General features: G+C 45.7%; 2 protein-coding genes across 4 annotated transcripts; one reads left to right on the forward strand and one right to left on the reverse strand.

Moving 5' to 3' along the window:
- The first annotated feature begins 17082 nt into the window (after nt 1-17082).
- On the forward strand, nt 17083-35168 carry WDR61 (WD repeat domain 61). Of its 3 annotated transcripts, none has more exons than XM_045542102.1 (11): nt 17083-17188; nt 20601-20651; nt 21828-21855; nt 23435-23540; nt 23845-24017; nt 28316-28464; nt 28703-28796; nt 29666-29759; nt 31882-31974; nt 32698-32776; nt 34877-35168. In XM_045542102.1, exons 2-11 carry the CDS (start codon nt 20640-20642, stop codon nt 34964-34966), a joined length of 918 nt encoding a protein of 305 aa, XP_045398058.1. In that variant the 5' UTR covers nt 17083-17188; nt 20601-20639; the 3' UTR covers nt 34967-35168. The 3 variants fall into 3 exon arrangements, with proteins under 3 accessions (XP_045398058.1, XP_045398061.1, XP_045398068.1); XM_045542105.1 differs by having other exon boundaries at nt 17142-17294; XM_045542112.1 differs by lacking the exon at nt 17083-17188 and adding an exon at nt 17323-17408.
- Nucleotides 35169-36151: 983 nt separating this feature from the next.
- On the reverse strand, nt 36152-53312 carry DNAJA4 (DnaJ heat shock protein family (Hsp40) member A4). The gene is made up of 8 exons (XM_045542122.1): nt 53014-53312; nt 52511-52649; nt 46786-46966; nt 44956-45060; nt 43497-43724; nt 42207-42437; nt 38230-38330; nt 36152-38126 (listed from the first exon to the last, which is right to left on the reverse strand). The coding sequence occupies exons 1-8, from the start codon at nt 53091-53093 to the stop codon at nt 37908-37910; spliced, it is 1284 nt and encodes a 427-aa protein (XP_045398078.1). The 5' UTR covers nt 53094-53312; the 3' UTR covers nt 36152-37907.
- Between the last annotated feature and the right edge of the window lie 17779 nt (nt 53313-71091).

The following is a 71091-nucleotide window of genomic DNA, read 5'->3' on the forward strand; positions in this document are numbered from 1 at the left end:
AGGTGACTCACACCAGGTTGTGGCAGCCTTTGCCTGCCTCCTGCCCTTTCCCACCTTAATTGAGACTGCCCTGGGCATGTTCCTTAGGAGGCTCTGATGCCTCTGCTCCTACCTGGCATGGATGCCTCAGAGATGGGGAGTGGGTCTTCTAAGGAGGGTGGAGGCTTCCCTGCCACAGACATTCTGGGGGGCACGAATGAAGGATAGCAGTGGTTGGGCTGCCTGTCTTCAGGGATGCCTGGCCCAGTGGTCATTAGAGCCATCCGCCCCCAGCCAGGGAGGGGATCAGTCTCCCTAACTCATTAACGACGGCCCATCCATCTTGTCTCCCTGAACTGACACATCCATCGTCCCCACAGCTGACACAGTTCTCCTGGAGGCGTTGCCCTCAGTGTGGGGGCAGGTGGGAGAAGGAAGAGTCTGTTGGGAAAATTTCTTTATTGTTTCAACCACTTCAGAGCCACCATGCTGTGGGGTGGGGGATGGAGTCTGTTGGTGGAATTGTGCAGACAGACCTGGATTTGGCGTGAGCTGCGTCCCTCCCAGGCTATGTGGCCTTGGGCAAGTCCCTTCACCTCTCATGGGTGCTCAGCATCAGTCATCCTCCTCTACACGGTTGGGAGACCCACCCCTAGTTGGGTAAGACAGTGGATGGGAACTGCTAGCACTGCCCACCTTCAAGACACCAGGACCGTTGACCTGAAAATTGCCATTTCCCTGCTGTTCACACACTGGGCTCACTTTCAAAAACAGGCCAGGATGGTCTGACCTGACCGGTTCATGTCCTAGGCTACAAGGCTTTGTGTATGATTTGTGAAGGGCTCTTGGAAACCAAATGTAGGTATTGCCAACTTTCTGGAGGGGATGGAAGAGATCAGTAATTGATGGGCTGTTTCCGATTGTCCAGTTATCTGTGGTTCAGTCACCTGGATGGGGCTTTGGGTTGGTGAGCTGTTTTCTAAGTTTATGTGCCTGGACCTCTTCTCCCCAGCCTCATGCCAGCCTGCCACAGTGCTCACCAGAGACCCTATAATGGACAAGTCCACTCCCAGGTAGTAAGTTGCATGGACGTAGAGGGTTTCTCAGCTCAGTGTCTGGAGACTGAGAGTCACAGATTCTCAGGCTGGGCTGGATCTGGGCACCTAGGGGAGACCCTTCCATCATGTGTGTACTCTGCCCACCCCCCCGCCCAGGGATGCCCCAGGCGGCCCGAGCCACTGAGGACCAGGGCACAGCCTGTGAGGAAGCCCTTCTTCATCTTCTCCTGATCAGCCCTGCCTTTGGGGGCCTCTGGCCTGGGCCCACGGCTCAGAGAGAAGCCGAGTGGCCTATGCCACCCACTCCCCAACGTTCCTGCCTCCAGGCCCCTCAAACCTTCCTGATGTGACACATTTGCATTCCTTCCTCATGCTGGTCTCTCTTTGGTGGATAACTTCAAGTTTGTTAATATCCCTCTTCTTAAAGACATATGCATATATTTTAAAATTTAGAATATTTTGTAGAAAATGGAGCAAAGAAAAAAAAAATCCATGGTTTGCATTTGTATATTTCCTGCCATTTCCTCCTCCACATCTGTTGTGGGGTGACACATGGTAACACACAATTATGAACCATATTATTTTTTCCTAGTTTTCCAGCATAAGCAGTTTTCATGCTGCTGGATGACAACCACTTTACTTTTTTTAATTTTCAAAAATAATACAATGGGATAATTCAATATCATAAAGCTTTCCATTCTACCCCAAAATACTCTGTACATTCAATTCAAACCCAATCAAAATACTAACGAGATTCTTTGTATTTGGCAGATTGGCTCTAAAATTTATATGGATGAATAAACATACAAGGATAACCAAGATACTCATGAAAAGGAAGAATAAAGAGAAGGAAATTATCCCACCAGCTATAAAAAAATTATCTTAAAAGCTTTAGTATTTTAAAACCACGGTAATTGGCATAGGAGTAAACAGACAAATTGAGAGAACAGAATTGAGCATCTAGGGACGTATCATCCATGCATAAAAAGGTGGCGCTTCAAACATAATGCACTTATGTAATATACCAACGTCCCAGATCAATACGTGGGTCTCCTCCTCCCCTTTCCTACCAGCTTCAGAGTTTTCGGTGCGGACAATGCCATCATATGGATGTATACCAATTTACTTAACACAGTCTTCTTCTATTGGACATTTAGGATTTGCCCATTAAAAAAATTTTTTTTTAGAGACAGGGTCTCCCTCTGTCTCCCAGGCTGGAGTACAGTGGAGCAATCATAGCTCACTGTAGCCTCAAAGTCCTAGGCTCAAGCGATCCTCCCATCTCAGCATCCCTGGTAGCTAGGACTACAGGTATACACCACCACACCTGGCCCATTTTTTAAAATTGTTTTTGTAGAGATGGGGCCTTGTTATGTTGCCTAGGCTAGTCTCAGACTCCTGGCCTCAAGTGATCCTCCTACCTCCGCCTCCCAAAGTGCTGGGATTACAGGTGTGAGCCACCATGTCTGAGCACGATTTGCCCATTTTTAAACAATGTGAGGTCAACACAATGAACACCTGTGTTTCTGAAGGTTTTTTTCCCTTCTTTTTTGGGATTATTTCCTTAATGAGCTATCCTAGGAGTGGGATTGCTGGGGCAGAGGGTAGGGTATGCCCCAAATGCTTTCTCCAAGCATGGGGCCTCTAGTCATTTCATTCATTTCTTCATTCATTCACTGAGCTCCTATGCTGGGCTGGGTGTCAGGACTGGGGACCCAGATCAGGCGTGGAACACAGAATTCATTGAAGGAGAGACATGGGAATGGTGATCTTCAAAATCAGGCAGAGCAGAGTCACCCAGCATGGTAGCACTAGGAGCAGTCTGCCACGCGAGTCCATGGCTCCCCACAGTTGGTGCCACTTAGACTGGGCTGCCTTCTAGGGATGGGTGTGGGAAGTGGGCAGAAGCCAACCACAAAAGGGCCTCAGAGTTAGGACTGTGCCCTGTGGCCATGGGGAGCCGCAGAAGGTTGCTGAATTGCTGAGTGATGTGTTCACCCATGTAGTAGGAGGCTTCCTGGGGCAGCCTTGGAGCAACTCTCCAAGTGTAGGTCCTCCATTTCATACCCTGCTGTGCTGCTGGCCCTGCCTACCCTCCCACCCCCACCCCCGGAACAAGACAGACTTCCACATCTGGAGGCCAGCCCAGCCTCAGGCTCAATGCCTAAAAGTCCGGAAATGGGCAAGAGCTCCATTTGGCCCTTTCTTGCACTCAAGAACTGCACCTTATCTCGGAGTCATTGAGGGTAGATTTAGTTGGGTCTGTGCCAAATAGGGTGGGGTGTCTGTGGAAGTTCATCACATCAGTTCTGGTCCTAGCCCTGCTGCTGATTCTGGAAGTGACCTTGGGCAAGTTCCCGGCTTTCTCAGGCCTGGGCTTCCCCACTGTAGAGGGAGGCGTTTGAACCAGCCAGTCTGAGAACTCTGCCAGCCTGCATTTATGCAGTGCAAATGGAACCCCAGCCCCATAAGACCAAGCATCAGCTTTAATGGGGGAAATGCTGGAACCACACCTGACTTACACGGCTTTCTGGGACTCCTCTGCCCTGCCGCCTCCTTTCAGCTGTTTCTGGTTAAGCCTGTTTGATCTGGTTCTGTCTAAAGAGGTGGGCACAGGCCGCCTTCCACCCAACACCCAGCCCAAGGTCTGCTCTGAGCCCCTGATGTCCCCAGGCAGTGGAGGCCCAGGACAGGCCTCATTCATCTTCCCCACGGAACCCAGAGACAAAGGGCCTAATGTGTATGCAGATGGGCCTGCCCCTCCATCATCCCTCTCCACCAGTGGCCAATAATGTGCCCCCAATGAGTCCCCCGGGACCACCGCTGACCAGGGGGTGGCTGGGCAATGACACATGCAAACACAGGGACCGGATGACAAAACAAGCCTCAAGAGGGGGGTGGTATGGAGGAGGAGGCATGATCACAGCCCCATGGAGAATCCCATAACTCATTTCTGACAAGGATACATTATGCCTCTCAAAGACCACTTGCCCCTGAACACGGAGCTGCCAAATTAATTGACAAGGAACCCTTGGAGGCAGCTCCTACAGAGCAGGGACCCCCATGCCGGGAGGCCTGGCCCAAGAAGCTGTCATTTTCTGGGAGGACAGATTGTGTCCTGCCAGGCCAGAGCTCAGTGCCTTTCTGGGCTGACTGAGACCCTGGCCACTGCAAAAGCTCCCATGTATGTGTGATAAAGGAACTTGGGTCGCAGAGAGAGCTGTGATGTGCTCCAAGCACATGGCACATAAGTGGTGGAGCTGAGGCTGGAACCCAGGTCTCCTGACTACCCCACAAAGCCCTTTCTCTCCCTTTTGTGGCCAAGGCCCTGGGTGCTGCAGAGGGCTGTGACTGCCCAGCCAGGCCCCTGTGCTCCCACAGAGCCAGCCCTGGGCCTGGACTCTTCCCATGGTGAAAACCCTACAGGCCCTTTTAAAATGCAGATGTAGGGCAGACAGTCAGGGTGGGAGAAAGTATGGAGGGGGCACCAGCAGCCGGGAAGCCCTACCTGGCTACTCAGTCCTGGCTGAAAGCCCAAGCAGGGTACTAGCGGGGCAGAGGGCTGTGCATGGGAGTGGGCACCAGGAACCTCAGGTCACATCCCTACTCTGCTGCCAGCCCTCTGGGGGATCTCAGGTGAGCCCTGTCCTCTCTTTAGCTCTTGCCTTCCAGCAAAATAAAAGATTGAAAACAGGAACCAATGAGCCTACCACTAATAGCTTCTGTTTATGAAACACTTCCCATGAGCAAAGCACTGCACTAAGTGCTGCAGAGTTCTTATCCTATAAATCTCCGTAACAACCCCAAGAAGAAATTATCTTCATTTTACAGATGAGAAAATCGAGGTTCCAATAGCCAAATAGGTTAGAACCGGCCTCTCGGCACTCTTCTGACTTAGGGACAAGGAGAGAGGGGACCAGAGAACAGGGAGAGAGAGACTTCCAGAGGCCGAGGTCCAGCCAGGGAGGGCAGGTCAGGGTGGGTCCAGAGTGGAGAGAGGCACAGTGGGGACGGGAACAGCGTGGCTTCACTGTTCTGAGCTCCCTGGCCACCTCCAGCAGGCCTTGCTGAACACCCGCCACTCCCCTTCAGAACCTCTACCTCCAGCCCCTCCGGCAACTGAGACCCCTTGGCCCCTCCTATAGGGTTAGTCCCTCACAAGTGTCCTTAACCTGGTTGTCGTGGAAATTTCAACTGCCCTAGGCCCAGAGCCCAGCCTGCTCTGCCCTCCTCCCCACAGTCCCCTTCTAGTTGTGTGTCCTGGAGTTATGCCATGGGGCCGGATCCCCTCCCTGAGGTGCAGCCCCTTTGGCACGCAGAGGTCCTGCTGGTCTTTTCCTCTACTCCTGGCACTCCCTCCCTCCCTCCTTCCATCGGAGTGGCTTTGTCAGTCTCCACTCCAAGGCCCACGGAGGAGCACGAAAGCAGCCCGTGAAATGCTTCAGGCTGAGATGGCTGAGGGCTGGGCCTCAGAGAAGGATCCCTGGCATGGCCTGGGCAGGGCCTTGGATGCCCACCTGGATTTGGACACTCACAAGGGAGGGGCAGTGCAAGCGGCGGGGGGGGGGCGGGGGGCAGACTGTAAGGAGCGTGAGCAACTGAGGCCGGAGGGGAGGGCCTCGCTCCACATCTCAGCCCCCAAAAGCCCAGGGGCACTTTGGCTGGGTCTTACAGCTGTGTGCAACAGAAGCCCCCAAGATCTGGTTGCTGAGAGGGGAGGGGTACGGGGGAGATCCTAACGTGGGTTGGGTGGATATTGGAGGGCAAAGTAGTCCAGTCCTGGAACCCATCTGGTTCTAAGGCTCCTTCAGTCTTTTGCAGTCCTCCCAACAACAGGAGCAAATTTTTTTTAGCGGGAGTGGCGGGGGAGGGAATAGAGTCTCAATCTGTTGCCCTGGCTGGAGCGCAGTGGCATCATCATAGCTCACTGCAACCTCAAACTCCTTGCTCAAATGATCTTCCTGCCTCAGCCTCCTGAGTAGCTGGGACTATGGGAACATACCACCACACCTGGCTAATTCTTCTATTTTTAGTAGGGATGGGGTCTAGCTATGTTGCTCAGGTTGGTCTCGAAATCCTGGCCTCAAGTGATCCTCCCACCTCGGCCTCCCAAAGTGCTAGGATCATAGGCGTGAGCCACCGAGCCTGGCCAACAGGAATAATTTTAAAGTCACTGCAGGGTGGTGGTGAGGGGGTGGCTGGGACACTACCCTGTGGTACTGGGGGCCACACTCTGCCGGCCCTGCATGTGGCTGTTCAGTTGTGGTTTGTACATTCAGGATGGAAGGCTCATACCTTCAAGGCAGTCCCTATACCTGTGAAATGGTTTTGCCTATGAGAAAGACCCTTCTCCCTGTGGGCTCAGATACCTCTCAGGGGCCTGTCCCTAGGCCCTGGCCTGGCTTCAGGTCACAGCCCATATGTGCCCCCTCCAACCAGCATTGCCCCACAGAGGTCTGCCAAGGAGGCTCAGCACCCCCCACCCAGACCCATGTCCCAGGTCTCTGCAGGCCAAAGATGCTATTATTTTTTAGTCATTTCATGGAGCACAATCTCCTCATCCCACCCCAAATACTGCCTCTCCTCTAGGACCTCAGTGGGGCAGGATCCCTGCCTTCCTGACCAAGTGCTCAGAGCAGGTGTCTGCAGGCTGAGGGCCCCCGTTCCCCACTGATGTGGCAGAAGCCTGGAACGGAGGTCCATAGGGGACCTGGGTCAGTTTCTCTATATCTAGAACTTTGTTCAGAGAACAACTCAGTTCTGCAGGCCCAGGACACCATCAATAGCGGTTACCTACCCCCCTCCCAATGTGATGAGTTTCCACAGACACCCCAACCCAGGTAGCACAAGCTTCTCACTGATCTCCCAGCCTCCAACAGGTACCCTGGTTCCAGGCCTTCTCACGCCCCCTCCCCGGGGCTGGGCAAGGCTCTTCAGACTGTCCCCATTCCACATGTCTTCTTACCTCTCAAGAAATCATCTCTGAATGCAAGGGGGTGAGAACTTCATTCGCAAGCAAAAAATTGGCCCACTTGATCAAAAGAGTAGATTGTTTGCAGTCATGGACCCTTGGAAACTGTCTTAGCCTGGATTCCCCCCAAAGCAGAGCCTAAGACAAAGACCCCCCAAGCAGGGAGCTTATTTAGGGATGTGATCCCAGGAAACAGGAGGGAGGGGCAGGGGTGAAACAAAGGAAGAAGAAAAGGCCGAATCAAGGATGTATTTTTGAGTTGGCCACCAGTGTTAAGGAGCCTGTGCCAGGTATTGCAGAACTGTCCCTCGGGGACAGAGGGGGAAACACTTGGCCAGTAGCTCCACATCTCCTGTTGGTCAAGCTGCCTCACAGGCAATGATCCTTCTGAGTGGACGTGGGGTGGTTCCCAGGGCAGGAAGGCACAGGCAGAGATTTGGAGGAGGGGAGGTGCTGTCAGCTTACACTTGGGCTGATCCCAGGGTAGTGGCCGGACCAAGAGGAGAGGCTAAGAGGATGTGAAGAGATGCACAAGAAGTATTCTCTACAGTAAAGAACACAGGGTAATTGCATGGGCCACAGGCAGCTCACAGCCAACATGACAAACCAATGGGAAGATCAGCCAAGCTGGATCAGAAGGTCCAACCTGGACAAAGCCCCAGAGCCGATGGCCTCACTGGACAGACAGCTGTGGAAACTGAGGCCCAGAGAGGGTTCCGACAGAGGCAAGCTGGAGATTTTCCCTTTCAGACCCAGGAATGGTTAAATGAGGCCACTTGAGTGACTTGCCCCGCCTCCACGCAGTCAGTGCTCAGAAGTGGGAATTATAAGCTGCAGATGTGAGGTTCCTCTGGCCGCTATGCCTCTCGGCCTCCTGGGGTGCTTTTGGTGTCACTTCGCAGCAAGGTCTCTGCACGCTTTCCTTCTTCTGCTATTAATTTGAGCACAGTGGCAGGCAAGGAGTAAAGGAGGTGCTTTTAGCAGGAGACGTTAGCTCCGTCACCAGGACGCACTTTAGACTGGCATCCAGTGTGTGGCCTGGCCCTCGGCTCCCTCCCTCTGAGTTAAGGGCCCTGGGGAAGGAGCTTTGCAGGAGGCTGTTCTAAAGCTGCCTTTGGCTTCTTGAATTCCCTTTGTCCTTCAGAAGTGCATTCGATACAGCATCCCAGTGCTTTCCCAAGCTTTCTGGGCTGGCGCTAGCACCTGTTCATCCTGGCAAGAGACTCTGTGCTTAAGCTGTGCCAGAAAGGGACTTCCAATTTCCACGGGAAGCCTCAAAGCAGTGAGTTCTCTTGCCAGAGCTCCTTTTGCCCCCTGGCTTCCCAAGCCCAGGCCCTTCTGATCAGCACTTCCCTGTAGTCCTGCCCTCCCTGCCAGCTCTCAATCCTTTGACTCCCCCTAGCTTTGTAAATAAAAACCCCTATATTTTTAGCTTTTTCACAGTCCCTTACTCCAACCCTGCTGTCACTGCACCTAGCTCTTCCCAGAGGACACCACTTCCTGGCAGACTCCGGAGTGGACCCTGCAGGGTATGCACACCCCACGCACTCTGGGCCAAGAGAGACACCCCCAACAATATGTCAGAACCACCCAGGAGTGTGCCGGAGCCGGTGCACACCAGCTTACCAGAGCAGGTTGCATGCATCGGCCAGCAACTTCATATCAGTGGCTTGAAATGACCCCTGGGAGCTGTATTTACACTGTGGAAATGAGCAGATGTTATAACCCAGATTTAGATTTTTTTCCCTGGTGAGCCTGTTGTCAAACATTTTCCAGCACAGCACCAGAGCCCTAGTTCTTTTTCCTCTGCTCCTGTGAGACTTTCACCACACAGGTAGCCCCCCTGCTACAGTTTGATTGCATCCCCCAAAGTTCATGTGTTGGAAACTTAATCCCCAATGCAACAGGGTTAAGAGGTGGGACGTTAAGAGGTGATTAGGCCGTGAGCGCTGCACCCTCATGAATGGATTAGTGCCATCAGAGTGGGAGTGGGTTCCTTACAGAAGGATAAGTTTGGCCTCTCTTACTCTCCTCTTGCCCTCTGCCATGGGATGACACAGCAAGAAGACCCTCAGCAGAGGCTGGCACCTTGATCTTGCACTTCCCAGCCTGCAGAACTATGAGGAAATAAATTTCTGTTCTTTATAGATTGCCTGGTCTCAGGCATTCTGTTCTAGCAGCACAAAACAGGCTAAGACACACCTCCTTCCGCCTTCCGCACGCTCAGCTACCAGTCCCTCTCACCTCATTCACTGCAGACCACGGCGCTGGCTCCCAGCCTCCACACCCAACTCCTGCATGCGCCAGGGGCTTGCGGCCTCCTCCCGGCAGGCCCATCACTCTGGCTCCTTGGCTCACCTCCTACACTCTCAACTTCTTTGGCAGCCTGTTTTTGCATCCTGATTTGGCTGCTTCCTGTGTCAGTAGGTAAATGGTAACAATGTACAGAAGGTCACGGTGTGGGCCCCAGCTACAGCAGAATTTCATGCACTGTTGGGCTTGTCCAGTCCCTGTCCCCTGTCCCCTGTCCCCGAATAGGGCCTGATTCCCTCCAGCTGCACTTTGGCTCCCCTAGGGGTGTGACTCAGTGCCCCGGTGTGGGGTGAGTCCACTCCTGGCTCCTGCCCATTTTCAAAGGATGTGGGCATGGCAGACAGTGGAGGAGGGGCTCAGTCCCTGGATTGCCCACCCTGTCTCTGGGCCATGCCCCACACTCTATGCAGAGGCAGCCTGTACAGGGACTCAAGGGGCCCGGGTTCTAGTCCCCACTCTGCCACAGCTTCACTAGGTGCTCTAGAGTAACCATGCGCTCTCTCTGTGCCAACTATTCTATACAATAGGAATACTCAATTCCTAGACATCTTATGTAGGGAGAATAAGATGGGCTAGGGCTTTTCTGACTGGAAGGTCGATCTCTGTTGAAGATGGCCTAGAGTGCCGGTGAGGAAGAGTCACTGTGAGCTCCTTGCAGGCAGGGATTCTGATTGCTTTGATTATCCCCAGCCTGGCCCGGTATACGCCCTGTTGGTGGACACTGGCAGAGCAGCCAAGGGCAAGAGGGGACTGCAACCCCTGCTCAGCAGCTGGAGAATAGAAAACAACTGAAACCTCAGCCTGAACAGTTGCTGGACGCAAGGAAAGTCAGTCCCCCAGGCCACGCCCATGCTGCAGCCCCTGAGCCAGGTGTGTGCGGAGGGTGGGAGGCCTCAGTTGCCCCTCCCAGGGCTCTCTCCCCTGCTCCTACCTTCTACTGAAACTCCCTTGGGGATCTCACTGCCGGGACCTGCGGGGATAACAGGTGGGAATCCCACAGCTCCATCTCCAGGGCCCCCCAGAGATGTGCAGTTTGCATCCTTCTCACTGCAGACTTGGGGGGAACCACTGCACCATCTCGGGAGCTGAGCAGCAATCCTTGGTAGTACCTGGCTTCCCTCCTCCTCCTCATGTAGGGGAGAGCTGTGGTTCTCACACAAGAGCCTGCAACATAATCTCCTTGCAGGGCTTGTTAAAACACAGATTGCTGGGCCTACCCCCAGGATTTCTTGTTCCATAGGTGGAGGACAGAGCCTGAGAATTTTGCATGTTGAACAAGTTTCTAGGTGATGCTGATGCTGCTGGTTTGGGAACCACACTTTGAAAACCACTAGGGATTAGGGCCATGGTATGAGGATCTTCATTTTCAAGGTGAGGAAACTGAGGCCTGAGAGCCCATTACTCTGGGTCTCATAGTGATTTAGCAGCAGAAACTCAGTGCCTCTGGGGTCTGAGGAGCCAGGAAGGCCATATCTGTTACTTCATGATCAGCAGGTATCAGCCAAGCAGCCACGCGCAGGCAGTGACCGCCACCCTCTGGCCAGTCATGGTAAGGCCCCTGGCTGCTAGCTCACGGCAGGGGCCTGCATTCCGCAAACTTGGACTGCCAAGAGACCCTGGCTGCAAGGTAGGAAGCCAGTTCCAGAGGGTTCTCTGGTTCAGCCTCCCTGGACCAGCTGGAGAAAGGAGCAATGCATCCCTGTGGGTTTAGATTTGAACCCAGATTTCGGCCTCTGGCCCCATAACACTCCTGCCCTCACCTTCTCAGCACCCCTTTCCTTCCTGTGACCTCCTGCTCTCCACTTTTCCCTCCTCTAATACTGTGGACTTAGGAATGAAAAAAGAAATAGCCATCCCTCAATCCAGCTTGGGTTTCCATTCTTACTACGTCTTGCTGGCTGAGTGACCCTGAAGTCACTTTGCCTCCCCTACGGGCAATTTCCTTCTCTGTAAACCAGGGTTAATCCCCACTCTGCAGCATTAGCACCAGAATTCCAGGCATGCGGGTTCACTGCTTTAGAGAAAGAGGAGCATAGCTTTCTAGAAGATTCTTTGTGAGGAAATGCCCGGGTTGCTGGGTGAAATCTGGAAGTTGTGGCTATAAGCTTCAGAGATGCAAATACCCTTAGCTGTCCAGCAAACTAGTGAAGGAAAGAGACCTGGGGGCTTTCAGGGCCTTCCCTAAAGGTGGGTTGTACCTTTGAAGCTTCCTAGAATAACAATTGTAAGAGTAATAACAGCTGACATTTGTTGAGTGTTTTCTTTGTGCCAGGCACTATTCTAAACATTTTACACATATTAACTCTTTTAATCCTCATATCAACACTAAGAGGAAAGTTCTATTATTATCCCCACTTTAGAGATGGCCCAGTGAGGTTGCATCATTTACCAGAGCTAGCGGGGAGCAGCCAAGACTGAACCCAGGCAATCTGGCTCCAGAGCCCAAGTTGTTTAACCCGTATGTGTCCAATGTGAAAACAAAGAGGCCTGGGGGCCTGTGTGTAGGGATATGGAGGAGATAAGGGGGTGCTACTCGATCAAATGAAGGGGGGAACTTGGGGGCAGAGTGAGAGGTGGCATCCATAGAAGGAGAGGGGACCACACGAGACACTGCAGCCTGTAGGAAGGGAGGCCGGAGGAAGAACTGGAAGAAAGAGAGTGGGGTGTCAGCTGTGGGGCCGGGGGGGGCACTGGGGATGAGCATCAGGAAGGTGGACTGGGGTCCCTGACATCAGGCTTTGCCAGATGGGATTCTGAGGAGGATCACAGAGAGTCCATGTTGGAGGACCTTGAGAGCCCTACACAGGGCAGATGTGGCCAGTGGAGTTCCTTCGCCCTCCGCCTGTGCTGAGCAGAAAGCAGGACATTCGCCTGCAGCCCACGCCACACCTGCTGACTCATGTCTTTCCGAGGAAGTCAACTAAGGCTTCCTGGAACCGGGGCAGAGGCAGCCCTTCCTCCCAAGGAGATGATGAGCTCCTGTCCCTGGAGGGGGTTGTATAGAGGGAGAGAGGCATGGGATAGACCCATGAGGCTCCTTCACCTTCAGAAGTGCTTGGGCCTGTGACTCTGAGTGACCAGGAGAAGTGTAGGGGTAAGTCCTGGGACAATGTGGCCTGTATCACTTTGCCTGCTTCCGCTGCTCCCTGGGTCTGCTCTATCCAGGGCTAGTTGGAAAGGCAGCGAACCACTCTAAGAACAACTATATCCCTGTGGGGCTGCAGTCTTAGGGTGGGCCTCCCAACCTTGGCCTCCTTATGGCTTGTAGAACTTTTCAGGGCAGGCTAAACATCTGAGTCACTCCACCATTAGCTTGGAATTTGATTTTTAGTCAATCTTTTCATTCTCTCCTGACCTGCAAGACCACAACTCTTATTATAGATATATAAATGTCATGCAGTTACAATGGCAATTTTAGATTTGCTCTGCAATAGGCATTCAAGGAATCTGTGAACTTTGATTGGAAAGTAATTATACCTTTATTTGCCTTAACTTCTAGCTGGAATTTAATATTTTCTTTAATTATGAATGTATATAATAAATCCAGAATTATAAGCACTACCTGTAACTTTGTCACCAATACGAATCACAGATATTTTTCTATCACATTGCAGCTGTTGCAAATAATTCAACATATTGTTTTATGCTTATTGCAATTTTGAAATCATAGAAGGTATTCAACCTGCTACATTAAGAAGTGCATATATTACTATTTCACATATATTTTGATATAATTGGTTTCCTTTGTAATCCTATGTAGTTTGTTTTTATTCATTTAAAAACATTATTCTGCTCCACCCAGCTGTTCTTAGACCTCATGGCCTTTGGTTGGGAGCTCAGACTCAGGAAGGACGCTACCAATAGCAGCCCAGATGCCCTTGGTAGCTTTGCAACACTTGAAAGCACGCTGGAGAGAAGCTGGGAGGATCCTGAGGCAGGAGTTCTGGGATTTGCTGGGTGATGCATCAATGATTACAACTTTTTTTGTGTGTGCCAGTTTTGCCAAGAAGCAGCAACAACAGCAGAGCTGATTAAGAAAAATGAAGAAAAAATTCAAAAAGAATACGCATAAAAGGTGGTGGCTGCTTTCTAGATATTGATACTGAGGGCCAAGCTTTCCATAACCACTACCTTGTAGTTGCAGAAAGCCCTGGATGTAATAATAGTATAACTATTTTGTATTGTATGCATTATTATATCAAGGAGTTAGATATCTTAGCTCACAGCAACCTCAACCCCCTGGGCTCAAGCGATTCTCCTGCCTCAGCCTCCCGAGTAGCAGGGACTACAGGCATGTACAACCATGCCCGGCTAATTTTTTCTATATATTTTTAGTTGTCCGGTTAATTTCTTTCTATTTTTTAGTAGAGACGGGGGTCTCATTCTTGCTCAGGCTGGTCTCGAACTCCTGACCTCCAGCGATCCTCCCACCTCAGCCTCCCAGAGTGCTAGGATTACAGGCTTGAGCCACCATGCCCAGCCTGTGTTTAGGTCTTCTATGCCACTCTTAATGTGACATTGAAGTGCCTGTAGAAAAAACCTTTTACTATATGAAACTTTACAGCTCTTGTGAAAACAGTTCAATTTGGTTTAGGCATAGTGTAATATCTCTCCAGGTATTGTTTGAAATTCCCCACAGACAAGGCTTCTATCCTCATTAGGTATTGGCCTCAACCTAAACACCTGGGACTGTTCTATTAAACTGCTGCCAGAATTTTACATCCAGTTACCTCCACTTTCTAGAACATATTCTCTACTAATGTTATTGCAACCAATTTCTATTTCATATCAGTTTTTTTTGCAATAGCAATTAAAGTTTTTCTTCGAAAAAAAAAATCCCTTTAGAGACAGGATTCATAGGCTTTAATCAGGAGCCAAAGACATCAATGGCACAAAAAAAGGCCAATTTGCCCAGCTTCATAGTCTCAACACGAATGACTTCGTATGCCTGGTGCTCTGGGGGCAGAGGGTTGAAAGCAAGTGCTTAATACATCCTTTTTGCATAAATGATTTGGAGTTCTTATCATAATTATAGAATTATAGACCCTGAAAGTCTTTAGAAAGCCTTCATTGCAATGATTTTCAAACTTTTTGGCCATGACTCACAGCAAGAAATGGATTTTCCTTTGTGAACTAGTACCTGCACAGGTGAAACACAGTTTTTATGAAACAGGATGTAACTTTGCTATGCATGATGTATTCTTACATATTCTAGTCTGTTTTTTCTTAATCTATTTTTTTTGTTTGAAATGATTAATTGAATTTTTATCCAAAACAACTTGCTTCAATTGAAAATTAATAGTAGCAGATTTGGAACCAAGTAAACAGACATGGGAAAGCCTTAGTATTCAGATAACAGATATTAAAAGGCATAAAAGCGATCAGTGTGCTTTTAGAATAATCTGGAGGTGGAATATTTACCATTAATGTGCAGAAAAGAAAAAAAACCCACAGAAGCCTAAATCACACAATTAAAATTCACTTAATCATATAGTTTTAAGCACTTTTTTATTTTTGAGACAGAGTGTTGCTCTGTTGCCTGGGCTAGAGTGCAGTAGCGTCACCATAGCTCACTGCAACCTCCGACTCCTGGGCTCAAGCCATCCTCCTGCCTCAGCCTCCTGAGTAGCTACAGGTGCGCGCCACCACACCCGGCTAATCTTTTTCTATTTTGTAGTAGAGATGGGGCTCACTCTTGTTCAGGCTGGTCTCCAACTCCTGAGCTCAAGCGATCGTCCCACCTTGGCCTCCCAGGGTGCTAGGATTACAAGCATGTGCCATTTGAGCACTTTTGATAGCCAAAATTTCATCATTTTTAAAGTGGGAGTCTTTCAAAAATACTTCTCTATATTTAAATGCTATATTCTCTATATTTAAATGCTAAAAGTTAAAGTAAACATAACCCAATTATCTTGGTTTGGGAACGGTTACATACTAGTCAGTCTACTTTCTGTTAGGTTGGTTCCAGGTAGGAACTAGAAAAGTATGTATGGGAAGGAATGTGGTTAATAGAAAACTGAGGTTTGTGAAACAATAGCGTAGGAGTCTGGAGAGTCCCTGGAGATTGTAAATCTAACAAATAGCTGCGGCATTCCTACCCGCCCTGATAAAGAGGGAACTACCCCCCTCCCTTATCTCTACAGGATGAGACTGATGCAGGGGTCCCAGAAATTGGTTGTTTTAAAAAAATTTTATTGCAGTGGCTGTTCTGGCCCAGGTACTCACTCCCCCGAGAAACCCTCTATAAAACCCAAGGCTTTCCCCTCCCTCAGGGTGGATGCTTTTTTGCCTCCACCCATCTGCACCCAGATGCTCAAAATAAACAACATTTTGCTACACATGAGGCTTCGTGTGTGTTTCTCTCTCGGCTCCGGACCTAACACTTCCAAAACCCACAGAAAACCACAAACTTCACCAGCAAAAACAAAGGGGAAGATTGGCCAAAACCAAGGTAACTAGGTTGTATAAGAAGGCAGCAGATTACTCATTATTTCACTGCTAAAAGCCATTGCTTTGAAGGACTAGTGTTAAGTCCTTTCTGCACTTCAGGAACTCAGGTCCCAGACAATGCAGGGCCAGTTTTGGTGTATTTAGCTCTGTGGAATGTGCCTGAAGACCAGGGTCCACTCAGCACTTAGGTCAATATAAGGATAATTGCCTCCACTTTGAAGAGGAGCTCGCTGTCCTCCTGATATAATTTGTACATTCTTCCGTAGCTCCAGGGGCACACGCCCTCTGGTCAGATAGATCCAGAATGGTTACAAGGATATTTTGACTCTTAGGAGGTGCCGCTTAAGAATTTTGACAACTCAGTCTCGAAGTCTGCTCACTTGGACCTAAACTTAGTAAGTCACAGACATGCATGTGATCCACTGGGGCTGGGTGAAGTTTCCTTGGACAGAGGTGTCACTGAGGTAATTACTAAGGACCAGAGAATGGGCCCTGGAAGATTTGTGGGTGTATCTGACCAATTTCTGGGCCACACAGCCTTCTCAAAAAGCCCCTGAAGATAAACTTTATCTAGTTGTAAGTACTCTAACAGTCTTCTGGAATCATCATAGACCTCAAGATTGTCTTAATAAACTGGATCCTGTGAACATTAACTACCAGAAAACAGGGGCCGTAGATACTTCAGGGGTTTGCATTCACTGAGACCATACTTTACTACTATCACCTTCTATTATAATCTTTTTGAACTTCTAAACCTGCTTTAATCAGGAGAAACTGTACTCACGCCCATGACTAGCTGAAACAGGGTTTAACACTTCAGGGACCGCCGGATACATTCCGTTCCCCAAAACACCTCTTCTCTCCTTCACAGAGAAACCTGGGCTATGATCAGCAAGCAGGAGCGGTGGGGCAGCCTCCCCAGCATGTGGCATGGGCCTCCTCCTTTCCATCTTATTGTGTAAAAATGCTGGTCATGACCTACTAAATTGATATCTGTCACATTAATGGGTCGTGACTTGCAGATTGAAAGACAAAGCTCGATTCCACTTCTTTTTTAGCAACAGAACCCTAGAAAACGTCAGGTTCACTCCAATCCCAAAATACAAAGAAACTATAACTCTAGTGCCTAAAGCCCCAGTCGCCGGAAGCTAAGACTCTGCGCTTCCGGGAGCAAGTTTCCAGTGGCCGCGTAGGTACGGGAACGCGCAGGGCGTGGCTTCTTTCCGGTTTTCCCCGCCCACCCGTCTCCGCTGCCGCCCGCGCGCGGCGTAGCGACGGCAGGGGGCGCTGCCGCATGCGCCAGGGGCCTGGGGGCGGGGGCGAGGGCGGGCAAGATGCCCCGCCCCTTCGTTAGCTCATCTCGGCGCGCCGCCGTCCGCCCGGCCCGGCGTTCAACGTGCCTCCTGGCAGTTCGCCGGTGAGCTGCGGCGCGCAGCCGTTGGGGACGGTGTTCGTTGGGGCCGCTGACGGGCGGGGCCAGAGGGCGGGCGAGTTAGGGTGGGCCCGAGGCTGCCTGTAAGCAGGTTTGTTTTGGGATGCCCCAGGCCGCGAGGCCGCGAGGCCGGAGGGTGGCTTCCGTGACTCCATTTCCCTTGGTTGCCCTCCGTGTACGGGGCCTGGGGGGACGGGGAAGGCCGGTAGGTGGGCTTTTGCATCCCGAGAATGTTCTGTGCAGCCTCGAGATTAAGGCTGCGTTCTCTGGGGGGAGGTCATCCTTCCGTAGATGGGAAGACCGTCTTAACCGAAGTTTGCCGATCGTGGGCCACGCTGTCTCCTTAGGTAGCGAGCTCCCGGTCACTGGACAGGTGCACGCAGAGGCTGGGTTTGCTTTACTAAAAGTACCACGTAGTACTGTGGGTTATTGACTTGCCTGAGTGTTTTAATAGAGGCATCTGTAGTGTTCGTTGGAAACACTGAGGAACGAACAATGAATTCTGCCTGGGAAAATTAGGGGAAAGTTTTCTAGAGAGAGGAGGTGGCAAAAGAGGGCTCTGAGGTCTCTTACCTATGAAATTAACTTCATGAGATAAGACACTGGAGTGAGAGGTAATGTATCTTGGTGGCGTTTAGTATAGCTTGTATCTGCCATCTAGTGTCAGACTAACCTTGGGAAAGCTTCCTTAACCTCTGTAAGCCTCAGTTTTCTTATTAGGATGGTGGAGCTGATAATGAGAATGCAGTAGTTCCCCTTATCCACAAGGTATGCATTCCAAGACCCCCCGTGGATGCATAAAACCTCGGATAGAACTGAACCCTATATTTATAAAGAAGGTCCCTGACTTAAGATGGTTTGACTTAAAATTTTTCAACTTTACATGAGTTTATTGGGAAATAGCCCTATTGTAAGTCCAGGAGCATCTGTAATGTGTTTTTTCCTATACAGTACATAGATATCTATGCTAAAGTTTAATTTATAAGTTAGGCACAGTAAGATATTAATAACTGATAAAATGGAACAATTATAACAATGTACTGTAACAAAAGTTATGTGAATGTGATCTTTCACTCAGAATATCTGATTGTACTAAGGCACAGTAAGAGATTAAAAACAACATGTAATAATAAAATGGAACAGTTATGACAGTATTCTAAACAAAGTTATGTGAATGTGGTCTCTCTGAAAGTATCTTATTTGTATTGTACTCATCTATTTTTGGACTATGGTTGACCTCTGATAACTGAAACCGTGGAAAGTGAAACCTCGGATAAGGGGGTACTACTGTACCTACTAAATAGGGTTATGAGGGTTCAGTGATCTAATCTATGTGTAGTACTGAAAACAGGACCTGATTCATTCAAATGTACGTTCATTGACAGAATCACACGCTTGTCCTGGGAAGAGTGGCTTTTTGAAAGTTGACTTCTTGCAAGACTTCCTGCTTTTTTTGTTTGTCTCTGTTGCTAAATGTAAGGCCCAGATTGGCAGGGAAAAAGGCAAGCTGGTGCTTCACCAGGCAGAGGACTGTGCTTAAGCAGAGGTTGAATGCCCGTCATGTTAGCAAAATGGACTTGAGCTCCTTTCTGTCTTTCCTACCCTGGGCAGAACCCTGTTCTTGGGTCACAAATGAATAAAAAACTACAACCTGAGTGACATCTTTATAGGCAAGGATTATTTAGAAATAATTTGTTTGTTTTTCTGATTTCTTGGAAAACCTTCAGCAGTTTTTTAGGTTTGCAAATTTAAAGCACATATCTGGAACCTGGATGCTTTAACTGTTAAATTGCCCATGGGTGGAACTGGGGGGCCATGAACTCGGATGAGAAGAAAAATTACATCCTTGTGTTCCCTAACCTCTAACTGAAATTTAGCATTTTCTCCTATTATGAATATAGGCAACAAACCACAGTATGAACAATGTGACTTTGTAATGAATAGAAATTACAGTTATTTTAATATCTCAGGACATCATTTAAGCTCATTACAACTTTGAAATTAAGGTAGTTATTAGACTGGATGCTAGATCTTATATAATAGTGTTAATAAGTACACAAATTTAGATTTTGTATTTTGATAAAATTTCAGCACACAATCTGTCCTCATTATTTGTGGATTCAGTATTTGTGAATTCACCTACTCACTAAAATTTTTTGTAGCCCCCAAATCGGTACTTGCAGCACTTTTGTGGTCTTTGCAGGCCATGTGCAAGGTGGTGAAAAATTTAAGTCTCCTGATGTGCATGTTCTCAGCTGAGGTCAAACAAGACAACACTCTGCCTTCTTTTTTCAGCTTTCATACTGTGTCCTTTTTGCAGTCTTTAGTGCCACACTTTTTGCATTTTTGTGGTTTTTGTTGGTGATTCCACTGTTTAAGAAAGCCCTTAAGCACGCAGTGCTGAAGTGTTGACTGGTGTTTGTTCCTAAGTGCAAGAAGGCTGTGATGTGTCTTACAGAGAAAATATGTGCTAGATAAGCTTTGTTTAGGCATGAGTTTAATATTAATGATTACTAATGTATATTCAGTAAGGTGCCTTTAAACAGAAACAAACATAAAACATGGTTATGTATTGATCAGTTAACAAAAATAAATGTGCCTAGAAGCTTTCAGGAACCTAACTCTGTTTCCTTGAGAAGTGATGGTTCACTATTTGGTAAGTTGGTGTTTGTGGCAACTTTATAGGACATAATTGCTGTGGATAATGGGAATCCACTATACTTGGTTTCCTTTCTAATCGTATGTATTTTCTGTGTTTAAAGATATTCTGAAAAGGGGTTTATAAGTTTTAAATGGCTGCTAAACGGGTCTGTGGCACACACAAAAAATAAGAACCTTTAATGTAGTTTGAGAAATTAAATCTATTCTTAAAGTAAGTTAGGTCTATGTTTAGCTGAGCTAAATCCTTGAAGACTTTGATACCTTTTGGGAGACAGTGTCTCCTTCCAGTCCCTGCTCTTATTTACATGCCTGTTGTCTCTTAAAGGCATTTTTGGTTGAGACCTCTGTGTATAAAGTAAGAACTTGGATATCTTTGGACTCCCCCATGTTGGTTGTTAAGTTTTTAGTAGATAATATTTAAAAGTAAAAGGGGCTGTGGTTTTGTTTCTCTAAAGAGCAGCAAGGGACAGAGACTGGTCACTGTCTGCAGTCAGACTTGGGGAAAAGAAATTATGGGATAGGGGTAGGTGTTAGTTGAGTCCTTAGGTTCAAAGAGGGAAAGAAGACCACACTACCTGGTAGGGCTTGTCAAGTGGGCTCCAGGGACTGATCTATAGAAAGGTGTCAGAACAACTCCATAACAAAGGGTTGCCTTATTTTCTTGGTCAAGGGGAATCACCTGTAGCCCCCCTTGTCCTGATGACACCACCTTACTAAAACTCTGCTGTTTCCACAGAGCTGTCTGGTCTTTTGCTCTTCATCCTTGGTTAAGGAAATGACCAACCAGGTAAGTCTATGTTAGGGGGGAAAACATCATTTGATCTCTGGCAAGTTCAAGTCCAGTAGGTTGTCTGGGTGTGTAGTCAAGAAACTAGCATCTAATTCTTGCCCTGCTCCTAAAGAGTTAGGTGACCCTGGGCACCTAGTCACCACAGAGTTAGGTGGCACTAATAAAATGTTTGACACTAAGAGGAGGATTAGTTTAAGTCTTTACCACAGTTTAGAGAGGGATTGAGAAGACTTAAAAGACTTTGTACTCCAAAACAAAGAAAAGATGAGAACAGAAGATAGAACAGGGGAAACATATCTTTATGATAAGATGAGGGCCAGGCATGGTGGCTCACACCTGTAATCTCAGCACTTTGGGAGGCTGAGGCGGGAGGATTGCTTGAGGCCAGGAGTTCAAGACCAGCCTGAATAACATAGCAAGACCGTGTCTCTGCAATAACAAATAAAATGTAATACGATTAGGACAAAGTTAACAGGTTATTATGCAGGCTGCATCGTCTTATACAACTGCAAAAATTAAGCTACAGGCCGTGTGCAGTGGCTCACGCCTGTAATCCTAGCACTCTGGGAGGCCGAGGTGGGAGGATCCCTTGAGCTCAGGAGTTCTAGACCAGCCTGAGCAAGAGCAAGACCCCGTCTCTACTAAAAATAGAAAGAAATTAGCTGGACAACTAAAAATATATATAGAAAAAAATTAGCCGGGCATGGGGGCGCATGCCTATAGTCCCAGCTACTCGGGAGGCTGAGGCAGAAGGATTGCTTGAGCCCAGGAGTTTGAGGTTGCTGTGAGCTAGGCTGATGCCACGGCACTCTAGCCTGGGCAATAGAGTGAGACTGTCTCAAAAAAAAAAAAAAAAATTAAGCTACAAACTGGACTCTGAGCTTCCTGGTGATCAGAGCAGAAAAAGAAAACATAATTTATTAGTCTCCTGTTAGGAGTGGGTAACAGTAGAGAAGGAGAAAGTATCGGTTTCTTTAAGAATTTTTTTCTGGTATAACTGCACAAATCTTGCGTAAGTGGGAATCAAGGAGCTTGCAGGATGGTCCAGGTGACAGCAGAGGAATAGCTAACACTCTATGACCATATCTTCTTTGGGGGGCAGTGTGCTAGGGAGGAGATGTGGGATATCTGAAATCTGACCATTGGTTTAATATGGCTTCTGTTCCCTTTTAGTACAGCATTCTCTTCAAACAAGAGCAAGGTAAGTAGTCTGCCTGTTCAAACAAATTCCATCTGTGAAGAACTGTGTTGTCCTGGTTTCTTTAAAATTTTTGTAATGCCGACCAGACATGCAGTTCCCAACTAATGTTGCAGAAGATTGGCAGAGGCAGCCGAAGACAAATATACTTAAAAGCAAACAAAAAACCTGAACAACTAACTTACTGCAAAGAAACAACAGGAGCCGTATGATAGACTGGAGAACTCCAGGCTCAGGAAAGCTTTCCCGCCTGAGGAAGACATAACTGAACTTCCCAGCTGCCAAGATGGAAGAAAGAAACGCTTTGAGCCTCAGAACCCTGTTAATACCAGCTCATCTGGGAAGGTGAACTTGAGCCTGGCCCTGAACTGGCAACTTGCCTTGGGGTCTTTACATAGGGTCCTTCACTTACAACCAGTAGTGTTTATGCATGAACTACTCACACATCTTATTTCTTCACCATAGACTAGATGAGTTAGGGGAGGCCTGAGGAATTTGTGGAATGCCTAATAAAAGCTCTTGTACTCTAAGTAGGTGCCATTTGGGTCATCTGAAGTTTAAGCCAAAAGCATTCTTCCAAGTTAGCTAGTAAGCTAAATGGGCATGCCAGTCAACTACCTCGTATGTAGCTAATGCCATCCAAGTGGCAAGTTAGCAGGTTGGGGTCAGGTGGGGATTGTAATTAAAGACATGACTCGCTGTATGTAACTCACAGCTGTTTAAGCTTAATGTCATTATATTCATATTTTGGAAAGGTGGCCCTGGATAATTGCTGCTAGACATGGATAAACCCTCCATGTGCACTTGTCCTATTTTTATAAGCACACCAGGTCTGCAGACCCAATAGCATGGCCCACCAAACATGCGGCTTGCAAACTTAGATTTAAGGTTAATTGAGAGATTGGATTTGAATCCTAGCTGCGCCCCTTCTTAGCTTTGTGACTTTGGGTGAGCTATCATACTAGGCTTCTCTAAAGCTCTGATTCCTTGTCTGTAAAATGAGGATGATATTAATAGTACCTTCTTCATAGGGTTGTTGTAATGTAATAACTGGCCCATTAAGCATGACAAAGGTACTTTTGGTAAAAGGCAGCTTATGTATGGAGACTGTATTAGGTATTTGTTTTTAGACCTGTGCTGTTCACGGTTGAACTGTCTACTGTAAACAGCATAGGTTTCCAAAGATCTCTAAGGTGTATTTCTCACCAAGTTTAGGTCTTTTATGGGAGGGAGGGGATGTGCCCCGCTAGTTTTACTTGTTTAATCCAAGTGATAGCCATTCCAGACTGCTTTATGTGGACAGCATGCTAAAGGAAAGGATGTTGGATTTGGAGTCTGAAGACCTGGCTTATTTTGGTACTGCCTTCCCACCTGGTAAACATGTGCTTCTTCAGAACATCCAGCTTTCATACGTGCCCCCACAATTCCAATAAAAGCTCTATGGGAAAGTGCTTGTAAAATAGTAAAGATACAAGTGGATGTTACCTCACAATTGTTGAACAATATTTCAGCTTCATTTTATCACATTAAATTTGGAAGTTGCATGCATGAAAACTTTATAAATGAAGCATTTCCATTCTAGCCCATGATGATGCCATTTGGTCAGTTGCCTGGGGGACAAACAAGAAGGAAAACTCTGAGACGGTGGTCACAGGATCCCTGGATGACCTGGTGAAGGTCTGGAAATGGTGAGCATGTCTTCCTTAACACGTAGACTTGGGAAATTGGGCACAGGGGTTTTGCTGGTGGGCTCTCAAGTCGCCGTCAGGGAAGTGTTAGCTTTTTCTAGGCAAGAAAGCAATAGCAATATGGTGATATAAAAAAGTCCCGAAGTAAAAACCTGGTAGCATTTGCTGTTCTATAGCTTATCAGTTCTCTGACTCTGTATTTCATAGACCACTGGTAATGCATAGTCACAAGGACCCAGAATTTCAGATGCCAGGTACAGTGTGTTGTGTGTGAAGAAATCCATTTCTTTGTCCCCTGTTGAAGGCGTGATGAGAGGCTGGACCTACAATGGAGTCTGGAGGGACATCAGCTGGGGGTGGTGTCTGTGGACATCAGCCACACCCTGCCCATTGCTGCATCCAGTTCTCTTGATGCTCATATTCGGCTGTGGGACTTGGAAAACGGCAAACAGATAAAGTCTATAGATGCAGGACCTGGTAAGAGTTTTACTTTTAGGGGAGAAAATAGAGTTTCATGATTGCTTTTCCAAAACCCTTAGGGATAGATATATTTTACAGTTCAGAATTTTTTGGATTTGAAAGGGGTGATATAGATACATGAACTGTATATTACATAATACCTTCAGTGGGGCTGGAACAGCACTGTAATCAAACACTAATGTCTCTACAACTAAACATAAGAATTTATATTAAGTGTGATAAGTAAAGGCTATAAATAGCCTTATGTCAGTTCAGGTCAGGTTTTGCTGCCAAATGAATTTTGGTAGTAAACCTATGGAAAAACTCATAGTTTTCAGAGCATTTTGGATTTCAGAATTGCTGGTTTGGAATTGTGGACCTACATTTGGATGGTCCAGAGCTTCTCTATTTGCCATGTTCTGAATTGATACATTCACTGCCTTATAGAAGCTTAGAGCATAAAGCACTGTGTCCTCATGTATTTGTACCATGGTAATCTCTACAAATTATGCTTAAAGGGTCTGATTTCTAGTATGTGATAGATAGGAAACTTTTTAAGAAACAAATTCATTGATTTTTTTTTTTAAGTACTGTAGGACAGCATAATCTTGTCCATTAGCCTTGATAAGTGTCATCTGAGGTGATGGAATTTGATGTCATTGGGCTGGATTTATGTGGAACAAGCAGCACGACATTTCAGGATTCTTTTAGGCCTCATATTTACTTATAAATGACTACATAGTGTTCACCAGCAGAGCCTGTTCTGCCAGAAAGGGTGTGACCGCTAGAGGGTCAGATAGCCTGGTGTTTCTCTGGCACAGCCCTTTGTGGGTTGATTGCAGAAGAGCTGCTTAGGTGCTTCATTAACATAATTCCCTTGATTGACGCCCCAGCTGGATTTGCCTCCCACCACTTACGCTTAGTAGCCATCCTAGGCTATTTCTATATTGGATTGTCTGAAAACTGAGTGCATTTCCCCTCAGAAGCAGTATTCCTTGTCTATGATTCTTACTACTAGCACTTTCTAAAAAATATGCATGTCCAGCCTGTATTTTGGATCCACTGAATCACAGTTTTCAGAGTGTGTAGGCTGGAATATGTATTAGGAAAAAGCTACTCACACACTCTGACTCATTGGATGTTTGTCTTTGCATGTGCCCTTACCCTGTTTACATTACTTATAGAGGACTTGCAAACCATTCTGCAAAGTTTATTAAGACTTTGATATATAAAGAGCATCTTTAAAAGAGAGGAGGAAGAGGCAGATCTTTTGCTGCTTTTTTTTTTTTTTTTTTTATCTCAGACACCTACGCCCTCCCAGGACCCATAATACTTTGGTCACTGCATGGTGGTTGTGGCCCTGGGCACACAACAACTGAAGAAACGAGTGCTGGATTGGTTCCAAGTAAAACGATAGTGTGTCTGCCAGTTCTCCTTCCCTGACAAACATACCTTATGCTGGATTTTCTCCAAGTGTGCAAAGTTGTAAAGTTTACTGTTATGAAAGAAAAAGATACTGAGAGGAATAACTGGGTTGGATTTATTTTCTTTTTGGATAGGACTCTGCACGAAACTAGACCAGGCCATTAAACAATAGGTGTTTGGTCGAGTAACAAAGGCAAGCATTGCTATTGGCTGCTAAAGAGCAGCTGAATTCCTTTGAAGGTAAAATTCCTTTGATGAGTCTAGGTCTAATGAATGTAGGGGAAATGGATACTTAAGTTATATGGGTCTTGAAAATATGCGTGGAGAATGTAAACCACCGCAAAAGGAAGAGAAAAAGAGACGAGAGAAAATCCCAGGTCCTGGAGGAGAAAGTGAGGAAGTAGAAGAAAGCGAAGATGAGGGGGATGATTCTGCATTTGGCAGCCCAGCCCGGCCGTAGCTTTCCAGCAGCTGACCGTGATGAAGAATAAAGGTGGGAACATGAGTCTTCTTGATGTCAGGTGGTTCAGGATGCCCAAAGGTAAAGAAAAACAACTTTTTAAATGATGAGGTCGAACTGATTAAAGTAAATATGTTATGCAAATATTAAAATATTAGATTGCAAGGTTTAATTAAGGAATAAAAATTGTTCCTTCTTGAGCATAAGGATATTTGGTACTAAAAGTTCCATGTTGTAAAACAATTCATAGGGAAATCTAAAAATAATTTAGAAGTATTTAATTAAACTTTGAGGAATAAAGATCAGGTTTTCTGGCCAGGTTTGGTGGCTCATGCCTGTAATCCTAGCACTCCAGGACTCCGAGGCTGGGGGATCGCTTGAGGCCAGGAGTTCAAGACCAGCTTGAGAAGAGAAAGACCCTGTCTCTACAAAAAATAGAAAAATTAGTCAGGCATAGTGGCACACGCCTGTAGTCCCAGCTACTTGGGAGGCTGAAGCAGGAGGATCCGTTGAGCCCAGGAGTGTGAGGTTGCAGTGAGCTGTGATGACACCAGTGCATTGCCAGTACATTCTAGCCCAGGTGACAGAGTGAGACTCTGCCTCAAAAAAAAAAAAAAAAAAAGAGATTTTTCTGCCAACTATTATTCATGTAAATGGCTAATTTTAGTAGGGATAAGAAAACATAATCGTGTTAGAATAAATGCTACTGTCATTTAGGAATAACGATAGATATTGAAAAGCAGCTATTTGGGAGGTCAGTTAAAAGCTTTTTTAGGTCTTACTGGTTAACTGAGCACTTTTGAAGTAAATTTCATTTTTAAAACATTTCCTAAGTAAAGTGATAAAGTTAAATGATTTATTATTACTTAGAATATGTGTGTGAAAATTTTCAAGTGAATTTTATTTTAAAAATAGCCTGGATGTGGTAGTGCCCATGTGTGTCGAGCCTTTGTCTACCATGCAAAAGCTCACAGAGGCCTCTCCTCTTTCACTGTCCCATGAGCTAAGAAGGGCGGGGGAGGCCAGCAGTCTTGACCTCTGAGCCCTGTCCCAGGAATGAGGAAGGTGACTTAGGAAGGATCCTTATTCTTCTTTCCCTTGGATCTGACAAGCACTGTTCCCAGGCAGGTGTGAGAGGAGACAGGACTTTGGGAGTGTTCCCATATAACAGTTGGCTTGGGAAGAACAACCCAGGCAGGTAGTGGAAACTAGAAGATTGTTCCTTGGCCTCTAGACTCTGACGCAACTCTTAAAGCTCTGAAGGGTTGCCCCTGAAGGGTCTCACGTAACTGAGAAAAGAAACGCTAAAATAGCATCAGTGGTCTAGATGGCCGTATACAGTACTGGTGCTTACCCAGGCCGCACTTGAGTCTGGAGACCCTTATGTTCTGGCCAGAGAAGCAGTGTGGTGCATAAACAACATCTGGATAGAACTCTTGAAAATAACTATGATGTGTGGTGTAACTTAAAAACTAATTGATTTTTTTAAATAGTTCCATATTCTCAGTTAAATTGTGGCAAATACTTTGTCATATTGTAGTTTTATGTAAGAGTATTTCTGATATATCATTTATTTATAGTTCAGATGAGGTAAAATTTCACTTCTATACTTGTATTATGAAACTCATTCATTTGAAAATACAGTTAACTGAGTAGATTTCTACAGTTGTGTAGCCATCTCCCAAATTCAGTTTTAGAACACCTCTGTGCCCCAGAAGTTGCCCTCCTGCCCACTTGCAGTCAGTCGCTGCTCCTCCTCTCAGCCTCAGGCAACCACTGATCTGCTTTCTGTCTCTATAGTTTTGCCTTTTTGAAAAATTTCATGTAAGTGGAATTATATTTATCTTTTTCTTTAGTATAATATTTTTGAGGTTCATTCATATTGTTAGCATGGATTTGTTTGTTTTTATTGCTGAATAGTATTCCATTGTAAGGACGTACCTCATTTGGTGTATCCATTCACCAGTTAATGGACATTTGGATTGTTTCTAGTTTTGGGCTATTACGAATAAAGCTGCTGTGAACGTGAGAATACCAGTGTTTGTGTGGGCATATGTTTTCATTTCTTTTGGGTAACTACCCAGGAGTGGAATTGCTGGGTATTATGGTAAGTATGTGTTTTCTCTTAAGAAACTGTTAAAGTGGTTTTCAAAATGACTATACCATTTTACATTCCCACCAGTGTATGAGGGTTCTGATTTCTCCATATCCTTGTTAACACTTGGTGTTATCCTATTTTCATTAAAAATTTAAGAAGCCTTTAAACTAAATTTAAACCTGGTAAAGAACTAGCATCTTTACAACATGGTTTTCTGAGTCAGGACACCATTTATTCAATTGAAAAATATATATCTTTTGATAAAACTTTAGTTATTAAAATTAAGGTCAAATCTGTTCTCACTGTATTTTTTTCCTTCATTTTTCTGTTTAGTGGATGCTTGGACTTTGGCCTTTTCTCCTGATTCCCAGTATCTGGCCACAGGAACTCATGTGGGGAAAGTGAACATTTTTGGTGTGGAAAGTGGGAAAAAGGAATATTCTTTGGATACAAGAGGAAAATTCATTCTTAGTATTGCATATGTAAGGAAACATTGCTCTCTTTTCTCTTTCTGATTCTCTCAGTTTACCTTTCCAGCCTGTTCCAGTCCTCAGCACAGATTCTGCATTGGGCTGCGTGAGCAGCCACTGCCTTGCTGGTGTGCTTTGCCAGCCAGCCTGTGAGACCTATAGCCAGCAAGAGACTTGCTTGCGTTTGGTAGGGATAGCTTAGCAACGTGGAGTCCCAGAGTGCCCATTTTTCCATATGTTCTCTGAACAGAGTCCTGATGGGAAATACCTGGCCAGTGGAGCCATAGACGGAATCATCAATATTTTTGATATTGCAACTGGAAAACTTCTGCATACGCTGGAAGGTAGAGCTCATCATCATATTTGTGCGAATTGATTATCAGATCACAAAGGAAGAATTATTCTTTAATTAAAATGCCATTAAATGGCAAATCAGCATTAGATTTGTAAAATATCAGTCTCAGTTGGAAAACTGAAACATATCCAGGTTTTAGTCTTGCCACTGTAGTTTTAACCTAGACAATATTAGTTCTTGTAACGGTGTTAAATGCTTGTTTTGGTGAACAAACAAACTTTTTATTTATGTGTTAATGTATCCTATATGAATGTCTCATTTCTGTCATTTTTTGTTCTAAAGAACTTTGTGGTTGGAAAACAACTTCTTTTTGTTGATAATTTGAAGGTAGATGAAAGTATTATGCCTGCCCTGCACACCAGTGGCCCCTGGGGAGGAGGACTGGGTAGCTAAAGAACAGGGGTAGGGTAGGAGGAGACGTTATGACATGTGCTTCTCTACTGTTTTGAATTCTAACCAAGTGAATATATCACATCCTCACTTTATCCTTTACCCTACAGTAAAAGGTTTGGTAGAGAAATAACATTTGTTAAACCTTACATTCAGAAGCAATGCCTATTTCCATGTTTGGCCATATTTGTAGAAGATGAGTTTTTTAAAGCAATGTATGCTGAAGTCAGGGAAGGGTAATAAGGAGAAATGGCTTCAGGAGGAGAAGCTGCGGTTATGTGGATGTTTCTAGAACAGTAAGAGGAAGGGCCCAGTTAGTACCCTCCCTTTCCTGAATGGAGCACCTGGGCAGTCCAGCTCAGTGACTCGTGGTCACTAAAAGGGGCATAGTCAGTGGGAAGCCATATGATAGGGGGACAGGGAGGAAACAGTGGTTTGCTAGATTAACAAGGGCCTTTTGAATTTCAGGCCATGCCATGCCCATTCGCTCTTTGACCTTTTCCCCGGACTCTCAGCTCCTCGTCACTGCTTCAGATGATGGCTACATCAAGATCTATGATGTGTAAGTTACCTTGTCGAGATTATAGGTGTCTCACCACCAATGCATGTTCTTGTCCCTGTATTGTTAGGAGGAGCCCTTGGGGGTGTGCTGCTCCCTGTACTGGATCTAGTGAAGGTTTGTGCTCAGGTCACGTCAGACCCCCTTGTCTCCTCAGTCCATCTCCCATCGTTCAGTGCCCCTGTCTTTGAGCTTAGTGTGTGTCCTCAAAGGTTGCGTGGAGGAGACCTGTATGGGTTCCCTGGCAGGATCAGATACTTGCTGTTTTTTGTCAGGCAGCCTGTTTTTTTTTTTTTTTTTTTTTGTGAGTGCACTGATTTTAAATTCTTTGGGGGTAGGTAAGTAGTATACGGATGAAGAAATGGAGCTATGGGCTGTGGTTGGTCCCAGGTGACAGTAAAAAATTAGAGCATCCATTTTTTAGGAGTGGGGGTATTCCAGCAGACACTCCCCTGCCCTAGTTAGGGAGCTGTCCGTTTGTAAACCACCCCACTGCAGGTCTAGATGGGGCCGCATTTCGGTTGTTGGTACTGCTGATATAGAAGTGAGTTAACCCATTCTCTTCAGTTCACAGCTCTCTATGGCTGCGAGCCTGTGCGGGCCCCTTTCTCTTATTTTCCCCATCATTCTCAGCTTCTACTCCTGCTCCCCCTGAAATATCCCCCGTAATGTGTTTGATATGTGTCCTTGGTACTGTGACTCGGTGCTGTGACCAGCTCTCCCTGCCAGGTGTGCGTCTGGTTCATTACTCCTGAACATGGCGTTCTTTTCCACTGTGTACATACGTCACACCCTCCATCCCCAGCCGTGGGTGCCAAGACTGCCTCCCCCTTCACCTACCACAGCCTGATCATTTGTGTGTGTGTCCTTTCAGGAGCCTATGAGAGTTTTTTGGGAGTAGAAACCCTGCTCCTTCTAGACTACTTCTGGCAGCTTTTGGATGGCAGAAGATCAAATAGACATGGAATTAGAACTGCAGCTTTTGAAATTAGAGCCAAATGAGGGTGCTAGGGTCTAGAGGGTAAGACTTCTCTCTAGAGTTGTACTTGCTTGCTGGTAGCAGAGCCAGTATAAATGTAGAAATTCTTTACGTATCTGACTTTATTTTATGATTTTTGTTGCTACTATTTTATTGATCCTGCCAACAACCAGTGAGGTAGCAGCATGGATTAGTATCCCCATTGTGCACATGGGAACCCAGGCTGAGGTGATGATTTGCCCAAGGTGGTGGTACTGAATGAAGATCTAGGGCTTTTTACCCTCTCGTGGTCCCACTGCATCCCCCTGAGCCTGCCTTTCCTGACAGCTACCTGAGGTCTGCTCTATTCTGCTGAGGTCTGTTTTCAGGGGTAAAACTGCTGACCTCACTTAGACTTTAGGGTTATTCGCTTGCCAGTTCTCTTGAAGGTTTAGCAGAAATTCGGAAGTAGGTAGCTGTGTCCAGGACCTGGTCAGACCACCTAATATGAGGGCCAGGCAGGTCAGAGTGTCAGGGACATGGCTGCCTTGTGAGGAGGGAAAGCCACCCAGCGATGCCGATACCCTGGCCGTCTCCTGCACTGAGCAGGGAGATCTCTGACGTTAGGGGATTTGGTTTCACTTCTATTAAAAATGTAAAAATGGCTGTGGTAAGTAGACCTGTCTTTTTATTGATTAGGATAAAATGGTCTATCCCAGCTGCATCTGTCATAGGGTATGTCTTGATGCTTTCCTTGGACACAAGGCACTGGCCCCATGTGGAAAGGTTGCTGCTGCAGGCAGGGTCTGAACCTGCCACTCTCCTAAAATGGCTTACTCAGCCCTGCTGGTTCTCAGTTTCCTCATCTTGGGGTTGGCTTGCTGAGCCTCTTAAAGTGTGGTTATTTATTTTGAGCTTTCAAGCTTTCTGTTAGGGATCTTATTCTTGGCTCTTGGTGGCATCAACACAGTTTGGGTTAATGCCACTATAAAAATAATTTTCTGCCACTTCATTGAAAAGGGAGTTTTTGATATAGTAATGTGGGCATTAATAAGGATAGCAAATTTGGTCCAATTACATGAGCAGAGTTAACGATATACTTTCCACTTCAGTGATTATATTCTAAAAACTAACATCTCCATTTTGTTTGAACCTTTCCCATTTCAGACAACATGCCAACTTGGCTGGTACACTGAGTGGCCATGCCTCCTGGGTGCTGAATGTTGCGTTTTGTCCTGATGACACTCATTTTGTTTCCAGGTACATATAATTCTTAACAGTTTCTAGAATGCTAGGAAGATGAAGATGGTCTTTCTGTATGAATTGCCTTAAAATTTGAAGATTGTATGAGCCTTTTTTATTTAGGTAGCCTCTGTTTTCTGCAGTTTGTAAAATTTTTATTTAGTGAAGTTAGTTGACCTTAGCTGGAACAAAGGTGAATTCTTTTGAATAGTTATTCTCTTAGTTTTTCCTTACAAATCTAGGCTTCTACCTAAAATTACTCTGAAGGTATACCCGTTTTTCAACAGTAACTTAAAATGTATAAATCTCTTTGTAAAATGTTGTGCTTATAGACCCCGGTGTTGTTCAGGCCCCAGGATGGCCAGGATGGTTGAGAAACATGAGGTGGCAGCTTAAAGGCGCTGCACCGTGGTTTACAGAGGCCTCCTGAGAGCCCTTATTTTGAAGATTTTGTGGGCCTCCCTCCTATTTGGAAATAGGTAGCTGTGTCCAAGACCCTGGTCAGACCACCTACTATGAGGGCCAGGCAGGTCAGAGTGTCAGGGACATGGCTGCCTTGTGAGGAGGGAAAGCCACCCAGCGATGCCGATACCCTGGCCGTCTCCTGCACTGAGCAGGGAGACCTCTGACGTTAGAAGAATATAAGTCAGCGAAGGAATGAGATTTTTGGTCAGATTTTTTTGAACTTCAAACCTGTCTGAAAACTCTTTTTCTGATATTAATGTTCACTTTTTAAACTAGTTCATCTGACAAAAGTGTAAAAGTTTGGGATGTTGGAACGAGGACTTGTGTTCACACCTTCTTTGATCACCAGGATCAGGTATGGCATAATTAACATTTAAATTTTTGTGGTTTTAGATTGCTGACATTGTCTGACCACTGTGCCAGAACGGTTTTCTTTTCCTAACCTTGTTGCTTGATCTGTTGAGACTGGTAGAGCCCTGGGTCTGAGCTGCTTGGATGTGCATCTAGTCAGTGTTCCCGTGCACAGTCTGGGGTGCAGAGGCTGGGACATGCATATCCCCACAGAGGCCAGAAAACGTGGTATTAGCCACACAGCCTTTGAATGCCTTCTTTGGAAATTGCTGCAGCTGGTGCCTGTGGCGTGCCTGAGGCTCCCTTTAGGTGCTGGCGGCCATGGAGGGCTCAGCAAGGACCTTCCTCTTCAGGAGCTTCCCTTGCCTAAACAGTCATCACTTGTCATTTTTGGAACTGTCCAAAGAAGTGATGTGATTTTTTTTAATATAGTAGAAGCTGGAAATTCTTATAAGTTGTTTGGCTTTAAGTGGTATTGATGACGTTTGTTTCAATCTTTAAAAGGAGACTGTTCTCATAGGAGTCTTTATCTTTGCCAAGGGGAATACAAAATGGTAAAGGTGTTCTAGTGTAATACTGCTGGATGGTTAATGTGCATATGAACCCCCTGGGGATCTGGTTAAAATGCAGATTCTGACTCAGTAGGTCTGGAGGGGCCTGACATTCTGCATTTCTAACAGCTGCCAGGTGAGGCCAGGCTGCTGGTCCCAACCACTGTGAGTAGCAAGGGTCTTAGGGAACTCAGCATAAAAAATGTTAATAAATGTATACAATTGGCTTTTACTAATATATTTTAAGTGCTTTTAGGTGATCCTATAGAGTTCTCCTATTTCAAAAGCAACTTAAAGTTAACATAATTGTTTGTGCTTTTTTTCACACTTAATCTTAAATTGTTGCCAATAAAATTGATGGGTTTGAACCTTGATATTCCAGTCCTGGATTTAACTAACACATTGCCACACTAGAAAAAAAATTTTTTTTTCCCTGGGGCCATGGTGTTTTATTATGAAAACAGAATAAAAACTTAGAAAACAAAATAATCGTTTCTAATTTAATAAAAAACGAAATTGATTGACTTCTATTCATTTAATCCACATTTTTGGAATTAATTTGTCCGTATTAACTAACAATAAGGACTTTAACAAGTAAGATTTTCACGAGCCAGCTGCAGGATTTTGCCCAGGTTTTGCTCCACGAGACCCTGGGCTCAAAACTAGCGTGAGTTAAATACAACTCACATGGCAGTTAATGTGTTATACATTTTACTCAGGGAGTAAGTCCTGACTGCCTGTGCTGTCTTGTGTGTGTGGGTCATTGTGCTGTTTCAGAGGAAGATGTTTCGTGTGGAAGTGAGGCCATCAAGTGGCCCAATCACAACACTAAAATCAGAGCTGGACACCCATCTCAGGGTTAGGGTGACAGGCTGACCACCTGCATCAACTCAGGGTTAGGGTGACAGGCTGACCACCTACATCAACTCCTAATAACCAGGAAGTTATTCCTAATTAGAGAAACTCCAACCACATTAATTCTGTCTGGGAAGGATGTGTGAATCTGTTAATTCAACACATAGCAAATAAAATCTATGGTCCACAATACCATGTTGTCTATCTTCTGGGGACAGGCAGGCTCCATAGGCCTCTAATAATGGAGTGAGAATTACTGACCATGGGAGGTGGGCACAAAGAGTCAGGTGAGGATCACAATTTGCAATTTTCCCTGTAGGCAGTGACCTTGGGGTAGTTGTGGGGCCTTTTTCTTCTTAGAAGCATAATGTTGGTCCTTATGGGTTCCATCTTCCTGGTATTAGGTTACCCTCTGGATTCTGAATCTTTGAAGGAGTTGCAGATATCCTGATTTAGCACTGTATTTGAAAATGAAATTTTTTGGAGCATGGGAGGGGAATGATAATTACATAGCAATAATGGAAGATGCTCGGTTAAAGAAATGGCTCCATTCTCGCTGATTTAGAAAGTACTAGAACATCCTCATTTCAAAAGTGTTTTTCTAGATTGAGAATAATGAGAAGAGAGTAAGGATGTTCATTTCATAAACATTCTTTATAAAGAATGAAGGCATTTTTAGAACTTTTTTTAATTTACAGGTCTGGGGAGTAAAATACAATGGAAATGGCTCAAAAATTGTGTCTGTTGGAGATGACCAGGAAATTCACATCTATGATTGTCCAATTTAAACATCAAAGTCTTCCAGGGCCATGCTGCAAAGAGAATGTACAGATTGATCATGACATTCCTTACCTTTTTAGGCTTGTTTAAAAGAATTACAGCATTTATTGTAGCAAAGACTTAAATTTTGTAGATGTAATATAAATCTTTTCATGTTTTATTGGAAATGCTGTTCATACTTTAACATAAATAAAGTGTTCTTAATGCAAACACCTGTGTTCTTGAACATGCTTCTTTTTCCACTTACCCTATCACCGGCAGAACAGTGAGGGAGGGGAGTTGGCATGGTTAAGTAAGAGTGAATCTCTGCCTTAGAGATGAAGAGATTCAGGCACTTACTGAACTTTCCAACTTAAAAATACAGGCTCTCTTCCAGGGGATTGACTCACATGGCAAGATAACAGCAGCGAGTGAGCAGAAGCCGTGAAATAGCTAATCTATTTCAGAATGGGGTCTTGGAGGAAACAGTATATTTGACATTCTATAGTCCTATCTGGGCATCCTTCTGTTTGATGTATTAAAGATGTCCTCTGCCATGCCCTCCTTTTTATCCTAGTAATTTCAGAGAGGTCTCTAACTCCCTGAGTGGGTGCTGAGTGCAGCCTGCTGTTCTTGCTGTCTTAACCATGCCTAGGCTCAAGCCTGTGCCTACTGGTTGAACTCCAGCCTTGCCACAGTTATCCCAGAGTACCTGTACCTCAGAGTTTTCTCTTCGGCAGTCCCCTTGAGACTTGGTATGCATATTAATGGAAAAGGCTTAAGTAGCTAACACTCAGAAGCTTGTTGCTTTTTATTGATCATAACATCATGTGCTTGTGAGTCAGATCGTGCTTTTCCCCAAACCACCCATCGCCCTCAGAATAGAGTCCATGCTCGTTATCATAGCCCTGTGCCTCTCTCCTGCCTCGGCCTTGCTCGCCCTCTTATACCCACATTGTCCTTGCCACTTGCTCTGCCTGGAATGTTCCTCCCTCAGACCTTCAGAGGTCTGTTTCTTCACTGTGTTTAGGTAGCTGCTCAGATGTCAGCTCCTTGTAGAGGCCGCCTTCCCCTATTCCCTTTGTTCTTCCCATTCCTCTTGGTTGTCATAGCAGTTATTACTACCTGATGTTTGCATTCACCCCCTACCCCCAAAATAAAGCTTCATGCGGGTGGAAACTTCATTCCATTATATCAACCGATGTGAGGCAAGCTGGCACTTAACACTGTTTATTTGAGCTCTCAAAGAAAAAGCAAAGTCACTTGTCTCTCATACCCAGCTCAGTTTTAATTTTAAGGTTACAGATGTACAGGTGGAATAAAATTAAGCAACAACCTTCAAATTCCTCTTACATGACAAGGAGCTCAATGTAATTTTGTTCCATCACCAACTAAACAGTAATTATTTAGCAATAATTTATTAGGAAGGAAGTCACAGCACAGAAACAACACCCTAGAGTTGTGGTCCATTTATAAATCGATTTTCACGTAGTTGTAGTTGGAAGTATCAGTTTTATATCTGTCCTGACCAATGTTCAACCTAGTCCATCCAGCTGGCTCACCCTACCTGCCATGGTCTGATCTGCCCTTTGCCCCTCCTAGGGGAGGTCCCTGGTCTGAGTCAAAACTCTAGGTAGCATATAACCGAATAAGGGTAGATCTGACAGGTGACTTCTGCTTTAACCCAGCAGCTTCGAAGGTAGCAGTTTTTCTTTACAAATCGTGGGAAAGAAAGAAGCAGTAATGGCTAAAGGTTTGAGGTAACCCTAAGTTCAAATTGTAGTCTACCTGCCAGGGATAAGATAATGACTAATATCCCTCCAAACAAGCTATAATTTACAGTGATAGTCCATACAAACTATAGTCCACAGTAGAACTCGGTTAGTGCAGCTCTTGCTAAAACATCACTTGAGCAGGAAGCCCTTTGTAATATGGCTGTGCAACGAGAGGAACTATCCTTTGGAAGGAAGGTGAACCTGGGAGAACGAGGTGGAAAACACTGAGAAGTTCTATGTCTTTTCAGATCCTCAAGTCTCCCAGGATCACTGGTCAGAGGAGAAGCTGGCTGTGCCGTACGGCCAAACCACTAGCATTCTCCCTTGGCTTCTGTTGCTGCACTGAGGCTGCTGGGTCCATGGGGGGGTTTCGTCTTTACAAGTAAGCACTTTGGTGGGAGAGCACTGCAAAGGCTGTCAACAGAGAAGTCATAAAACCACAAAGAACAAGGTGCGGGAGTCACAGGCAAACAGTGATACCAGCGTATCATTTAAAAAAAAACACTGGTTTATCCTCACCACAGGGTCAGAAGACTTCCAAGAGAGATGATCGTATCCAATCGTATCACACCCCCCATTCCAACCACTAAGGGCACAGAACAGACTAAGCTGGCCCTGCAACTATGGGTGTGCTAACCAGGCACAGGAAGCCAAGTCCGATCCACAGATGTGCTTTTATTCTTTTAAAGGATCTAGAATCTAGATTCAGAAATGTCATATTAGCAGCCCTGAGATCATGCCCTAGTAACTCTGCCAAGGGAGGGAGAGGGAGGGCAGAGAAACCACAGACCTAGAGATGGGCCAGGATGTCCACTTTGTGTCTTGGGGTTCTCTGGGGGGCTGGGTGCTGCTACCCGGGCTGTGCTTTATTGGTGGAACAGAACATGGCAAAGCCAGGAGAAGCACAAAGTGTCGGTGCGGTCACTGGCATCTCAAAAGCACATCTTGAAAACGTAAATGAACAGATTGCATATACAGACTAGAGGTGATTTACACTTAAAACATTTAAATATAAATTAAGCTATAACTTAAGTTACAACCAAAAGAAAACCCAAAAAGACTCTCAGCAATTGAATGCTGAACACATACACAGGACACCCCAAACACGAGGCCATTAAAGCGATGCCATTTTCATTGTGCCAACGTTACATTCATCATGTGCTAGTCCGGCGGGGCTGCGCTGTTCTGGGCCATGTCATGCCGTCTGGCACTGCACCCCGGCCCGGGGCCCGTCGTCGTCCTCCTCCTCGTAGGCCTCCCCGTGCTGGCGCCAGTTCTGCTCACTGGGATTAAACTCCTTCAGCTCCACCTGATCCATGTCATCTGTAATCCTCACTTTCTGTCGAGGAGGGAGCAGAGCTTCCAGCTGAGGAAGCTTTTCTGGAGAAAGCCAGTGTTTTTCGGGAAAGATTACCTGTAAAGGGTGAGATGGCAAAGACACGTAGTTGTTTTTTTCCCCCTTTCAGTGAAGGCATTTTAATAACGTGTTCCATGAGAAGAAAATGCAGTGAACTTACTAAAAATTGTATGATCAGAGTCCCTTTTTCCAGGGGTGCTTTGTAGATGGGCATTCCTTCGTTGCGCACACACTTCAGGTCCCCATGCTTTATCACCTCACCTGCCACAGAAGAGGTTTAGTTATGAAACAGGGAGACGGAGGGCGGTCTGCAGAGGCCAGTCTCCCTTCTGGAAGAGCTGGGGGCAAGCCCTAGCACCCCTTTGGCGGCGAGCACAGGAAGGGCTAATGTTGCACCTGACTGGAAAGCTGGTCCCAATCTGAGCCATCCCTGTCAGGTGCTGCTTGCTGAGGGGTGGGGATGGGCCTTGGGCTCCAGCAGCGTGTCAAGGGGGCAGCATGCTGAAGTCTCCGTCATTAGGTAAGTATTAAAAGAGTGAAGTGGAAGTCACAACACCCAAGCAAGCATAAAATGGGCCAATACACCTGTCAGCCTGCCTCTTCTACCATGACGGGGACAAGAGTCTGCTCCTTGGACACTCAAGCAGAGCCTGGAACAGGAAGAGGCCTCCAAGGAATCCAACCAGCCCCCACCTGGCATGAAAACTGGCTTGTGGCCGGCCCCCTGTAGGTGACAGTCAGGTTCCCAGGTAGGGAGCTCACAAGGTGCTCTGGCCACTGGCACTTCCGTGTGTGCTGGTGAGCCGCAGTCGGGCTCCTGGCTGCGCCCACTGGGTCTCACAGCTGCAGGAGTTCAGAAGGCGTCACGGAGTTTAGACCCCCAGAGCTCTGAGGCTCTCCCCCAAGTCTAAAAATGTGATTTCCCTCCAAGCATGGAAAACGAGAAGGAGAAAATGTTTCCGAGCAAGTATGTTCTTCAGCTCAGTGATGAAAATGGACAAAGTACAGAAATGTTCAGAAAAAATGAGGGTGGGGGATGAAGAGGGAGCTAAACACCAGTTTATTCAGCAGCCCCTCCCATAAGGGGCTGTGCAGAAGCTGACATCTCTCTCAAGAGGAAATCTTTAAAAATACAACATACAAGGTTTCAAAAAATAAACTGTGCCTATGACTCTCCATCCTTGTGGTCATCCACGGGCAGGGCTGTGACTCAGACATGGCCGTAGAGCCTACTGTGAGGCATGATGGTGGCCCCTGAGCTAATAATTGGCCCTGGGCTGCTGGGCTTTTGTGTTCTTGGTTTTTATTGTTTTTTTTTTTAAATACAGTCATGCACTGCGTAACGTCTCGGTCGCATGTTTGACAGGTGGTCCCTTAAGATTGTAACACTGTATTTTTACTGTACCTTTTCTATGTTTGGGTCTGTTCAGATACACAAATTCTCACAGTGTTCAGCACAGTGGCATCTGTCCGGTCTGCAGCCGGGCGTGTGTGGGCTGTGCCGTCTAGGTCTGGGTGATTACAGTCTATGATGTCCATGCGATGACATCGCCTAGTGAGGAGTTTCTCAGATCATGTCCCCACTGTTAGGCAACACGTGATGAACTTTTCTATCTCCCTGTGCCTACCAGGTGTCACTTGTGATGCTCTCAAGCCCAACTCCCCACACTCCTGCTTCTAGGCTTGTGGGAGCCATGAGAGCAAGCGTGGGAGACGCGGGGAGAGAAGGAAGACCGTGCGTCGGGCTCTTCCAGCGAGCAGTGCCTGCTGGCAGGCAGGCGGCATCGTACCCTGTGTGGCTCCTAACGCCCTTTTTTTATTAATCTGATTCTGAAGCATTGTGACAGCAGAAGGAAGGAGGGCGAGGGAGAAGAGGATATGAAGAAACAAGAAATAAGCCAAAACAAGAAAAGAGAGGTGAAAAAGAGAAGAGAGAATACAAAAAAAGGTAAATGAGAATAAAGAAAAAGCATGGGGGAAAGAAAACAACACAAAGAAAGACAACCAAAAAGGAATCTCCAACAGCAGGTTTTCCGGATGCTCAGCCCTTCCTTGTAACTAGGGAAGGAAAGGGGTTTCTCAGCAGTTGCCACTTCCTTCCCTCTGCGGCTCCTCCCTCACCACCCTCATGCTGTCCCTGGCTCCCAGGCTCCCTGGGCTGGGGTCAGCTGAGGTGGTGAGGAACGCCGGGCTCCAGTCCCTGCGGCAGGGCCCTGTGCCAGGGAGTTCTGTCACGCTGACATAAGACCTCAAATCAGCCACCCCTGGTCAAGGACGGGCTTTCCCAAATAAGTTACACACAGATGCTGCCCAGCCCTGGCTCTTGGGAGGGCTAGAAACTGGTCTGTGACAATGTTAGGGGCTCTTGGACACAATGCTGGGGTATTGGGCATATACCTGCTCATAACCAGTAGCCTGGGGCTCTGTGTAAACTGGGGTCCTCAAACTTTCCTCCTCAAGTGAGGGGAGGAAATGGGTACCCTGGGAGGTCTATGGAACAGAGCCTAAAGGGAAGTGTAAAATTTTCATGCAAATTCTGCATTACATTGCAGTGCTTTTCCCCAATCTTTGCTGAAGTGTGTGTATACACACACACACACACAGAGCAAATGAAAACAAATGAGATAAAATGTTAACAATAGACAAATCATATATGGGTGGGCCTTGGACTATTTTTATCTGTACAACTTTTTTGTTTGTTTTTAAATGGGGTCTTGCCATGTTGCCCAGGCAAGACTTGAACTCCTGGCCTCGGGCGATCCTTTCACTTTGGCCTCCCAAGTGGCTGGGGTTACAGGTGCATACCACCATGCCCAGCTTTCTTTACAGATTTCTGTATGCTTGAAATTGTTTCCAAATAAAAAGTTTTTTAAAAAGCCCACAAACTCTGATCAAGGCTTAGATATATCACTTCATTTCATGTTATCCCCAGAAAAGGGGAACCAGAAAGAATCAGAGAGGAAAGTGACAGAGAAAGAGAAGGCGGCCGGGAAGACGAAAGCAGGTAAGGAGCGGAAGGGGGAGAGAGACATGGCACAGAGGCAGCAAAGTCTTGGAAGCTGGCCAGGCAGGCATGGGGCTCACTCACCCCAAGGGACTTGGAAGCTTTATCACTAGCTGTCACTGCCCCAGACGGTCTTATCAGTTGGCTACCCAGCCCAGGCTTGAAACTGCCCCTATAGACCCAAACCTCAGATGGCCTAGGAAAAGCTACTCCATAGTGAGGGGACTAGGGCAGCACTGCTCGTGGCTGGTGCCAGGCCCCAAGATGCCTGGGTGCCTTGGCTACCACCACACCTGTCCAGACTGTCTTTGATAGATATAGCTGACCTCAGTGCTGCCCAGAAGCAGCTTCAAGCCAAGGTCCCTAGCGTGGCCTCTCGCCCTTCTCAGCCACTTCTAGGCAGGTGCTCAGTGCCCTCCTGGGAGCTGAGTGCCCTGGTGTCTACACAGGGCTGGGAGGCTGAACTCAGGCCCCGAGGCAGCTCCCTCTGGCTCCTGTGCATGTATGTAGACCAACAGTTCCTGTGGATGCCTCTAAGGATAAGCTGACGTACACTGTCTTTTATTTTCAGGAAAATTCTATCTTAAAACATCTCTTTTCATGGGTAATCGACAACACAGAGGCTAGAGGAACATGTGGATAGACCAGCACAGATCACCATTTGATAGAAAAACACTACTATTATCAGCTGTGTTTTACTACATAAAAATAAAATTTTAAAATTTTAATTGGCAGATTCCAGCTAGAATTTTAGACCCCCAAGATTCTTATTTGAGGCTTTTACCCTCAACTTTGAATTTTTTTGCCAGAGGTCCTCCTCCCCCTCTGAATTTTTTTTCCTAAGAGAATATAAAAGAAATTAATAAAATGCTTTGGAGTCATTAGTGATGACTTTAGAGAAAAATCAATCACAATAACTTAACAGAAGTCAACTGGAAATGTGAAATCAGGCTATTCCCAACACATAGAAATAATAAATACTCAAGGTGGTAGATGCCTCAAATAACCTGAATTGATCATTATCCATTTTTTTACATAAATTATTTATCGATTAAAAAAAATTAGGCTACCTTGCCAGAATCATTATGCTAAACATACAGAACCTCAATGGAAACACACATTTGAAACATTACCTGATTTGGATGTAATAACAAGAACTCGATCATCCAGGGTTTTTATCGTCTTCTTGAAGCCACAAAGAGCTTCAGAAAGATGAATTTTCATTTTCATGATTAAGTCATGGCCTCGTCTCTGAAAGACACTATGATCCTTCTGATCAAGCACAATTATGACATCACCAGGCTCCAGCTCAGGCTCCTGATCTCCTTCTCCATGAAACAGTATCTTTTGCCCATCTTTCATACCTATGAGACATCATGCCCTGCTGATTAGCCATTCCTCATACAAACCGTACTTCCTCAAAGCTTTTAAAGAAAGAACGCAGAGTCCTTTGGGGGTTCGTTATCCACCAAGCCTCCCAACCTCACACGCAGGAGGCGGGGAGAGGTGGCTGGGGTGATCACTGAGGAAAGAGCTCCCACTTCCCTCGGCATAACACGAGGCCTGAGACATGCGCACAAGGAGAGGGCAAATGGGTCCCCACGTCCCAGGTTCATGCTGCACTCCCTGCCCCGGGCCCTGTGATGCTGCAATGTGAGCATGAGGTCACCACCCACGTCCCAGTGCACATAGGGTGTAGCTCTGGGGACTCATGGGGACAGGACAGCCAGCCTGTCCTTTTCTAATAAGTCAACGTGCACGCACAGGCACAGGGTTCAGGCATGTTTGAACGAGAAGTCCTTTAACAACACCTGTGTTGTTTTGGGTGTTGATTCTTTTACTTTTGGTCTCATCTCTGATATAGGATTAGAAACCCACAAAATATTCAGGGTATACTTGGAGAACAGCTGAGATGGAAAAAGGCCTTAAAATGATGGCGTCAGGCAAAATGAACAGCCAGGAAAGGTGCTGTATTTGGGAGAATGTGACGCAGTCGGGGGGAACGTGGACAAAACGAACACATAGCTACAAAGGCTCAGATGAGCTCTTTCGGCCACTGAGCAATGAAAGCTATTAGGAAGAACACTCCAAAGACTCTAAAGGAATGGTCTGAGAATGTCAGGAGAGGGCAACTGACCAACACTAAGGCCAAGTAAGACTTTCAGAGCACTAGAAAACCCTAAAAAGAGGAGCTTTGTCATCCCAAGGATGCAGACCTCAGCAAGAAAGCTTTGGCAGGTGACACAGAATGGAAATAAGGCCAGGGAGGGTCAAGAGAGATGCCCTGGAAATAGGAGGAGTTCACGGCACACCCTAATACACACTGTGATGCTCACTTCCCTGATCCCTAACCCGCGTGTCCCAAGGTTAGCACCGAGTATCATTTCCAGTCAGTGTGGAACACTAGTTATGCGCAGCCTCACCTTTTTCAACATGTACCTCGATAATCTTCTTCTCGCGGATCACCTTGGCCCCACTGCAGCTCTCACAGCGGTCTTTGGGGTTGATGCGCTCACCCTGGCCCTTGCACTCGACGCACACGGTCTGGATCTGCTGCACCATCCCCGGCCCGATCTGCTGGATGTGGATCTGCATCCCCCGCCCCTTGCACAGCGGGCACTTTTCCACGGATCCCTTCTTCCCACCGATGCCTGCACGGGGTGTGGGCGGCAGCAGTGAGAGCTGGGTTTCCCCTGACCTGTGTCCCCACTGGACGCCACAGGACAGCGAATCACTGCACTGGACCCTGGACTTGGAATTCTACTTATAATCAGGAAAAAAAATGTGGGAGAGTCTGGATGAGCCTGGCCAAGCAGATGACATCAGATGTTAACATCTGATCTCAAACATTTGTGTTTTTGACTGTGCCAATTTGTTTACTTTAGCTTGATCCAATGTGTTTTCTCCCACCCCAGGGTAGAGGACCACCATGCCCACAGGTCAGTGAGGAAGCTGGGGCTGTGGAAGTCCAGAGAACACAGCTGTGTCAACAGGGGCTCCTGCCCAGCTCAGCCAATTCTCTGTGGGACAATGTGGGGCTGGGGTCACCAGATCTGACTTTTCTTGAAAACTCAGATTTAAACAATCATGGTAGTTACATTTATATTTAAGCCAGGGGTCAGAAGACTATGGCCAGACTGCCTGGTTTTGTAAATAAAACTTTGCTGGAACACAGGCATGTCCATTAATTTATGAATTGTGACTACTGAACTGAGTAGTTACAATAGACTACATGGCCCACAAAACCTAAAATATTTACTATCTGGCTCTTTACAGAAAAAGTTTGCCAACTCAGAGATTAGCTGAACTGTCTTGATTTTTACATGTTGAAAATGATTGTTAACATATTGAACAGAGGTGCAGCCCAAAGAAAACTTTCATTCAGGCAAACAGATCTGGCCCTCAGGCCACCTGCTTGCAATCTCTGCTTGACCCTTGTATGTTTTTTTTTTTTTTGAGACAGAGTCTCACTCTGTTGCCCGGGCTAGAGTGAGTGCCATGGCATCAGCCTAGGTCACAGCAACCTCAAACTCCTGGGCTTAAGCGATCCTACTGCCTCAGCCTCCCGAGTAGCTGGGACTACAGGCATGCGCCACCATGCCCGGCTAATTTTTTCTGTATATATTTTTAGTTGTCCAGATAATTTATTTCTATTTTTAGTAGAGACGGGGTCTCGCTCAGGCTGGTCTTGAACTCCTGACCTCGAGCGATCCACCTGCCTCGGCCTCCCAGAGGGCTAGGATTACAGGCGTGAGCCACCACGCCCGGCTGACCCTTGTATTTGAAGATAAATTATTTTTCTCTGAACTATAAAACAAGCACACTTGCTTCCAAATCTGAAGGGTAAGAGCTGTGAGAGTCATTAAAAAATTAATTTTTTACCTTCACATTTCTCACAAATTACATTTTTCTGGAGGGCCAATTTCTTTGTGAGTCCATTATATAAGTCTTCAAGAGTTACAGACAACTGATGTACAACATTCTTGCCTTATCAAGGGAGAAAAAAAAGCAATTAGTAATATTGAAATAAATATACCACTGTATTAAATACCACCCATATGACCCTTAGTTACATGAAATCTCCAAAGACCCAAAGCTGTTCCAGGGTCATTCATCCCCATCCCTTCGGGAAGCAATGCTTCTATTACACCCGCCTGCCCTCTGGCCCTCCGCCAATAACAAGAACTAATGTCCTCTCTAGCTATGAGCTAATTATTCAATCATTTATAGAGGTCAACAAAAAGACTTTCCACCTTTATTTTCTGAGACTAAATCTGAGGACAGGGAGATTTCTAACAGGAAAGGAGCCCTTTCTCCTAGATCAATGTCTCTAGATCTCCTGCTTGGACATAAAGTGCTTTACTTTCTGTGCCCTTTTGTAATTTGTGGCCAAGTGGGAATCCTTTCCTCTGCCAAAATCTTGCCTCTGCATTCAGGATGGTGGGCATCCACTCTTAAGAGTGGGAGTGTGTTTGGTCCAGCCAGTGCCAGCCTGTCACCAAGACCCTCCCTGCTGCCCATGGAACTCTCACAGTCACTGAGACTAGGTGTCCTGCTTTATTGGCTGTCAACTTTGAGAGATGACTTAATTAAAAGCATGAAGTTTTTCATCTCAAGGCAGTGAGAGAGCCGGGCAAGAGAATACTCAAGGTTTTATTCAGGTCCACACCATCAATTACATGAGTAGGCAATACACCCAGAGGACAGGGGAAGGATTTTTCCCTAATAAACACTTGGTGATTTTCAGCACACTGTGTTCACAGAATTGACACCCAAGCTTTTTAAAGCTCAAAGTCAATTATAATGTGAGAACAAGTACAGCTTCATTTATCCAGGGGCCTCACATTTACCAAAACCACACTTCTTAAACCCCAAGGCACAGCTTATTTCTTCTGACTTTACGCAGAATTGTAATAAGCTTGGTTATCTATCTGGTTTCAAGATCCAAAATGGCTAGACAGTAAACTGGACAGGGAGGAAGGGAGCTAGCCTATTACAGACTACTGATAATAGAGGTGACAGCCCAAAGCCTGGCAAGAAGTAAGATGTATTAATAGAAACCCCAGAACTCAAAAACAGTGGCCTGGGGCCATTCAACTAAGCGCTAACTAAGTTCCTCATTCACCTCTTGGAGATTAATCATAATGCGTTCTGAAAAGGCAGGTAGTTTACTACAAAGATTTTAAAACATAAAGAGGTGAATTTTGTTACCTAGAAAATCCCCTGAGCAGGCTGGGAAAACAAGGGCATCCTGAACACAGCAGAGTACCAGCCAGAATCAGAGGACCGCGGGCCCTGGCCTGGGTCAGGGAAACAAAGAGCCACGAACGGAGGGCGGGCAGGAGGGGAAAGCACTCTTGGTAACGGGATCACTAACAACCACAAGAGGTGCCATTTACATCCCCCCGGACACTCAGGTGTTTGACCCCAACAACAGAGGAAAAGAGGACAAGATGAACTTGACCTTCCTTCTTCCTATCCACCACTCCATTCTGCTCCTGCATATGTGTAGTTTGGAGGGTGTCAGATAATTACTGAGGACACTAAGAGATTCCAGGTAGTGTTCCTGGATACTAGATAAGTGTCAAATCATTTAAAGTTAATGAACCCCAAACATGACAACTGTACCTTTTAAAGTATGATCCTGATTCCAAAAACACATACAATCGTGGAAACTATAAAACTTGCTTATATTTCTTTAAAAGCATTTACCTCTTCTCTCTCTAGCCATCCGTCCTCCACCACCAAAAAACATGTCAAAGATGTCCATGGGTGACGAGAAGCTGGGGCCACCTGAGCCTCCTTCTTTAATTGCCTGTTCTCCACCCTGGTCATAAATGTCCCTTTTCTTGGGATCTGAAAGCACTTCATACGCCTGGGATATGAGTTTAAACTTTAAAAGAAAAAAAAGAGAGAGATATTTAAAAAGAGAGCGAGGGAAGGTTTGAATTGTTTTATTAAGCAAATCCACCATAAGAATATGAATAACACAATAACAGAGATATTCCGCACCCAATCCCTCAAACTAGCCAGTCTATACATCCTCTATCCGGAACCTGAATTTCCCATCTGCTTCCTTTGTAAACTGGGAAACAGAGGGCAACCATTAAGGGCGTGGTGGCAAGAGTAAGGGAGAGAAAGCAGTAGAGAAAGTTTTTCCCTACTTGGGCTGCACCACACAGAAGTCAAGTCCAGCCAGCTAGGATGCAACGAGACCGTGCCAGGGCTTAATCTATAACCAGGTAAGCCCAGGACTCCAGGTGTTACCAGTGGCTTTCTGGCCCATGGGAATCACTTTACTAGTTTACTAGCATGAAATTCAACTACAGGCACTTGTGAGCACCCAACCTCGTGCCAGATACTATGTGTAAACCTGTACCTCTGATTTCTCCCCAAAGTCCTGTCTTCCCCCCAGTCTTCCCCGTATCTCAGTTATTGTCAATGACAATCTCACCTGTCAACAAATCCTGCTGGCGCTACCTTCACATTTGCATCTCCAGTACCTCAAGACAGACACAATAACCCCTGTGTAGCATTCCTGCCAAAAATGTATCACTGAAACCCAATTGTAAGAATCCAGTCAGAAAACCCAAATTCAGTGACAATCTGAAAACCTGTAAGACAGGAAAACTAAATGCAATGTGTGATCCTGGATCAGATCCTGCACTGGAAGAAAAAGTGGCTACAAAGGACATGATTGGAACAACTGGAGAAATGTGATCTTTTTTCTTAATGTTAAACTACTCAATTTTGATAACTGCACTATGGTTATGTACAAGGATGTCCTTGTTCCTAAGAGAAATATGTCGTAGTATTTGGGGCTGAAATGTCATGACAGATGCAACTTACTCTCAAAAACTTTAGCAAATAGTAATGATAAATAATAACAATAGACAAAGCAAATATGACAACTTATTTACAAATGGTGGAGTTAGGTGAAGGACATGCAGACGTTTATTGTACCACTCTCATCTTTTTTGTAGGTACATGGAAGTATTTAAAATAAAATCAGAACACGAAAATATCCAAAATCCCTTCCTTACCACCACCACACCCGCCCTGGCTGGAGCCCCCATCTCTGGACTAGACTACTGCAGTAACCTCCTCACGAGTCTCCCTCTTCCCTCCTCACCCCAGCTTTCAGTCTGTTCTCCCTCTGAGCCTGCTAACTGCATGGATTCTCTGCCAAAACCCCTACAAGGCAGCCCAGGCCACCAGGAGTAAAAGCCATCCTGAGTCTCATCTATAAGCCCAACCCAATGGCTCTCTGCCTGTATCTCCTCCTGTGCCCCTCCCTCACCCTCAATTCTGCACCAGCCTTGCCAGCCTCCTTGCTATTTCTCAACACTGCAGCATGTGCCTTAGAAGTGCCTCCACCTGGTACAGCTTTCCCACTCACCACTTTCAACACTTTGCTCAAAGTCCAGCTTTAAAACTGCAAGCCCATCCCCAGACCCTCCCCAGCACCCTGCTTCATTTTTCTCCATGGCATTAGGCACCTTCTAACATGCTACATCATCCATTGCTTATGCTGTACCCCCCACTGCAATGTAAGCTCCATGAGGACAGGGAGTTTTGCCCACTGTTGTCTCCCTGAGCTTAGAACTGTGTCTGACACACAGAAGGTACTTGGTAATTATTTGTTGTAGAAATGGCTCAATTCTGGGAATTCAGAAATAAATAAATGAGGTAGCATCTTGGCCCCCTGAAGACTCAGTTCAGTCTGAGAGACAGATGCATAAACATCCTACAATGCAGCTGGCTCCATAAGATATACAGAAAGAGTGCCATGAAGACACAAATACAGAAACTGATAGATACTAGGTATTCCCTTGTTCTACATATCCCTGATTGAGATCTAATAAATAACTAGTAAATAACAGCTACTAAATAATAGCTAACAAAAAACTGGACAATTTAAAAATTGAGTGTTAAAAAAAATCAACATTATACACAGGGCAGCTAGATCTTTGATATGATAATTCTCATACCATTTCTACCAAGTAGCAGGCATCACTCACTGTTACCCCTTTCCTCAGCAGAAAAAAATGAGGTGTAGAGATTGGCTGCCTGGTATGGAAGATCAGAAAGCAACTAGGCCAGGCTGTCCCTAGAGTGTTTCTGGGCCTGTCTGCAGGTCAGAGACTAGGCAAATATGTTTAATGGGAATGTCTACTAGAAACACTCACCAAATTCCCTAGATACTCACAAGACCCTTGGACTTAATAGAATTAATCTAAGAATAAAAAAGGAATACCCTGTCACTTGAGATATTCAGTCAGAGGCCAGATCTTACCTGGGATAGGGGCTCCAACTACCAGCACTGGGTCTACCCCCTCTCTGGGGTCCCCGCACTGCAGAGTCTAATTCAGCCCCTGCTTGGATCCCTTTCTCCCAGTGGGAGCTTAGTGCTCTGACCAGCTTGCCTTTCAGACTGTGATCATTTGCCACAGAACCTTAATAGGACTGCCATACAGCTGGGAAAATGGCTGAAAACTATGGAACAACTTGGAAAGCACTTGTGATAAAATATTAAGTGGAGAGAAAAAAATAGTCTGTATCAGGATGACCATGTATGATCATCCTAAGAAAAGCTTGGAAAGAAGCACAGAGTGGTTCCGATGACATGTAATTGGTGGGTTGTCCTCTGTATTCTGAAATTTTCTGTACTGTTACATTATCTTTTCTTATTTTTTTAACCTGATAATCTATTATTCAAACTAAAAGTTCCTGAGACTGACCAAAAGACCAAATTCATGGTCACGGGGTAACAGCCAAGAATATGCCCCCTATCACTGCCCCCGAAAGGGACTATCTTGCTGACCTGCTACCCACTACCCATGTGTCTTGCAAAAAAATCAGCCACAGAGAAGTACAGACTGCATACAGAGCACCTGACAACACACAAAGGCTGCCCCAATGCTTAGCAACACAGGACAACAGGGTGGAAAACAAAGACCAACACCCCAACGGCCTTCTCAGTTGTCTGGGAGGAAGGGGGGAAAGGACTAACATAATCTATTTTTGAAAAGACATTAATAATACAGTGACAAACTTAGGAGGAAAAAAATAAAAAGGTTCCATTTGTGACAGATAAAGTGGACAAGCACTACACACACACAGACACACAGACACACACACACACACGCACACACACGAAGGCCTATGCAGTGCACCCAGCACACAGTAGGACTCGAAGAAGAGTTACATGGTGAATGAATGAATGAGCCCTCTCTGGGGAACTTTACAGCAGAGTTTCTACAAAGTGAGTCCCCAGTCTCCTTATTCCCTTTGATTTCCAATCCAAATTTCCACTGACCTCCCAATCTCCCCTTCACTGCAATCTTCCTTCCAATTTGTGCATTTATTGGCTCTCTCCTCCTCCTACACAGAATTTCTTAAAGTGCATTTCTTATCAATGACATTGCTATTCATTCACTTAGCCGGCTAACAAATATTTTACTACCTACCCTGCACAGCTAGACACACAGGCGGTAAATGGCCATGGGGGCACAGGCCCTTCCCTATATACACCACAGCAGGGAATGTGGGTATTGAACAAGTAACACCATTAAAGTAGGATGAATATTGGGCCAGTGGTTCAGTCTATGGCTCAGAGGCAGCCTCCTGGAAGATGTTTTAGCTGAGAACTAAACTAAAGGATTTTATCCACTTCATTGAAGGTAGGAAGGGGAAAGTATTCCTGGCAGTGGGAACATCACAGAAGCACCCGCAAGCTGAGAGGGCCCTGCCAGATCTCACTGCCAAGAGCTCATTTATGTGACACTAATTCAGTGCCTGGCTATGAATAAATAATAGTTTAAAACAAACCAAACAACCTGCCCAGACAGGTATATGGAGGGTGAAACCTACACACATGTAGTACACAGGTCAAGTCTAACTTCTTTAAAGTAAAAGTTCAGAACACCAAAAGCACATTCTTCTCAAATTGTATACACACAGTCATGAACTCCCTCTTGATGAGTGCTATGAGATTTGACCCAAAACCAAGGTTGGAAGGCTTTCCCACATGTTGCCTTTAGCCAGCCCTCCGAAATGTGAAATTAGAATCCTAGATGTCTCCTTAAATGGACTGTCAGAAACACTACAATGAATTTAGGCAGGAGATCTATGAATCACCAGTACTGTGTAGAAAGCCAGTGACTTTAAAAGCTACAGTAAGCCACCTAAATATAGATTAGAAAGAACACAAGTAACAGACACATGGTCTTACAGCAAAGCATCTTAAACTTGTGATGGCCACATTCAGCACATGTGGCTAAATATAAATATTCTATCACTGTTGCCACCCAGCCAACCTTCCTAACGTAGCCTTCTCAGCTTGGAATATACTAATGCAGACAGGTATTCTGATTTGAGTCATTTCCACGGTCTAAATGCTGGACAAGTGATCAACTGGTGGCTTCAAAAGTGGCCCAGGTGTCATTGCTTTCGGCTACTACAATGGCCCCACATTCCAAGACCTATCCGGAACAACTAAAGTTTTATAAGAAAATGGCAAGAAGTGAAGGGAGGAATGGGCAGGCCGGCTGACAAGCCTTCCTTGCAACACCTGATCCTTCAAAAGTCACCTATTCAGGTGGGTGATGAGCCTCTTTAGGGATAAAAAGACTGTTTCTGTAAACAGGATGAAAAAGTTTACTTTAGGTCCCTATTATGCAAAGCATTTCAGCCTATTATTGGTACTTAAGATCAACTGTGGGTCATCTGTCACAAAAAACCTGGAATATGCATACAAACTGATGTGTCAGGTTTCAGATGTCCATGTCCCTGTTTAATGAAGACAATGTGATCATTCAATGTCTGACAAGTGTTAGGTAGAAGGCAAGCACACATACCAAACCCAGTTTGCCATTCTCAAGAGGGACACCGGGTTCATCCCAGGTACTAGCTCAGATTAAAGAAACTCATTGCCTAGGGCTCACGCATCAACAGGGAATGTGAACCAGTCGTTGCCAGCAAGTGCACAACTCCTGGTCGCATGTGCCTCTGTTTCCCGATTTGCCGGCTGCCTCTCCCACAGTGATGCCCACAAACCCTACGAGAACTGGGCTCCCACGGTTCAGTCCCGGCGCCTCCCCGGCATCCGGCAGCCACGGCGGGGGCTCCATAAACACTTGTGGAACGAATGGAGGAATGAATGGGCCACGCAGGGGCTCACGAGGGGTCCGAGTCCCCCTGGCCCCGGCACCACACGCGCCTCCACGGGGAGGCCAGCGTTCGGCGAAGTGCTCCGACCGCGCCGCTCGGCGCCCCTCGGCCTCCCGCCACCCGCGGCCCGGCCGGCCCGCTGCGGGCGGCGCTCGGGGACGGTCTCCGGAACCAACGCGGCTCGGGTTCCCCGCCGCCTTCAATAATTCACAGCCCGGGTCCTCCCGGGCTGAATAATTCACAATGAGCCCGCGCCGCCCCGCACCTTCTCGCCCTCATCCGGGTTCTTGTCCGGGTGGTACTTGAGCGCCAGCTTGCGATAGGCCTTCTTGATCTCCTCCGGGGAGGCGCTGGGCTTCACCCCCAGGATGTCATAATACTGGGTCTCCTTCACCATCTTGTCTCTGCGGGGCGGGGCGGGCCCGGTCAGCGCGCCCCGGACGCCCCCCCGGCCCGGCCCGGCCCCCGCCGAGCGCGCGCGTCACGGCCACGGCCGCCGCCCGCCCGCCGCCCGCGCCGGGAGCCCTAACGCCGCCGCCCGCCTCCCGCCTCCCGCCGCCCGCCTTCCGCCGGCCGCCGCACTCGGGCCGGCTCCTCCGCAGCGGCTTTTTATTCGGCGCCGGCGGAAGGTTCCGCCAGGAGACAGTGACGCCACAAGGGCCGAGAACCTTCGCGGAGGTTCCGGCGGCGCCTGAGGTGGCGGGCTGGCGCGGCGGGCTGGCTGCCCAGACCTCCGTCGCGCGGCCCGGCGCCGCCCCGCCGGCTCACCCGGCCTCCTCGGGCTCCTGCTCCTCGGGCTGCCCGTCCGACTCCTCGGAGGTCCAGTTCTGACCGCCGCCACGGGCCATGTCGGGGGCCTTAGAAGGTGGCTGCGGCGTGGAGGGCGCCCTCCGAGGACCGCCCCGCCGCCCCGCCTCCGCCCTCTTGCCCTTGCGAGGGTCCGCGGGACCTGCTGGCTCGCGGGTGGGGTGGCCTGCAGGGCAGTGTCGGCGGGAACTGTGCGTTGAGGCGTTGGTCTGGGAGAGCCGCGTCCTGCGCTCCCCGCCCGGCCTCTCCCCGGGGGTGTGGCCGCCCCCTGTTCGGTCACAGCCAGGTAGCGCCCTAAGGCCTGCCTCGGATTGTGGCATTTTTGAGGGGATTGGAGTGGGTAGGGTCCCTCTGCCGCGGTGGGGCCCCAGTTTCCGAGGGTCTGCAGCTGCCGGGGCTCCCCGTGGCATCTTCAAGGCCGGGGTGAACCCAAGCCCTTCCAGATGTGTACAGGGAGTGGGGCCGGGGGCTTCGCTAGCCCTAGGTGTGGACAGCGACCTCTCTACTGCCCACCACTGGGAACCACTTCAGTCCCCCGAGCGTGAGCTGTGACGTCCCGCAGATGTGGGCAGTGACGCCGGTCAGACTTGAGCAGCAGCGTTCCTCCAAATCTCTCAAGGGTGGGCAGTGCCCCCTCTTCTCCCAGAGGTGGGAAACTACCCCTCCCCCGCGCTCATCGTCATTGAGCGAACTACCAGGGCCGGACCAGGCTGGCGGCCCCAGTGTTGGGGACACAATGGGGTCCCGTTTCTGGGACCCTAAACGGGTTGGGTCGCCCAGGACGCTGCCTGGGCAGGTACAGTAATAGGTCCCCGACTTCCCTGAGCCACTCCCAGGTCCTGGCGGGTGCACCGTGAGCCAAGATCACAACCGGCTGCAGAAAAGTGGGCGTGGAAAGCAGGCCCGGCTATCAGAGAACTGCAGGCCCCTCTGCCCTAGCCCAGCCTGGTTTCTGCCCGTGGAACACTTTGTCAGGGAGGGCGAGCCCCTGCTCACCACCCTGGGATCCCTTGGGCTTGTTTTGGGTCCTATGGCTGAAGCAGGCACTTACCCCTCATCCACGTGTTCAGTGGGGGTGAGAAATGACTTTTATTGTCCAAGAGAAATTTTAAGCTGCTCATCTCTATTCTTGGGGACATTGCTTTTTTTCACACTCTCTGGATTATGAATTATGCCCTGTAGGGCAGAACCTTTGGGCAGAGAACTCAGAGCTGGAGGTCAGAAATTTTGGAGTCCATATTCAGATCTTACTAACTATATGAGCCTTTTCCTCTCTGAGCTTGTTTGTTCATCAATGGGACATGATTGCCCTCTGCCTGCCTTTCTCAGAGGATCCTTGTAGGGATCAAATGAGATGGTAGCTGTGAAGGCTCCTGGTGCTGATGGCGTCAAACCTGGCTCCTCGTAGGGACCAGCTGGAAGCTCGTAGAAATTCCTGCAACCAGGCTGTACCCCAGACCAGTTACTTTAGAGCTTCTGGGGGTGGGTCCCAAGCATGGGTATTTTTAAAGTTCCCCAGGTGGTTGCAATGTGCAGCCAGAGCTGAGATCCACTGCCCAGCACCACATACTTGCCGGGATCCAGTACTCTGTCCAGTGACATTGGTAGGATGGACATGTGAGGGAGAGGGATGGCTTAAAGGTGGTTGGAGCCTAGAGGCATAGAATGGGGCTGTGGACTATGGGTAACAGCTAATTCTGGAACCAGGTTCAAATCTCAGCACTACTACTTCTGGCTATGTGACCTTGAGCAGGTGGCAACCTTTCTGAGCCTCAATTTTCTCATCCTTTTAATGGGGATGATATCAACAGCACCTACCTTATAATCTTGTGAAGCACCTGATACATAGTCTCAACATGTTGATGCATACTTTTTTTTTCTTTTTACATTTGTCTAAGCTAAAAAAGCTGGCAAAGATTCTTTTCTTGGCCAAACTCTAGCCTCTTCTTGGCTAGGCTTCAATTTAGGGTTATAAAGACAGAATAAACACTAACATAGTTTCTAACAGCTCAAGGCCAATCCCTGAGATGACCCTAGATCCCCTTAGAGTGTCTGCCTGAGAAAATTTAAGGCTGCCCCCAAAATGTACTGCTTGTTTCATCCAACACCTGAGGATAGAGCTTCTGCCTCCCGGTCTCTGTGGGAGGATAGACTCCTAATTTCAGTAATTGCCAGCTACCAGACACAGCTGGCCTAATCTCATTTACACTGACTGGCACTTGGTAATTTTTCACTTCCCTGACTCTGTTGAACCCCTGCTTGTCCCTCTCCCTATTCTCTCATCCTCTCTTCAAAATGTCAGTTACTTTTGTATGAATCAAAGTAAAGTTCATGCTAGACTCTTATCTCTATTGCAACAGTTATTAGTGATTAAATTCTGTCCTTTCCATTTTAACTAGTGTCCAGCTTTGTTTATCTTCAACAAAGCATTTGATGATCTAGATTGTTTCCCACAACTATACGTGGGAGGGTTTGAGGCATTACACAGACATTTCTTACATTATCAGTTACGTGTTTATTTTCATGATTACCTTTTCTTTATTGCAAATTTTATTGCAAGTGACATTGGTTTTCCAGTCATGGGAAGCAATATAAAGTTTCCTTTTTATATTTTTTTAAAAAGAGTAGATAAATAGTTAAGCATAAGTGGTACTGGTGATACTTGAATGACTGAAATTTGGGAATGCTGATCCAATTCTACCTCATTTTGCAGTTGGGGAGACTCTTAGACAAAGAGGTCAACCCAGTAGGCATAGAATGGGCATTGTCCCCTGACTCCCAGGGTCTGACTTCCTCTCTGACCCAGTGTGGAAGGAGAATCAAAACAAGCAAGAAAGTAGCTTTTGCCCAAGGAAGCCTAGGGTAGGTTCTTAAAGGAGAAGGACTTCATGGAGGAAGGGCATGTGCAGGAGACTAGAAGTCAGAAGTCCCTTGAGCAGAGGTGGGAGGGAGGGAGCCATGCTGGCGGGACAGCAGAATAAAGGCCGAGAGCACGGGTGGATGAAGGCTTTGAATTAGGTGGGACGCAGGGACAGGTGTACTGGAGCCTGGATGCCTTGGGCAGGAGTTTGCTCCTCCTCTGATGGACCTTGGGAAGCCATCGAAGGTCTCAGAGCAGGGCCTGCATTCTGGGACGAGTAACCAGCAGCAGCCATGAGGGGCTGGGTGGGTCTGGACCTTCTGGGAGAGATCTGAGCTGGTCATGCAGATTTAAGACGCTGGCCCAGAGAGAGGGTGTAGGAGGAAGAAGAAAGCGCCAAGGAGAAGCCTGGGGGGGGCACGGGCCTTTAGGCATTGGAAGTAGGAAGAACAGCCATCAGAGAGGCAGGAGGAGAACGCAGAAGGTGGAGAGGGGCTGAGACCGTGGAAGGCCTGGACAGCGGGAAGGAGCACAGGGGTCAGTGGGTGGCAGAGAGGTGGAGAATGGTGGGGCCAACTCTTTGAGGGGAGGACACTGGGCTTCTCCAATGAGAATATGTTAGTTTATTGGCCCCCAAAAGAGCAGTTGTCATTCCAGACCATTGTTTCAATATCGCGGAGGATCTCTGCTTGAAGATGCCCTGCCTCTTGCTGATTGTGTGACTCTGGGCAAATTACCTCTTTCTAAACCTCCATTTCCTCTGTAACATGAAGATAAGAACATCTACTTCAGGGGGTTATTGTAAAGATAACTAGAGACAATGTATAAAGGGTTTACCCTGTGCAGAGATCACATGCTCACAAAAAGGAATTTATTGATTTCATCACAACAGGGTCAGTGTGCACCTGCTGGCTTTGTGGTGGGAATCAACAATGCAGTGCTAGATTCTGGTTGTGCCTGCCTCTGATTAGTTCACGAGACTTGCTGTGCCTGAATACCTGAATCTGACCGCTCTGGGTGACCTCCGGCATGGGCTGATTTCACTCGCACTCCAACCCCTTAGGTCCTCTCATCAGGGCACCCATCTTGTGAGGTCCCAGAGTCCTGAGAGAAGACACCCATCCATCCTTTCAGCTTGTTAATAAAGTGCCTTTTGCATCCCAGCACTGCACGAGGCTTTGGAGCACACTGGGAAACACCCCTTTCTCGCCCACATGGAGGGCAAGGGCAAGTGGAGAAATAAAGCTCCAACTGCGAGTAGTGAGAGCCGTGAAGAAAAAGTATCCCATTGAATTCTGGGTGGTCAGGGAGGTTTATTGGAGAACATGACCTTCAGATGAGTCCTGGAGGTTGAGAAAAAGCTGGCCATGAAGGGCTAGAGGTACAAAGTTCCAGGCACAGGCAACAGCATGTGTGAAGGCCCCAAGGCATGAAAGATCTTGGCCTCTTCTACAACCAAAAAGAAACCAGTGTTTTCGGAACAGAGATGAAGCAGGCGTGTGGCCCTTAGGGCAGAGTTGGATTTTATCCTTAGGATGACAAGAAGCCTCTAAAGGGCTTTAAGCTGGGGGATGTACTTTTTAAAAAAAAATGTTATATATTTATTTCATAACTTTTTTTTACTTTATTTCAGAAAAATCACTATGTTATAAACAGCATCTTTGCTCACTTTCTGTTCTATTTTCAGTAATGCCAGATTATAAAACATTTCTTGGGCCATGGTAGCTCTCTGTTTTAATTTGGAAACATTTTACTCTTCTGAGGCACAGCACAATTCTCAAAGGGATACTTAGCTTCAGAAATGTTGAACTATGTATTTTATGTATAATGTTTGAACACTGTAATGGAGTCATGTAAGATAAATGAGAGTTACTGTGGAAATATTACAAATATTTTAATTCCATCATATAATTGTTATCAGTTTTTAAAAACAGCTTTATTGAGGTATAATAAACACAAATGAATTGTGCGTATTTAATGTGTACCATTTGATAAGTGTTTTTACCACTTTAACTTTTAAATTTGATATTTTGAATAGGTAACATGGGCAATCCACATGGTTCAATTTTTTTTTTAATTTCAAAATACTAAGGGGATACAAATGTTTTTGTTACATGTATACATTGTATAATGCTGAAGTCAGGGCTTTCAGCGTACCTGCCACCAGGACAGTGTTCATTGTACTTGATAAGTTTTTAAGCCTTCAATCCCCTCCCACCTTCCCCCCCTTGTTGGCTTCCAATGTCCTTTACATCTCTTTGTGACCATGTGTACCCACAATTTGATCAGTTTTGATATACATGCAGACCCATGAAAACATCACCTTAAGAGGTATGAACATATCCATTACTCCCAAAAGAGTCCTCATGAGGGGGTGTACATTTAAAAGATGACCTGCTCAAGATTGTACCAGTCAGCAGCTAAACTGGGGGTACAGGTCTGGTCTTCTGTCTCCTAGTTTGTTTTTTTCCAGAAAATAAACCCATCAACTTGGTTGTGATACTGGGTCTGCCACTTCCTAGCTGTGTGACCTTAGGCAAGTTACTTAACTTCTCTGCTTCAGTTTCTTATCTGTAAAAGAGTACCTACCTCATAGGGCTATGAGGAATATGTAAGATTACATATATATATATTTATACACACATGCATATATTAATATATACACACATAAAATAATATAAATTATACAATAAAAAGCCCTCAGTACTAGGCACAGCATTCAATAAATATTGGCCATTGTTGTTATTTGATACTAAAAGCTCCATACGTGTATCATATTTGGAGATACAAAAAGGCAAATAGGGTGGAAGGCTGAAAAACCTCTTCCTTCTCCAGGGGTGTTGGGTTGAGACATTTACCTTAATGATGCCACTGTTCTAGGATGTCTTGTGTGTGTGTCTAGTAAAAGCTACACTTAATGGTTTCTTCAGATCTTTCTACAACCTTGGCTGGTTCTATCTCAGCAGTCATGGTCTGTGTTAAGTCTGGTGCCTGGCAAACTACAGACTATTCCATGCCAGAAAGAAGATTTGACTTTAGCCTCAGACACTCAGGCTCAAACCTCAAGGCATCTCATCTCTTCGTCTCTCCTTCTCTATTACTAAATGGTGTGAATGTTCCCCAGAGTCTCCCAGACCTGTCCTCTGCTTTAAGAGGTGCCCTCACCATCCTCTGACTCTCCCCCTCCAATCACTGTCCTTCCATCCCAGCTGGCCATGTGACATCCAGATTATAACATTTCCAGAAGTCCAGTTCTGTTCAAGTCACAAACCTGCTCTAGAACCTTTGATGGATCCCTGAATAAAATAATCAAATCCAAATCCTCCCCCTGGCATTGAATTTTCTCTATGGTCTGAACCCAGCTCACCTTTCTTGGCTCCAAGTCCCACTCAGAGCCCTGTTTGCACCATCAGAGAAGCACAGTATGTTCACCAGCTCGGGAGGTTGGAGAACAAGCCTGGAATCCGTCCAGAATCCGACATCGTGATTCTATCATGTACATTTAAAAGATGACCTGCTCAAGATTGTACCAGTCAGCAGCTAAACTGGGGGCACAGACCTGGTCTGCTGTCTCCTAGTTTGGTTTTTTCCAGAAAATAAACCCATCAGCACTTGGTTGGGTCTGCCACTTCCTAGCTGTGTGATCTTACATCTTTTAAATGTGTCATGGTGAAGTAACATTTTAAAATGTGCATCTAAGTAGCTAGCATTGATTGTTCTTAGAATGGGAGCTATCTTTGGAAAAATACATCGATAAGCAGTTTAGAGAGGTGTTTGAGATTCTAAGGTCAGAGCCTTAAAAGGTGATGGCAAAATTACCTGGCATCACACCAAAAAGGAATTTCTTATACTTGGAGGAAGGAGAAAAATGAGAAGCAAGGAGGGAGAGAGAAGAGCTTGGAGGAGGTGATGGGATCCTCAGCCTCCGGGAAGGCACAGAACTGTGGGGAGAGCTTCGGAGTGCGACAGGCTGTCACAGTTGAGGAATTTGAGCCAAAGTTACCCAGTCTTGATGAACAGCCGGTTCCATTTATTATTGTTACTATCGTTGTTACAAAAAAAAAAATGCTCCTTAAAAAGATACTTCTGCCCTGGGAGAAGCACAGGTGAGAGAAGAACAGAATCTTGCTGCAAAAAATTTAAAAATGTATATCCTTTAGAAATGCTTGTTTGGCAGAAACACATCTTTCCTTTTTGGTTAGCTGACAAGTTGTTTGTGCAGCAAGGCCCTAGAAAATGATGGGCTCTGAATAAAGTAATGAAAATGGCCAGTAACCGTATTTTAGAAGTTCAACCTCACTACTAATCAGAGAAAAGCAAATTAAGACGGTGACGTGATACCATTTTTTGCCAGTGAGGACTGAGGAGCAGCTGAGTCAATAAGGGGACCTGTGCAGTGGCAAAAGAGATAACCTCATGTTGACTTGCTGCAGGCCTCTCAGGGGAGGCCATCAGAGCCAACAGGGAGCCGGAGACAGATGTCCCCACCTTGGGTCCAAGTCCCACCCCCAAGCATCCAGAAAGAAAGAGTAAATCTCCCTACTCACCCAGAAGCTGGGGGCCAGAGTTGGCCAAAGCTGAGTATTCACCTGGAAACGGCCATTGTAACTTGAAAAGTGGCCACCCTTTTTAATTTTCAAATTTTCATAGTACTTTATTAAAGTATAAATCATACATAGTAAATTGCACAAAACTTAAGTGGTCTGCTCAATGACTTTTTACACACGTGTATACCTGTGTGACTACCACCTGAATCCAAGCTATAGGATACTTTTGTCACCCCAGAAAGTTCCCTCATTATTCTGAGTTCTGTCATCGCAGACTGAGTTTGCCTGTTTTTGAACTCCATGTCAGTGGAACCATGCAGTGTATATTCTTTTAGTCTGGCTACTTTTGCTCACCGTACAGTTTTGAGATTTATCTGTAAACGTTATCAGTAGTTCATTTGTATCGATGACAAGTATTCTATTGTATGACTATACCACGATTTGTTTATCCATTTTTCTGATGATGGACATTAGGGTTGTTTCCTGTTTTAGCCCACCACAAATGAAGCTGCTTGTACAATTTTTTGGGTGAACATGTGGTTTCATTTCTCATCAGTAAATACCTGGGAGTGGATTTATAGGGTCATAGAATAGGTGTCTGTTTAACTGCTGTGTGGGGGTTTCTCTGCACCAACAATCAAGCAAGCAATTCTGCAGTGGACATCAGCTGTGTGTCCTCTGATTCCATTCAATTCTGACACTGTCTACCTGGAGATAGTATCAGATCCCACAGGTCAGTCCCACAAGACTGCCCCCCACTTTAGATGCCAATCACAAGCACAGGTTGTGGCATGTGCTCCTATTGACAGGCTGTAAACTGGGGTTCCCACAACCCGTTCTTTGGGTTTGATTACTAGAACAGCTCATGGAACTCGGGGAAACATGTTACTTACATTTACTGGTTTATCATAAAGGATATTACAAAAGACGCAGATAAGCAGCCAGATGCAATAGACACGAAGGGCCAGGTATGTGGGAGGGGGCAGGGAGCTCCCATGCCTTCTCTGAGGGCACCACCCTATGGAAACCTCCAAGTGTTCAGCTGTCTGGAAGCCCATCCGAACCCTGTCCATGTGAGTTTTTATGGAGGCTCTATGACACAGGCATGCTTGATTACATCATTGGCCACTGGTGATTAACTCAATCTTCAGCCCCCGTCTCCACTCCCCATAGGTGGTAGGGACTGGGGAGCTGTGAAAGTTCCAACCCTTTGATCACAGGTTGGTTCCCCTGGCAACCAGCCCCCATCCTGAGGCTATTGAGGAACCCACCAAGAGTCACCTCATTAGAACAAAAGACACTCCTATCATCCAGGAAATTCCAAGGGAGTTCTGTGTCAGGAATCTGGGTCAAAGACCAAATATTAGAACAGAAGATTCTCCTAGCATCTCTATTGCTCAGAAAATTACAAGGGTTTTAGTAGCTCCATGCCAAGGGCCAAGAGCAGAGACTTATATGTATTTTTCTTATTATTTCACAACTGCCAGGCAGTTTTGCAAGATGGTTATACCACTGTATACTCCTACCAGCAATGTATATGAGTTCCAGGCACTCTCTATTGTTGGCAGCACAAGGGATTATCTGTCTTTTTAATTTCAGCCATTTCTGGTGAATGTGCAGTCATAACCCATGGTTTTAATTTGTATTTCCCCGAGAACCAACAATGTCAGCATCTTTTTGTGTACTTATTGTTTCAGATGTTGAATGCGGTGTGTCAAGGACCTGGACGATCATGGAGTGAGGTCTCCTAAAGACAAAACACCTCCAAACTGAAATTTGCATTTGTAGGCATTCTCTTTCCTGGTCCTCTCCCTGCTTTTTATTGGCTATGGGTTGTTTCAATGATGGGGAGGGCTGGGGAAGTTGTCCTTGTGTATTTGGGGGCTTAACTCACCTCAGTGAGACGTAGCTGCTTTGAGCTGTGTTGGACTCTGCATGGCTCCTTTCCATGGGCTTCTGGGCAATTCTGTTTACAGATGCTCTGACTTCTCTCCATTGCTGCAGAAACCCTGGGACAGCGATGGCCACTCAGTGGACAGGTGGGTAGGGGACACACAGGACAAGACAGGGCAAGGTCCCAGGCCTGATAACACAGTATGGTGAGATAATATAAAAACTTGTTATTTGACTATGTAGCACCAATCTGCTTTCTCAATAGCCTTTCAGAAAATTGTCCTTTTGTCACTGTTGACAACGCTGCATGATCTCACTCATAAGTGGAATCTAAAAATGTGAAACTCACAGAAGCAGAGAGTGGAGTGGTGGGTGCCAGGGGTGGGAGTGGGGAGATGTTGGGCAAAGGGTGCAAAGTCCTGTAGTTAACAATAGTGTTTTGTATACTTGGGATTTGCTAAGAGAGCAGATCTTAAGTGTTCTCAGCACACACACAAAAAAGTAACTATGTGAGGTGGTGGATGTGTTAATTAGCTTGGTTATGGTAATCATTTCACAATGTATACGGATATCAAATCATCACATTGTGTGCCTTAAATATGTACAATTTTTATTTGTCAGTTCTACCAAAATAAAACTGGAAGAAAAAGAATATTGTCTCCCCTGGGGAGGGAGTTGGGGGAGCCCAGCAGAGGGAAGAGCCTGCCTCCCAGTGCTGAGGTTAAGGCACAAGACCCAGCCTCTCCTGGCCCTGGTGCAGCCAGGGATGAGGGCATGACCAGTGAGAGAGACACTCTCTTCTAGAACACTGGATCCCAATAGAGTGACAGCAGGAGCCAAGGAAGAATTGGAGGAAGTTCTTAGCAGCCATGGTGGGGCTGGAGGTGAGGATGACAGTGGCAGGCCCAGCCTGGCTACGCGGTCATTGCCATGTTTATTGCGTCCTGCTTTTTGGCTCCCTGGAGCTCCTCGGAGACTGCTCAGTCTCAAGCCTGGTGCCCCAGCCTCCTAGATGAGGCCATGTCACTGCATTCTGGCCAATGGAAAGTAGAGAAATAGTATGGACACCACTTCAGGCCCACAAAATCCTCCCACACAATCCTCCACGTTCTCTCTTCCTCTGTCTGCTGGCTGCGTGCTGGCTGGTAACCTAGGACACTGTGTATTGAATGGGGGCGGGGCTCCTCTGGCCTGTGTGAATCAGAACTGCCCCCCCACTGTTTTTTGCCAGTGGGTACTGGGGAGCAGCTGAGTCGATACAGGGACCTGTGCAGTGGCGAGAGAGAAAACCCCATGTTCACTTGCCACAGGCACAGCTTTGTGGGGCTTTATGCGAGCAACACATAAATTTGTGTTGTATAAAGCTATTCTTATTTTGGCATTTTCTTAATACAGCAGCTAATTATGCCTTAACTAATATAGCTGGCCATAGTCAGTTTCTGTTGCCTGCAACCAAGAACCCTGACTGATAAAATATATCTGGTGATCATTCATACACACCATGAGGATATACACAAAAATGCTAACAATACAATCTCCAGATGATGAAATGATGTGTGAGTTTTATTTCCTTATTTTGCTTTTCCGTGTGTTTCAGATTTTTCTGCATGAACATACACACATCATCTAATTAGAAAATACAGCTTTAAAAATAAGCAGGTTTGGATTCTCTGAGAAAGAGTCCTCCACACAAAAGGCCAGGAAATCCAGAGAGCCCACTGGATTTGCAAAAGCAATGACCCCACGCCCCTCAAGTCTTCTCTGGACACTGTCCCAATTCCAGCAGTTTCTCCAGCTGTCTCTCGTGTGTCAAGATCTTTCCCCATTGCCCATTCTGGACCCCTCCTCAGAGTTTGTCAACAACGCCTCACAGCGTGGGCCCCAGAGCGGAGCACAGTGGGAAAGGCTGGAACGCCGGTTCAGCTCAGCAAGACTTCCCTGGCGTCAGCCCTTAGCAGGTCCACAAGGCACTGGGAGTGATGACAGGCCCCCTGGACACTAGCCCATGCCCCTCTCTGCCGCATAGCAGTCCTATTACTCTGTGATCTCCTTCCAAGCCCCCACCTCCCAGGCCTCAAGGGCAGGGGTGGCCTGAGCCCCCCTGGTGAGGTGAGGCTCTCAGACAAGGTCTTTACAACCTAGAAAGCAGGGGCCTGCTCTCCCAGGCATCCCTGCCTACCAACAACTGGGGGTACTTTTCACTTAATCTTCACATTCGTCCAGTAGAGTGGGCCCAGTTGACTAGTGAGGAAACTGGGACTCAGGGAGGTTAAGTATTAATATTAATAACTCACCCAAGTTCACACACAACTAAAAGGGGACCCTGCCAGAACTCTAACCCAGACTGAATGATCCCAAAGCCCACCACGTTCTTTCCAGTCCACTACACACCTGTTTCTGTGGCCAAGGTCAAATACCTGGGCTGTTAGTAACAGAGCCAAACCGTTGCATGGCACCACACTCTAACAAGGAAATAGGAAAACATCTTCAGTTCAAACAAAGTTTTGGGCTCACTTTTTCTTTCTTTTCTCCTTCTTTCCTTCCTTCCTTCCTTCTCTCCCTCTCTTTCTCTCTTTCTTTCCTCCCTCCCTCTTTTCTTTTCTTTCTTTCTTTCTTTCTTTCTTTCTTTCTTTCTTTCTTTCCTTCTTTCTTTCTTTCTTTCTTTCTTTCTTTCTTTCTTTCCTTCTTTCTTTCTTTCTTTCTTTCCTTCTTTCTTTCTCCTTCCATCCTTCCTTCCTTCTCTCTCTCCTTCCATCCTTCCTTCCTTCTCTCTCTTTTTCTTTCTTTCTTTCTTTCCTCCTTTCTTCTTTCTTTCTTTCCTCCTTTCCTTCCTTCCTTCATTTCTTCCTTCTTTCATTCTTTTTTTCTTTGTTTCTTTCTCCTTCCTTCCTTCCTTCTCTCTCTCTTTTTTCTTTCCTCCTTTCCTTGCTTCCTTCCTTTCTTCTTCTTTCCTTCTCTTTCTTTTTCTCCTTCCTCCCCTCTCTCTCTTTCTCTCTCCTTCTTTCTCCTTCCTTCCTTCCTCTCTTTCTTTCTTTTTAAATAGGGATTCAGGTTAGCAATAGTCCAGAATTCTGCTGAGTTCCTGCAAATTCATATAATGCACATACACACCCTCTCTCCCAATTTTTGGGTGAAGGAAACTGGGACCCAAAGAGGGATCACAGCTTGCTCAGGGTCACACAGCACCTTAGTCCAGGCAGGTTAAAGCTAGAACCTGGGCCTTCTAATTCCAAGTCAATGTCCTCTACATCACATAGCCACCATAATACCCCCAAGCACTCCACTATATTCATTAATAATTTTTAAAATAAACTTGTTGTAATATAGTGTATACAAAGAAAATGCACAACCCCTAAGTGTACAACACAATGAATTATCACAAAGTGAACACGCCTATTTAACCCCTGCCCGGAATTAGCAAGAGACCATCACCAGCACTCCAGAAGCTGTCTAGCATTGGAGGGTCATTTTGCCTCTTTGTGAGCATCATACAAGTGGAGCCGTGTAATAGGCATTCTTCTGTGTCTGGCTTCTCCTGCTCAACATCAAGTTGGCAAGAACTATCAGTGTTGCTGGGTTTAGCAATATTTCAGTCATTCTCGTTGCTGTTTAGTGTTCCATCATAGGAATACACCACACTTTCACCATCCGTTCTACAGTTGGTGGACGCTGGGCTGTTTCCAGTTTGGGGCAGTTATAGCACTGCCGTTATGCCTTTTGGCACAAGTACGTTCACACTTCTGTTACTAATAGATATACTCCTGGGAGTGGAATTGCTGGGTGGGTTCAGGGGGCACTTCAGTGCCCCTCTTGCCTTCTCCCAGCACACTCCCCCCGCAGTGGAGACTCCTATTGGGTGCTTTGAGAAATCCCTGGTGGCCCCCCACACCTTGTTGCCCACAAGACCCTCAGGCTGCCCTGCTGAGAAAGGGCAGTGGGCAGCCATGGCACAAATTTGCTACAGCCAAGTGGCTTCGGGGCTGGCTTAAGCACATCTGCTGAGAAGTGCTCTGCTCCGAACCCTGCAGACAAGTCCCTTCTGAATTAAACACAGGCCCTGCAGCTGCCAGCTGGGAACTGGTTCTGTTCAGGCTGCCAGTTAGTGATAATCTGCTCATTTTGTTATCATTGTGGTTTTAATTTGCATTTCCCTAATGTTTGTTGGCCATTTGTGTATCTTCTTTTGAAAACAATCTGTTCATGTCTTTTCCCCACTTTTTTTAAAGACAATTTTCTTTTTCTTATTTCAGCATATTACAGGGGTATAAATGTTTAGGTTACATATATTGCCTCTGCCCCACCCAAGTCAGAGCTTCAAGTGTGTCCATCCCCCAGACAGTGAACACCGCACCCATTAGGTGTGAATATACCCATCCCCACCTCCCCCCTCCCACCTGCCCGACACCTGATGAATGTTACTACTGTATGTGCACTTAAATGTTGATCAGTTAATACCAATTTGATGGTGAATATATGTGGTGCTTGTCTGTCCATTCTTGTGATACTTCACTTAGTAGAATGGTTCCAGCTCTATCCAGGATAATACAAGAGGTGCTAGGGCATCATTGTTTTTTGTGGCTGAGTAGAACTTCATGATCTACATATACCACATTTTATTAATCCATTCATGTATTGATGGGCACTTGGGCTGTTTCCACATCTTTGCAATTGAGAATTATGCTGCTATAAACATTCGAGAGCAGATGTCTTTTTTATAGAATGTCTTCTATTCCTTTGGGTAGATGCCCAGTAATGGGATTGCTGGATCAAATGGTAGTTCTACTTGTAGCTCTTTGAGGTGTCTCCAAATTACTTTCCACAGAGGTTGTACTAGTTTGCAGTCCCACCAGCAGTGTAAGAGTGTTCCTGTCTGCATCCATGCCAACATTTATTGTTTTGGGACTTTTTGATAAAGGCCATTCTTAAAGGAGATCAGTGAAATCTCATTGTGGTTTCAATTTGCATTTCCCTGATGATTAGAGGTATTGAGCATTTTTTCATGTTTATTGGCCATTAGTCTGCAAATTTCTGTTGATGTCCTTCACCTCTCCCAAAAATCAACTCATGGTTGATAACAGACTTAAACTTAAGGCATGAAACTGTAGAAGAAAATGTTGTAAAACTCTTATAGACATTGGCCTAGGCAAAGAATTTATGAAGAAGTCCCTGACTTTTTGATGGGGTTATTTGTTTTCTTTTTTTTTCTTGCTGATTTGAGTTCTTTGTAGATTTGAGTTCTTTGTAGAGTCTGGATATTAGTCCTTTGTCAGATATATAGTTTGTGAATATTTTCTCGCATTATTAGGTTATCTATTTACTTCATTGATTATTTCTTTTGCTGTGCAAAAACTTTTTAGTTTAATTAAGTCCATTTATTTATTTTTCTTGTTGCTGTGTGTGCTTTTAGGGTCTTAGTCATAAATTCTTTGCCTAGGCCAATGTCTAGAAGAGTTTTTCCTGTGTTTTCTTCTAGAATTTTTATGAGTTCAGGTATTTCATTTAAGTCTTTAATCCATTTTGAGTTAATTTTTGTATATGGTGAGAGATAGGGATCCAATTTCATTCTTCTGCATGTATCTATCCAATTTTCCCAGCACCATTTATTGAATAGATTGTCCTTTCCCCAGTGTATGTTTTTGTCTGATTTGTTGAAAATCAATTGGTCATAGTTATATATCTTTATTTCTGGGTTCTCTGTTCTGTTCCATTGTTCTATGTGTCTACCTTTACCCCATAACCATGCTGTTTTGATTACTACAGCCATAAAGTATAATTTGAAGTCAAGCAATATGATGCCTCCAGGTTTGTTCCTTTTGCTTAGGATTGCTTTGGCTATTTGGGCTCTTTTTTGGTTCCATATGAAGTTTAGGACTGTTTTTTCTAGGTCTGTGAAAAATGATGTTGGCATTTTGATGGGAATTGCACTGAATCCATAAATCACCTTGAGCAGTATGGACATTTTAACAATGTTGATTCTTCCAATCCATGAGCATAGGATATTTTTCCATTTGTTTGTGTTATCTATGATTTCTTTCATCAGTGTTTTGTAATTCTTCTTGTAGAGATCTTTCATCTCCTTGGTTAAATATATTCCTAGGTATTTTGTTTTCTTTGCAGCTATTATAAATGGTATTGAGTACTTGATTTGAGTGTCAGCTACATTCATGTAATTTATGTATATTAATTTTGTAACCTGAGACTTTACTGAATTTATTTATTAATTCTATCTAGGAGTCTTTTGGTGGAGTCTTTAGGGTTTTCTAGATATAATATCATATTGTCAGCAAACAGGGATAGTTTGCCCTCCTCTTTACCAGTTTGGATGCCCTTTATTTCTTTCTCTTGCCTGATTGCTCTGGCTAGGACTTCCAATACTGTGTTGAATAGAAGTGCTGACAGTGGGCATCCTTGTCTTGTTCCAGTTCTTAGGGGTAATGTTTTCAAGTTTTCCCCATTTGGTATGATGTTGGCTGTGGGTTTGTCATATGTGGCTTTTATTATTTTTGAGGTATGTTGCTTCTATGCCTAGTTTGTTGAGGGTTTTTATCATGAAGTGGTGGTGGATTTTATTGAATGCTTTTTCTGCATCTGAGATGATCATATGGTTTTTGTTTTTAATTCTGTTTGTGTGGTGAATCACATTTATGCATTTGTGTATGTTGAACTATCCTTGAATCTCTGAGATGAAACCCACTTGGTCATGGTGGACTATTTTTTTGATGTGCTGTTGGATTCAGTTTGCTAGCATTTTGTTGAGAATTTTTGCATCTATGTTCATTGAGTATATTGGTCTATAGTTTTCTTTTCTTCTTTTACCCTTTCCTGGCTTTGGTATCAGGGTGATATTGGCTTGATAGAATGAGTTAGGGAGGATTCCCTCCTTCTTGATATTATGGAACAGTTTTCAGTGTAGAGGTTTTCATGTAGTCTTGGATGATGTTTTATACTTTTGTGGTATCAGTCACAATGCCTCCTTTTTCTTTTCTGTTTGAGCTTATCTGAATCCTTTCCCTTTTATTTATGGTTAGTATGGCTAGTGGTCTATTGATTCTGTTTATCTTTTCAAAGAACCAACTTTTTTTTTTTTTAAGAGATGATGTTTCACTATGTTGCTCGGGCTGGTCTCAAACTCCTGAGCTCAAGTGATCCTCCTGTCTCAGCCTGCCAAAGTACTAAAATTACAGTCATGAGCCTTCATGTCTGGCCTCAAAGAAGCAACATTGTGTTTCATTGACCCTCTGTATAGCTTTTTTGGTTTCAATTTTGTTTGGGTCTACTCTGATCTTTGTTATTTCTTTTCTTCTGCTACCTTTGGGTTTGGTTTGTTCTTCTTTTTCTAACTTAATTTGTGATCTTTCTCTCTTTTTGAAGTAAGCATTTAAGGCTATGAACTTCTCTCTTAGCACTGCTTCTTCTGTATCTTGGAGATTTTGAAAACTTGTGTCACCTTTGTTGTTCCATTCAAAAAATTTTTTTATTTCCATCTTGACTTCATAATTGATCCAAGGATCATTCAGCAGCAGGTTGTTTAGTTTCCTTGTATTTGTGTGATTTTGAGAGTTCCTCTTGGAATTGATTTCTAGTTTTACGCTGTGGTCTGAGAAGATACATGGCATGATTTCAACTTTTTAAAATTTGCCAAGACTTATTTTGTGGCCTAACATATGATCTATTTTGGAAAATGTCCTATGTGCTGATGAGAAGAATGTGTATTCTGAAGTTTTTGAGTAGAATATTCTGTAAATATCTGTTAGATCCATTTGTTCCAGGGTTCTGTTTAAGTCCCATGTATCTTTGTTGATTTTTCTGCCTTGATTATCTGTCTGGTTCTGTAGTAAAGTGTTGAATTTCCTGGCTATTTTGATGTTGCTGTTATTTCTTTCCTTAATAAATAAATAAAATTGATAAATAAAATCTAGTGGAATTTGTTTTATGAACCTGGGAGCTCCTGTGTTAGGTGCTTATATACTTAGAATTGTTATATCTTCTTGTTGAATTGATAGCTTTACATTATATAATGGCTATCTTTGTCTTTTTTAACCATTGTTGATTTAAGTCTATTTTATCTGATATAAGAATAGATACTCCTGCTTGCTTTTGATTTCCATTTGAGTGGAATATTTTTTCCACCCTATTACCTTGAGTCTATGAAAATCTTTGTGAGTTAAAGGACTTTCTTGGAGACAGCATATATTTGGGTTGTATTTTTTTTTTTTTTTTTTGAGACAGAGTCTCGCTGTGTTGCCTGGGCTAGAGTGAGTGCCGTGGCGTCAGCCTAGCTCACAGCAACCTCAAACTCCTGGGCTTAAGTGATCCTACTGCCTCAGCCTCCCCAGTAGCTGGGACTACAGGCATGCACCACCATGCCCGGCTAATTTTTTCTGTATATATATTTTAGTTGGCCAGATAATTTCTTTCTATTTTTTAGTAGATACGGGGTCTCGCTCTTGCTGAGGCTGGTCTCGAACTCCTGACCTCGAGCCATCCACCCGCCTCGGCCTCCCAGAGTGCTAGGATTACAGGCATGAGCCACCGCGCCCGGCCTAAGGGTTGTATTTTTTTTATTCATTCAGCCAATCTGTATCTTTTCAGTGGGGCATTAAGACCATTTACATTCAATGTTAGTATTGATATGTGAGATACTATTCTGGTCATCATGTTGATTGTTACCTAGCTGCTTTGTTTTTCTCTCTTATGTTACTGTTATATAAGAGCTGTGAGTTTTAATTTTTGGATGTT

This window comes from Lemur catta, chromosome 1 (genome assembly GCF_020740605.2).
Source record: "Lemur catta isolate mLemCat1 chromosome 1, mLemCat1.pri, whole genome shotgun sequence".
Classification (NCBI taxonomy): Eukaryota; Metazoa; Chordata; class Mammalia; order Primates; family Lemuridae; genus Lemur; species Lemur catta.

Coding starts and splice junctions, on each gene's coding strand:
- DNAJA4 (XM_045542122.1), bottom strand. CDS start 53,093: ATGGCCCGTGGCGGCGGTCAGAACTGGACCTCCGAGGAGTCGGACGGG. Junction 52,650..53,013: donor CAGGAGCCCGAGGAGGCCGG/GTGAGCCGGCGG, acceptor CCCGCCCCGCAG/AGACAAGATGGTGAAGGAGA. Junction 42,438..43,496: donor CGAGGTACATGTTGAAAAAG/GTGAGGCTGCGC, acceptor GATGTCTCATAG/GTATGAAAGATGGGCAAAAG.
- WDR61 (XM_045542102.1), top strand. Junction 23,541..23,844: donor CTGGTGAAGGTCTGGAAATG/GTGAGCATGTCT, acceptor CCCCTGTTGAAG/GCGTGATGAGAGGCTGGACC. Junction 28,797..29,665: donor ACTTCTGCATACGCTGGAAG/GTAGAGCTCATC, acceptor TTTGAATTTCAG/GCCATGCCATGCCCATTCGC.